This window comes from Porites lutea, chromosome 12 (assembly GCF_958299795.1).
Source record: "Porites lutea chromosome 12, jaPorLute2.1, whole genome shotgun sequence".
NCBI classification, from domain to species: Eukaryota; Metazoa; Cnidaria; class Anthozoa; order Scleractinia; family Poritidae; genus Porites; species Porites lutea.
Genome location: NC_133212.1, coordinates 1,458,269 through 1,529,856, shown reverse-complemented (window position 1 = coordinate 1,529,856; position 71,588 = coordinate 1,458,269). Strand labels below are relative to the sequence as shown.

The 71,588-nt window shown below is 39.0% G+C and overlaps 4 protein-coding genes across 5 annotated transcripts in view; 3 read left to right on the top strand and 1 right to left on the bottom strand.

Moving 5' to 3' along the window:
* The window catches only part of LOC140921866 (cell adhesion molecule DSCAM-like), a 6,347-nt gene extending 763 nt beyond the window's left edge, over nt 1-5,584 (top strand). Inside the window, exons 2-3 of the mRNA XM_073371864.1 lie at nt 236-306; nt 5,236-5,584. Of these exons, the coding sequence (XP_073227965.1) occupies nt 236-306; nt 5,236-5,478 (314 nt within the window). The 3' untranslated portion in view covers nt 5,479-5,584. The remainder of the gene's footprint in view (nt 1-235; nt 307-5,235) is intronic.
* A 14,869-nt stretch (nt 5,585-20,453) lies between these two features.
* LOC140922118 (fibroblast growth factor receptor 1-like) lies at nt 20,454-32,343 on the top strand. The gene is made up of 6 exons (XM_073372140.1): nt 20,454-20,749; nt 21,203-21,504; nt 26,525-26,718; nt 28,655-28,898; nt 29,835-29,956; nt 30,838-32,343. Exons 1-6 carry the CDS (start codon nt 20,659-20,661, stop codon nt 31,091-31,093), a joined length of 1,209 nt encoding a protein of 402 aa, XP_073228241.1. The 5' UTR covers nt 20,454-20,658; the 3' UTR covers nt 31,094-32,343.
* A 309-nt stretch (nt 32,344-32,652) lies between these two features.
* Nucleotides 32,653-53,183, bottom strand: LOC140922123 (DNA repair endonuclease XPF-like). Its single transcript, XM_073372142.1, has 34 exons — nt 53,076-53,183; nt 52,650-52,761; nt 52,024-52,103; nt 51,563-51,685; nt 51,188-51,245; nt 50,548-50,660; nt 49,829-49,868; nt 49,136-49,249; nt 48,917-49,009; nt 48,099-48,154; nt 47,306-47,359; nt 47,035-47,104; nt 46,601-46,671; nt 45,881-45,909; nt 45,177-45,269; nt 44,614-44,675; nt 42,108-42,198; nt 41,784-41,842; nt 41,124-41,242; nt 40,985-41,010; nt 40,854-40,879; nt 40,365-40,462; nt 39,474-39,567; nt 39,156-39,230; nt 38,839-38,901; nt 38,274-38,411; nt 37,437-37,523; nt 36,552-36,637; nt 36,395-36,482; nt 35,650-35,730; nt 35,059-35,118; nt 34,546-34,641; nt 33,957-34,000; nt 32,653-33,452 (listed from the first exon to the last, which is right to left on the bottom strand). The coding sequence occupies exons 1-34, from the start codon at nt 53,153-53,155 to the stop codon at nt 33,281-33,283; spliced, it is 2,751 nt and encodes a 916-aa protein (XP_073228243.1). The 5' UTR covers nt 53,156-53,183; the 3' UTR covers nt 32,653-33,280.
* A 1,994-nt stretch (nt 53,184-55,177) lies between these two features.
* On the top strand, nt 55,178-63,458 carry LOC140921326 (probable glycoprotein hormone G-protein coupled receptor). Of its 2 annotated transcripts, XM_073371325.1 has the most exons (5): nt 55,178-55,307; nt 59,217-59,457; nt 60,338-60,409; nt 61,110-61,181; nt 61,654-63,458. In XM_073371325.1, exons 2-5 carry the CDS (start codon nt 59,222-59,224, stop codon nt 63,035-63,037), a joined length of 1,764 nt encoding a protein of 587 aa, XP_073227426.1. In that variant the 5' UTR covers nt 55,178-55,307; nt 59,217-59,221; the 3' UTR covers nt 63,038-63,458. The 2 variants fall into 2 exon arrangements, with proteins under 2 accessions (XP_073227426.1, XP_073227425.1); XM_073371324.1 differs by lacking the exon at nt 61,110-61,181.
* Nucleotides 63,459-71,588: the final 8,130 nt, after the last annotated feature.

The window sequence follows — 71,588 nt, the reverse complement described above, 5'->3', positions numbered from 1 at the left end:
TGGCGGTCCCACTCAGTCGGGTAAGAAATATTGACTACTGCTAAACATACAATCGATATTTTCAGATTTTTATTTTCACTAAAATCTGAAGAACTGTGACAGATGATCATGAAGGTGTGTAAGCAAACTGATTCATTGATTTTTCATGTAATAATCAGGCGTCCGGTCATAAGGCAGAGCTATTCTGATTGAGTATCAATCAATCTAAACTTTACTTGTTACTTTCCCTTTTTAGAGCCTGAAGTCGATGTCCAGATCGTGAGTGTAACAAGTCCTACCTCGCAGTCAATTCTTGTGAAATGGCAGGTAAACATCAGATTTTTTTAAACAAAACCTACTTTCATGCTTCTCCAAAGACTATCACCCAGTCGCTATTGAGGTGTGCGGATCTTTCCCTCGCCCTCCCCCCCACCCCCCTCCGACGCCTCAATCCTCTCTGACCCTAAAACTCATAAATGGCGACTGTGTACGAGTCAGATTTCCTCATTGTAGAAAGAAAAAACTGTGTAACCACTGCATCTTCTGTGTAAACACTGCCATCGTTGTTCATTCAATATGTTCACGACTTTGGGTAAGTAAAGGAAAGAAAGTGAAGGCTTGAGATAATTGTCTGCATCGATCCCGCAAATGTGTCATTTTCAGATCTTAAAGTTTAATGGCGTTCACTGTGAAAAGGTTTGAAAATAAACATAGGTAATGGGGAGGAGACTGGTTATTTAAGAGCGGATGTCAGTAAATATCGACCAGAGGTCTACAAAAGTGAAAAATCGAAAATTCTCAAAAAAATTCACAAAGTAGCACTAGGTAAGCTATTAACATAAATGTAATTTTTACTTCGATCCGATAACTATTTTCCACGTACGGGGGGGTTGTTGGTTTCGCGGCTCTCGGACCGGGTTTTCCAGGCTCGAGACCATGTGTCACAAAAAAATCGTTTTAAAATTCAAATCCATTGTATGCGGACAACAAATAACTTATTCAGAAGAGTACTTAATTGCACACATTCTAAGTAGTGATTTACTCAGTTTGAACGAAAGTGTAATATTTTGGAGATTTTTCATTATTTTCAATATTTTGAACGTTTTCGTTCAATGAAAAAATGGCAAATTTCAAAGCCCAAAATCGTCGACTGGTACCTCGATTTCAGTAACGAGTCTTATACCACGTTAAAGAACGTTATCTCTTCTTTCAAAATCTGTTTTCAAAACTACGGGCAACTTAAAAGAAAATGTTTGAGGCCAAAAAATACTAGTAGTACTTTTCTGAAATTTGAGCTTTCCAGACTCAGCGGGTCGATGCTAAAAACTCAGAAAAATGCAATAAGAAATCAGTTTGAGCAACAGTGATTTAACGTTATCAGCTATCAGAAACTAACACGTGTTTATTGAACGATCTGATAAAATTTAAAGCCGTTTTCCAACAAGAAAGCAGAGCTTAGCCATCTTCTGCTACCAAACGCACGAGTGATGTAACGTTGTCAAAGGGCAAAGCACAATAGTAAACTTCAAAAAGCACAACGTTTTTGCGTCCACCTGTTTTTGGGCTCGCATTTCGACGGAACGCTTGCCTCGAAAGGCGCGCGGCACTCTTCTTCACGAGAGATTGAGCTGAATTTATCGGAGATATGCCACCACCACCAACAACATGAGCTTTTTTCGGATATTTGTCGTTTTTTATGCAAAAAATGCGGGTAAGCAGATTCTCGCAAAAACCATTTGGCTTAAAAAATGTGTTCAAAAGCTCACCCTGGATTTGAAGGAAAAAGTATTTCCTCGAAATAAGCTAAAAATACCCAATTCACGCGGTGAAAAAATGGATGATTATGGAAGGATTATCGAATTCTTGCCTAACCTGAGGGATTTCCCGTGATGTAGGATTAGGGCTAGGAAAAAAGCCCATAACCTACTCCTGTCTTTGTGAATTTCCTCAAGATCAAAAATTTCAGTAAGAACCGAAAACAACAGCTTAAAGGAGGTACACACACCTTGAACTAGCCAGGGAAAAGGGGCTTCTGATTGAGCTAAACTGTCATTGATGCACGGTGCAATTAGGTAGACCTGTTAATATCCCCCCCGCAACCACATGGGGAGTACTTTGAAGCGGTCCTGTCGTGGACTCTCGGGGGTAGGGGGCGGGGCAAATCGAAAATAACTTCTCTTTGTTTTTGTGAAGTACATCATTTCTCGCACGGTTGACAAGGTGACGGCGGACTCCGTACCTTTGGAAAGGCCCTTTTGAAACATGTCCTGGCAACATGCAGGGCATCACGAAACTAACGTCAACACCTTGAATCAACTCCATGAACAGGGAGAGGCGATAAGTCCCATCTTAAAAGATGCTTCATGTCTAGACGTGAATAGTCTGTCCACAGTCATTTTTCATTTTGTATTTCGGGACCATTTGACAGCGTACGAGTGAACCGGAGTGCAGTAACGAGCCCTAACCCCACCCCATTGCCCTTGCAGTCAATAAATCATCGCGTTTTTCATTTTTTTTATGCGCGTTCGAGAACCTCCAAAGGGAATATTGAGGGTCTTTGTACAGTTTCAGTTTATTTTACCGACAAAAAAGAACAAAACAAAGCAAAAGACAAGTATACAGAAACACGCAGAAGCAATGTGGTGAGGAAGCCCAAAAAGAAACCATAAGGCTTAGGTCATCCCCTTTTCGTTCGTTTAGCGTCGAATAGGTTTCCTGGTTTTAAGCGGGTCGGTCGGTGGGGTGAAAAAAAAAAAATCCCAAGAAATCTGAGAACGGGAGGCCTGAAACACCAGCATCATTGCCGTGGAGACTGAAAACAACAAGACATGGTCACCAAATCGACACAAACTCAATATGGCGGAAAATTTGATGGTCAATTTCATAAAAAAAAAGGCCCAAAAAGGGTACAAAGCAAAGAGGATACACCACCGAACGTTTTATACCTCGAAATGATGTTATAATGCTAATTTTTTAGATTAAAAGAATTAATCTAAGTCCAAAAAAAATAAACCTTGTCGTTTCTTTTTCTTGCTTTTTTAAAAAATGCCCAAAAACTGGGTCTGGGTCTGGGTCTGGGGGGGAAGAAGATGTAGAAAAAGTTGGGCGTACCTCCGAAAAAATACTGACTACGCACCTGCTAAAGCCTGAAACTGAACAACAGGAGTCTTCACGAAACGTCCTCAGTTATCACCTGTCCGGGGTCGCACTTTCAAGGAAACGCTGATCAAGAATCACTCATGACGGAATGAAAACTCCTCGTAGCTTCCAGCGAAAAAAGGAGTGACAACAGTGGTAAGCGGTCGTTCTGTGAAATGTAACGCAATCTTTGCCGTTTACGATCTTTCGGCGCTTGGATTTGAAACGTTGTTGTTTGGTATGTTCTCCCGTGTGGATACTTGACATTTCCAATCTATGGAAACACCATGCTAAGGTACGAACAACAGACATTCACAACACTGTTTTGTAAGGTAAAATCTGATTTCATGGACGTAAAACGTTTTGAATTTCAAGACTTTTTAATATTACAGGGGCACCCAACGAGAATATAGTTCAAAACCACTCAAAAATAGCATTGTTAAACGTGTTTTAGTATTTAAACGGTGGATATGGGCATATTTTTATCCCCTATAAATTTTTCATCTGTTCGGATTTCCTAGCTGAAAGTCTAGTGATCCGAAAATTATAGGGATCAAAACTTACCCGTTCGAAAATTTCAGCCAGAAAAAAGGCTCCCGAAAATTCTAGGTGACCTTTTTAGGGTAAAAATCCGTTGAAAATGGGCAATTTTACCATTTTTTAGATGTTCGAAAATCCTAGGAGAGGCAGGCAAGCAAGAAATTTTACAACAAATGTTCCGAAAATTCTAGACCTCAAATCGTCTTCCGAACAGATATTTTCCCGAAAATTGTCGTTGGGTGCCCCTGATATTAGTGCTTTGCCCTCCCTTTGACAACTTCACGTGACTGGTGCACTTGGTTCGAGTTGACAGCTTAAATCTGCCTTTCTTGATAGCAAACGGTATTAATTTATATCAGATCGCTGTATAAACACGTCTTGGTTTCTGAAAGCTGATGACATGAAACCACTATTGCTCAAACTGATTTCTTACTGTATTTTTCCAAGTTTTTAGCATCGGCACGCCGCGTCTGGAAAGCTCAAATTTCAGAAAAGTACTTCTTGTATTTTTTGGCCTCAAAAATTTTCTTTTAAGTTGCCCGTAGTTTTGAAAACAGATTTTGAAAGAAGAGATAACGCTCTTTAACGTGGTATAAGACTCGTTACTGAAATCGAGGTACCAGTCGACGATTTTGGGCTTTGAAATTTGCCATTTTTTCATTGAACGAAAACGTTCAAAATATTGAAAATAATGAAAAATCTCCAAAATATTACAATTTCGTTCAAACTGAATAAATCACCACTTAGAATGTGTGCAATTAAGTACTCTTCTGAATAAGGTATTTGTTGTCCACATTACAATGGATTTGAATTTTAAAACGATTTTTTTGTGACACATGGTCTCGAGCCTGGAAAATCCGGTCCGAGAGCCGCGAAACCAATAACCACCCCGTACGTGGAAGATAATCATCGGATCGAAGTAAAAATTACATTTATGTTAATAGCTTACCTAGTGCTACTTTGTGAATTTTTTTGAGAATTTTCGATTTTTCACTTTTGTAGACCTCTGGTCGATATTTACTGACATCAGCTCTTAAGCCGGCGAACATAACTGGAAAGACAAAAATAACTCTGCTGCTGTTTATGAAGTGAGGTCCGCGACAGTTCACAATCCTGAAATGTTTTTTTTTTCTCATGAATTATGAATGAAGAAACTAATCCCGATTTGATAGAAATGATATTGAATTATGCACCGTCAAGCCCCCAAAAAGCTAACAAAAACATACATATAAAAAAAACTTTGACAGGCTTGATTGACTATGGTATAAAGTATATAAAGTATGTTTGCAATGGCTGTGGATTCACAAGTATGTCAAAAAGAACGAAGAAGGACCAATACAAAAAACAATAACAGCAACAATTGCACGGAGGAGGGTTTCCTTGCTGGATATTTACCATAATTAATGGCGGTCTCCAAATTCTGGTCTCGCAGTTATGACAGTTGTATTGACTTGCAAGCAAATGTTAGAAGATAACCACGGGTATGTCCGTATGAGCATGCAAGGTTTAACTAGGAGGAGAAGAAATTATTTAACGATGTATTACTTGAACACTAATTCAGTCATGTTCATATCCAAGATACCAAGCAGCACCAATTTAAACGGACCCCTTAGAGGATACAGCATTGAATACAAGGAAGAAGGGAAATCTTCATGGACAACAGTCAATGTCAGTGACTCATCAATCGATAAGACTTTACAGAGCCTGAAGAAATGGACCGTATATTTCATTAGAATCGCAGTCAGTAATGGCGACTTTCTTGGTCCACCGGGTCCTGAAAAGCAAGTTCGGACGCTAGAAGATGGTTTGTATACTCCTTAACTTAAGCTTGTTTTCTACAAGTATCTGTTTCTTTTTGCCCCTTGATCACTTCCAAAACAAGAAATAACTAAGTTATAATATCATGGGTGACAAATTACTTCTAAATTTTTGCGCGAAATTTCAGCTTTAATTTATAATTTTAAGTGTGAAATTGCAAAATACCATTGCAACGTTTCGTACGTCTCAGTGCCAAGATGGCGTCCAAGTTTAGTGAATGAAGATGTCAGACATTAAAGACACTTTAGAATAAACGTACAAAAGAGCACACCAAAAAGGAACCTGTCGGGTATTTTGTCGAAAAATTCTAAAAATTATGAACATAAGTCACAATTTAAGGTCTAAACGTTTGAGCGCATGGAGTTCTCGACCGATACGATTAAATAGGATGTCATGTCATAAACCCACGATTGTAAGCATAATTTGTCACCTGTGATATTTATAGGTAATCAAATAATTAGAGAATAATTTCCCTTGCGCTTTGTTCAAATCCTAATAATTTTGGCTCGGGAAATTAGTAGAATTTTGGATAAAACAAGCGTCAAATTATCCCCATATAAAGAATAAAGAAAAAAAACTTTTTAGGAGACCTGTATTAGAGACGATATTTTGATTGTTAGTGGAATCTAGCTTTTCAGTCTTTTAACTCGAGTGTTTGTTTGTTTGTTTACCGCAGTTCCTCCTCCTCTGGACCCGATATCCCCTCCTGACAAAGAGGCAATCCATAGCAACTCGTTTAGAGTTAAGTTGACAAAAGCTTCTGATGAGAATGGAAAAGTCAGGTATGAAAGTCATCGCACTTTCCAAGGTGTAAAATTTCAACACTATAAAATCTTCAAAATACGCATAAATAGAATTGTAAAACAAAATTCGCAGCACAAGTGAATTCAACACTTATTTGAAACGTTACTCTGACTCTCTACTTTTGACTGATGCAAAATAGCCCGTCAACTTGCCAGACTTTCGGTTAGAGTAGACGAGCGCAAAAAAGAAGTGGGCGAGCACGATAAGGCAAGCGAGTGAAAAACGGTGGGAAGACAGAATGGGGAGAGCCTGTAAGCACTTTTTACATACCTCAGCCGGTCCTCTACTCTGCCCACTTCCAGGAATCAAAATGTGCCGTGTAGGAGGTTTCTACACGCCATGTTCGTTTGACTCTGCGCGCGCATGGGGTATCTCCTGTCCGGCCATTATGTTTTTCATACTGTTGGTTCTTAATGCCTACACTGTAGTTCTTAGCAGCTGTTAATCGTTGCCTGTTTTTTTTTTTTTTTTTTCTATTTCTTTAAATCTTTTCCTTCAGTCAAACTACCAACTAGAGCTGTACTACTACAGTGTAAATGTTCAACTAAGATTTGCGCCTGTAATCAAAAAGAAAATTGTATTGGAGTGCAGACAACTTTATTAAACACGTGATGAATTGGATACTTGAGCCGTTGAAATGATCATGTCATACTGATTAACGAATAACCTGTTTTTTAACAGGTACTAATGTAGTACCATAGATGTAGGTTGACTTTGACCAAAGCCATTTTCCCCGAGATAAATGCAAAGGCTTTGTGCCTGATATATACTCCCCTCCCCACCTTTCTAGAGTCTCCACCATCCTCCTGCCCCTTTCTCCAGAGTCTGTACGGAAGTTTTCATGGGTACAAAGTGAAAAAAGTTGCTTTGTCCCATAACAAGTGGAGCTCTGTAAAATCTTAAGAAGCTCCGCAGCCAAGCCGGTCATATAAACGAGTTTATAAGGAGCCCACCACTGGTCAGCATGTCCCATAGGACGTTACTTCTTTAACCGCACAGCGGAAACAGTTTCTGTCAGTTGCTAATCTACCAGCTTCTGTTAAGGACATGTCGAAAACATCCTGTATGTCCTTTTCCCACCGCGTTCTCGGTCTTCCTCTTTCTCTTTTCTCATCTATCTTTCCCTCCAAGATGATTTTTCCCAAGGCCTCGCTTCTTTTCAAATGACCAAGATACTCCAGCTTTTGTTTCTTTATAAAGATTTCTAATCATTGATCTTCCACTTTCAGTTCTTCCCCAATTGACTTATTTGTTCTGTGCTGCGTCAATGATTTCCTTAAAATTTTCAAAATCGTTTAAAGTTCTTTTTATGTACCCATAAAATAAGGAAAGCCTCTTATTTTTTATTCTTTGTTTATTCTTAGTTATTACCAAGTGATAGTGATCGAATTGGCCACAGACAATAAAGGCAAGCCAGTATCAGCTGAACCGCCAGATTATTACAAACGAGAAGATCTCTACACTTACGATGAAGCACGAAAGAAAAAGCCCACTTTAGTTCCGTACATAGCGGCTGAATTCAATGCCACGGATTTCGATGATTACGAGATTTTCACCGTAGGAGATAGCAGGCGATCCAGTCGAGCAAAAAACAAAACTAGCAGAACAAGGAGAAAAGAGGTCAATAGACGTTTTGAATTTTTCAACGGTCCTCTTGAAGCAGGAACATTATACGCGGTGTTTCTACGTGCATATGTTAAAGAGGTTAGATTTCATCAACAGTTATCTTCTTTGTTTACAATTTAATTTAACTTTTTCAATGTTTCGAGGCTTGTTCCTCTTTAACAGTGAACCTTTGGTTACGTACCCCTTTGCGCGAGTGTTTACTGATATGAGTATAAATGTTAAACGGCAGACTGGTATTTTCCAAGTCGCAGAATGACTCTAAAGTTTTTGTGGTTAGCGTTATGAAACAGTAAATCAAGTTTCAGGTCAGTTTGCCTTGGATAATGACCCTGAATTGAACCTGACTCACTCAGTTACCTAACCCAAATTTTTTATTATTTTATTTATTTTATTTATTTATTCCTCCAATTCCTAGCTGATACATAGTTATGTAAATATAACTGAGAAAAATAATATAGTAACAGATAAAGATTTACAAAGGAAAAAAAACGCGTAAAATAGAAATTACAACACTTAAATTGAATTACATTGTATATTGGAAGAATAGGAGAGGGGCACATCTAGGTAAATTAATATTGTGCCCCTTAAAGTTATGTATAACAAAGGACTTAAGATTATTAATAAAAAAGTAAAGGAAAAATGACAAATAGCTCAGAAAGTTATTAAAGGGATATTGATTCATTAGTATTGAGCCAGGTACCAGCGTAAAAGTGCTTTTTTAAACATTCTTTTAGATGGTTTGTTTCTAATGGATTGCGGAATATCGTTCCAAAAGAAACTTCCAATAATGCTAAGGCAAAATCTCCTAAGATTAGTTCGAAATAAAGGTATTGCAACTTGATTGGATGATGCACTGCGGGTACTGTAAGTATGTAGTTCAGATACTAATGAAACAGGTATATTAGGAAACTTTTCATGGTGGAAATAATCATAAAAAAGCATAGATGTGTTCAGTTTAACAATATCAGGAAATTTCAGAAGGCCTAAGGATTTGTAGTGTGGAGTTATTGATTCCATTAAAGGAACATCATTTACAACACGAACCGCTTTGTTTTGTAACTTTACGATTTGAGACAATGGAGCGTTATAATTATTTCCCCAAAGTGTACAACCATAAGTAAGGTAAGGATAAATAAGAGAATAATACACACTAATAAGTGTTGCTTTTGATACATAATGCTTCAACTTAACCATTATATTTATATTTTTGCTAATTTTGCCACATATGTAGTCAATATGGTCATGCCAAGTAACCCAAATTACTAAACTTCAGACTCATTCGGCGGTCAGCGCGTTCTGCAAAGTACCCTGGCCGAATTTCAACAGTGGCAGACGGTTTTGTGCGAGCGGGAAAAAGTGTAAGAGAAACATACAGCGTTACGTAGAGTTCAAGTGTCTCTTCTTTCCTTACGGATGGGGCGTTCTAGTGTATTTTGCTGCTTTATTGAATTGGACAACTCCCTTTACATTTACGTGTAATCCATTGCAGAAGCCTAAAAACTGTGACCAACCGCGGGAACTACGACAAACGGAGTGCTGAAAACCAGGAATATTTTTAAGACTGCATATTGGGTCACTCCTTACCATTTCCGCCAAAACTTCCCTGTTGTTTGACGGTCGTTTGGCATTAAACATAATGATCGCGAAGCGTGTTTAGCAGACGCCCTGTAATACCCGGACATGATCCTCAGTTAGTATCAGTCCTTTCTTTCCTTATTTAACAGATCTAGCGAAGACAACACGATAATAGTGGCAACGACATGCGCAAAACTTAAACTAACTTGACAGATGGTAGAACGCCAAGTTTAGTCCTTTTTGTGCTCATTCGCCTTTGACGTCGCGTTCTCATTGCTAAAATAATCTGCCTGTTTTCTGCCTGAATGAAGCCAACTCCTCTAGGGAACACTGGTGAGAATTCCGCGGTTTTCAGGTTAATACAGGTTCATTGTAACCAATTTTGTTTGCAGGATGTCTACAGCTCAAGTCCTTGGATTGATCCGGTTAAAACAGGTATGTCTTTGTTTTGTAATTGCTCTTTTATTGATAAGCCAAAATTGAGGCAAAAATGCCTTGATTAAGGTATTATAAATTGGAGAGTATTGTTAACAATTTCATCATAGAGAAAGCAATAATGAAAACCGTTTAATTCAAGAATTTCTAGTTACAAAGTTTGTTTTATATAACTCTGAAGTACCAACGTTGGTCATTGAAAACACTCCCGTAGAGAATTTTTCTCGGACCACAGAATTTCACTCGCAGACATAAAAGTTGGAATGACGTCTCTGTTGTTATTTTATTATTGGCCCATTTATTGTTTTTCTTTGTTTTGTAAATATTATTTATATAATGAAGAGTGGTGAACGTAGGTACTCAGAAGTCAATAGAAAACTTTAGATTCAAGAACGAGAACTACAACGAGTACTAGGTTCGAGTTAAAGTATTTTCGCGTATTGTCAAAAAATAGACACCCGGAAATTCTTCACTGTACATTTTTTCACCAGAAAAGTTAGCACTGTTATCGTTATTGGAGGAGGTTGAGCCCTCTCCAGATTGCAAAATGCTAAAACTTCTAACATTTGATAACTTGTTCCCGCCACTACGACATTGTCGCTAAAACTCGTAGTAGAGTGACGTCGGCTACCACGTTTTCCCTCTAAAATAACGCTGGTTCACCCACGAGCACTACTCACTATTGAGAAAATCTCGTACTCGTAGTCGCTCTCGTCTTAGAATCTAATGGTCTCTATTTTATATGTAGGTGGAATATGATCGTTCGGGTGAGTGTAGCCCTAAATAGAACTGTTGTGTATGTTGACAGTGAATCACAAGATCTCTGTAGTGGACTCCTATTTAGCACTATACTCACCCGGACGGTCATATTCCATCTACGTAGGTAAATGGGTCACCCGCCTATCCCAGCTACCCTCGTCCAGCCAACTTTTCGTACATTTTCTTGCAAAACTTGGCGAACTGTTTACATGAGAAACAAAAACGTTGGCTTGTCGAGAAGGGTGACTCTCCTCGCCTGGTCATCCTTTTGTGATGGTTGGGTCACCCTACATGGCGGGCCAACTTTTCTCCTTATAAACACTTTTGGCTTGGCCAGCAGGGTCAACTCGGTGAAGGTGAGATGATCAGAGCATGCGCGAGTGCTGTTGGCGCAGGAAAAGGGTGTACCGTTCTTTGGTACAAGTGGCCTGTCCATGATCTTGTGCTTGTGATCCCCCCTCCACCCCTTGGCAAAGTTGCTAACAATACAAGATCATGCTCAAAACTTGGAGGAACAACTTTGAATGGGAGGGAGGAGGGAGGTCAATGTTATATCTCACAGACCTGTGACTAGCAGCGATTTAAAGCGTGAAAGGTTGTTTTTTTCGTGGGAGTGTCTCAACATTTTTGCAACTGGTTGTACCAACATTTCTTAAATCGATAGAACCAAATTTTCTTAGCCATGGGGCTACGCTACAACATGCTCGTCCCACCGACGGGCTGACTCCTGACTCCGTTTCCCCTCCCCAGAGTCTGTACGGTCGGCGTTCGGTCGTACGCTTACGTCATAACCTAATTTTTCTCGGATGGATAGATTGCCAAATTTTCTCAGAGATGTGTGTGCTCCTTGCTTGTATTGTCCCAGTGCGCCCCTTGCTCTCCAGGATGGCGGATGTGTACCACGTGAACGGCTAGCTGCAAAGGGCCTATTGATTTATTTAGCAATTAATGAGTTCGGCTTTCGTAGGATATGAAGAATTAAGCAGATCGAGGAGGGTGTTATCCACCGAGGCCGAAGGTCGAGTCGGATAAAACCCTCCGCGATCTTCTTAATTCTTCATATCCTACGAAAGCCGAATTCATTAATTGCTTTATTATTCATTCAAAATAATTCCTAGTTTAAAAACATAGCTAAAACATGCTACCTGCATCGACGTTAAGTTCATCTCCGATAGTGTACGTTTAGGTTTGTCCAGCTACGCAATTATTCTCCAAATAGCAGATGTCGCCTTCCGAGTTGTCTTCTTGCTGTTTTTGCCGTGTTTTTTGCTATCATTTCGCCTAGTTCCAGCTGCAGTTCTTGCTCTTGAAACGAGTGAAATGTCCGCCATTTTCTTTTTCACAACCAAAACAACTCAACCTCGTCTCCAGGTCTTCTCGGTCACAGTGCCTTAACCTGTAGCGGGCTGCATTTTTGACGTCGTTTCCTCGTTAAACACAAAATTCCTCCAGATTTGGTCATCAGTAACTGGTTATGGTGAATTATGCGCGTGCTTTTAGCCAATCAGAATTGGAGAAATATTTTGAATGAATAATAATGTAATTTAACTGAAGCAATAAGCGATATTGTCTTTGAATATTTTCTAGTGTCAACCAGCTCCGACCCAAATCTACCTCCAAAAAAAGTTCTTAGTAAGGAAGCCACTGTTGCCCTTTCTGTTGTTGGAGCAATCCTGTTCCTCTGTATCGTCCTTGGGTTCGCCTTCTTTTGCTTTATACGCCATCAGCGGAAGCAGATTGTGAAGTATCGTGATCAGTTATTTCCAGTATACACTGGAAAACACCAGGTAAAATACCATGTAAAACGAGCTTAAAATGAAGCCACTGCATAACAACCAGTGCCTGCTTGGATTCTGCGACTTATTTTGGCTGAAAATGATGTTTGTTGGACTGCGTAAATTTAACACCCCTCCCATTCCAAGATCATACTCAACACCTACAATGACAACTTTAAACGCGGAACAACGGAGGAGGGGGATTTCTTTTACTTGTGAAAATTTTGTCTCAGAGGAGCAATCAAATTAGAAAAGGGGTTTTATAAGCAAACGTCTCTCAACCTTTGTTCAAACATGACGGCGAAAATAAAATGAATTTGGCGATGTTTCAAGTTCCAAGTTAAAAAAGGGAATAAAAAATTTATCGTCAGTGCCGGTTAACGTCCTTCGCAAAACGCGCATTGGGACTAATTTTTCACGTCGTAGTCGTGCAATTAAGTTTGATGGCCCGTGCAAAGTTGTAGTTTTTGGTTGTTAATCCGACCCGCTACCATCCTCGGAGACCCAGGGGCAGTTAGTCGGGTCGATAAAATGTTCGTGGTGAAAGTTTACTGTAAGATCGAGACGAGCCCCTGGGCACTTACTCTTACCAAACCAGTTCAAGAAGCGTTTGAATTGCCTGCTTCTGATTGGCCAGAAAATTTTTTTTCTGGCCAATCAGCGAAGAGAAGCTGCCGGGTGACTCTCGTGTTTTCTTACACGACGTTGTTTTCCTCATCGACGGCCATAGTTGCGTAGCGCGTTCAACAAGGAAAGTTTCTCGACGAAAGTTTCAGAACAAAATGTTCACAATCCGCAAAATTGCAACCTTTAGCACGGCTACAAGAAACAAACACTCTGCGATGAATTTTTAGGGCGGATCTTTCCAAGGTATCGTAAATTTGTATTGCTGATACGATAACCGATGCATGACTTTCACTTTCCACCCCTTAATTTGCTCACATTGTCTAGTATACAACACCAAGCTTACATTTTAGATGTCCATGTTCGTTGCACGACTTCTGAAACTTTCTACAGCGTGAAAATTTCCGTTGACGGGCCACGCAACTACGTCGATTGATCTTGGGAAATGCCGGCTAACTGCAGTGCCTTCTTGCTTTCTCTCCAAACTCCTTTCGAAACTTTTAAGCTTAAAAGCTTACAGCAGTTGACCGTACGAATTCTGCTGAAGTTGATAGTAGTGTTAACTTTAGATTCGAGGGAGACCTCCAGCAAGCGCTTGAAGAATTAGAAGGCTTGTCTTTGTTTCCTCTGGTACAGTGGTACAGTTCAAAGCGAAGCAAAGATTTATTATTGAGAAGATTGTGGAAAGAAGAGATGTTTTTGGGCAATTGATAGAAGAGTCTAACCTTCCAAATGTTGCCTATAAGCTTGGGGGTTTAAAAATCGTTAGATGCTAAAGGTTATGAATTCCCTAGTAATCCATTGGTCATAGTGATTTCACTTCTCATGTCAATTGTTGTGGACCAGGTTAAGTACTCGAGGTCACTAGGAATTCAGGCCGCTTTCTTAGGGGAAAGCAAAACAAAAGATCAGTGTTACGGCCCATCGTCGTACTCGTACTCGGGTCATTAAAAGCCCCGTGAGACTGGACCTGTGAGAGTAGAATAAATTATGTAGATAACACGTCACGTGACTTCCTTGCTAGTCGCTCGTAAATTTGTTGTAAGTCGGGTTCCGGGCAGTACATTAACCTGTTGTAAATCGGTGTATTGTAAATCAAGCGGATTAAAGTTGTGTTCAAGTGTTCAAGTTTGTATTCCATCGCTTCCTTAACAATCAGAAATATTGAATGGATAGGGAGCGTTTTCTTTGTTGTATGGAAGCCCGGAATCATTAACTGGGGAACAAGAAATTCAGGGCAATGTTCTTTAAGGAATTTTACCAGAAGAATCCCGTTGCAGGTACATACAGCTGTTCATTGGAAAGTATGCTGATTTGTTTACTAGGAAGGTTGCTACACTGAGTTCATTGTGGGGAGTTCTGAAGGGGTAAAATGGGATGTTGTTGCTCTGGAAAAATGGGATTTAAGTCACTGGCAGGGGGATTCTTTCACTGAGAATGGGAAAAAAATGTAAAAAATGGGAATTGAGGGTTAAACAGTTTCAATGGGATTGATATCCCCCCTTCAGGACCCTCATTATACTTAACAGTAGATCTGGCTTTTATTCAAGGATGCTCAGTAATCTTATGTCTAAAAGCTGACAGACACTTCACAAGAATTATCATGTTTTTTTTGTCGCCATTTATTGACAATTGAAAGGTGATGAAGTTAGCCTTGCGACTGCTTAATTAAGATAATAGTGCAATTGAACATTTACATATAATAAATGGAAAAACACCCCATGATACAGAACTACAGATGCCATTACATTAATTTTATTTTTAAGCTGTTGAGATTTTTTTTTTTTACTTTTTTATTGGAGTTCACATGTCTACTTATAATACTGCTTGAGTTATGTATATACTAGGGAGCTGTAATATTTTATTTTATTTTAATTTGTTGATTCTTTCTGTCCCAAAGGGTTTGTTTTACTAGGTGGCCAGCAAGTATACTTGAGTTTATTATTTGAAAACTGTCTAGAAAAATGGGGTGTGCATTATATTGGGGTGCACATTATACACAAGTAAATATGGTATACCTACACGTAACATACCAAAACTGTTTTCCAACACTCTCTGGAAAAAAGGGAACTGTGCTGAAATTGTCACTTACTGCTTTCGATAATTCTAAAAGTCTTTCTTCTTTTAGATTTCATTAAGCGTACAACCTGTAGAAGAGAAAAAACTCCTTCCTTTTTTGATGACAGTAATGAAAACAGCAGAATCATTCCAAGCCACTTATGTTGAGACATCAGTGCCAAAGACTGTTAGTCTACTTAAAGAAAATCAATAATCTGTGACGGGAATTTCAACAATCAAATCTCCACTGCTTGTATTCTAGAATTTGTATTCTCTGATTGTCTTCTACAGGAAACAATAATAGATAGTTGTAATAAGTTATGTTCTGTGGAAAGTATTTTAAAGACACTGTGTGGAATGGTGAGCATGCAATGAAGATTTTTACCTTTCTGAAGAGGGTGTTTAAAGATTTAAAAATAATTATCAATGAAGAATATTATTGTCAGATGAGGAGAATTATGATAGGGAAGTTATGAAATATCAAACAAATGCACCAAAGGAAAATTTTTAATATTGCAGCATTGTTTTTTCAAAATAAGTCCAATCTTGTACCATCAATGTCAAGGGAATTAAAACAATGGCACTGTGGATGTGTTTGAGGGGGTCAGTAAGTGGAAACATCAAGTCAATCATAGATAAGTAGTTTGGCAAAAAAACACATATTATGTGAAATTACTTTTATACATGTATCTTATAATAAAAATTCATTTCTACTATATTAGCCATAATTCTAATCACAGTGAAGATTAACCCAGGTTCTCTTATGGGGTTTAGTAAGCCAGAGACCCAGGTCCTTGAAATCAAGAGCTGAAGTTGGATCTTTGGAAAGTGTCCCTATTGCTTGGTCTCTTCTCCCTGGAATTTCCTTAAGAGCGTTCACTTCTTGTAAAGTTTTAGTGACTACAAAAATATCTATATAGACATCCCACCCTTCCACGATTTCTCAACTCTGTACCTACACGTGTCACACACTGCGCGTTTATCGCCCTCCAAAACTTTCACACCAACCACTTTCAAACATTTTCGCAAACTCAACTTTATTTTTTTTCTTCACTTATCCGTAAAAATAAACCCACAGAACCTGCAAAAATCGACCTCACTTAACAAGTGAGGATTCAGCACATAACCGGACCGAGATTTCGAACTAAACACAACGGCTGTATTTAAAATACGTACGGTAAGGGATCGGGTTTGGCGCGAAAGCAAGAAGGTGCGTGCACTGCAGCAAGCCAGCAATTCCCACGATCAATCGATGTAGTTGCGTGGCCCGTGCAAGGGAAATTTTCACGCTGTAGAAAGTTTCAGAAGTCGTGCAACGAACATGGACATCTAAAATGTAAGCTTGGTGTTGTATACTAGACAATGTGAGCAAATTAAGGTGTGGAAAGTGAAAGTCATGCATCGCGTATCGTATCAGCAATAAAAATTTACGATACCTTGGAAAGATCCGCCCTAAAAATTCATCGGAGAGTGTTTGTTTCTTGTAGCCGTGCTAAAGGTTGCAATTTTGCGGATTGTGAACATTTTGTTCTGAAACTTTCGTCGAGAAACTTTCCCCGTTGAACGCGCTACGCAACTATGGCCATCGCATCCTCGGAGACCCAGGGGCAGTTAGTCGGGTCGATAAAATGTTCGTGGTGAAAGTTTACTGTAAGATCGAGACGAGCCCCTGGGCACTTACTGTTACCGAACCAGTTCCAGAAGAGTTTGAATTGCCTGCTTCTGATTGGCCAGAAAAACTTTTTTCTGGCCAATCAGCGAAGAGAAGCTGCCGGGTGACTCTTGTGTTTTCTTACAAGACGTAGTTTTCCTCATCGATCACCATAGTTGCGTAGCGCGTTCAACTGGGAAAGTTTCTCGACGAAAGTTTCAGAACAAAATGTTAACAACCCGCAAAATTGCAACCTTTAGCACGGCTACAAGAAACAAACACGCTCCGATGAATTTTTAGTGCGGATCTTTCCAGGGTATTGTAAATTTTTATTGCTGATACGATACGCGATGCGTGACTTCCACTTTTAATTTCCACACCTTAATTTGCTCACATTGTCTAGTATACAACGCCAAGCTTATATTTTAGATGTTCATGATCGTTGCATGACTTCTGAAACTTTCTACAGCGTGAAAATTTCCGTTGCACGGGCCACGCAACTACGTCGATTGATTGTGGAAAATGCCGGCTAACTGCAGTGCCTTTGTGCTTTCGCTCCAAACTCCTTTCGAAACTTTTAAGCTTATTTAAAAGCTTACAGCAGTTGACCGTACGAATTCTGCCGAAGTTGATAGTAGTGTTAACTTTAGATTCGAGGGAGACCTCCAGCAAGCGCTTGAAGAATTAGAAGGCTTGTCTTTGTTTCCTGTGGTACAGTTGTACAGTTCAAAGCGAAGCGAAGATTTGTTATGGAGAAGATTGTGGAAAGAAGGGATGTTTTTGGGCAATTGATAGAAGAGTCTAACGTTCCAAATGTTGCCTATAAGCTAGGGGGTTTAAAAATCGTTAGATGCTAAAGGTTATGAATTCCCTAGTGTTTTCTTTGTTGTATGGAAGCCTGGAATCATTAACTGGGGGACAAGAAATTCAGGGCAATGTTCTTTAAGGAGTTTTACCAGAAGAATCCCGTTGTAGGTACATACAGCTGTTCATTGGTAAGTATGCTGATTTGTTTACTAGGAAGGTTGCTACACTGAATTCATTGTGGGGAGTTCTGAAGGGGTAAAATGGGATGTTGTTGCTCTGGAAAAATGGGATTTAAGTCACTGGCAGGGGGATTCTATCATTGAGAATGGGAAGAAAATGTAAAAAATGGGAATTGAGGGTTAAACAGTTTCAATGGGATTGATATCCCCCTTTCAGGACCCTCATTATACTTAACAGTAGATCTGGCTTTTATTCAAGGATGCTCAGTAATCTTATGTCTAAAAGCTGACAGACACTTCACAAGAATTATCATGTTTTTTTGTCACCATTTACTGACAATTGAAAGGTGATGAAGTAAGCCTCGCGACTGCTTAATTAAGATAATAGTGCAATTGAACATTTACATATTATAAATGGAAAAACACCCCATAATACAGAACTACAGATGGCATTACATTAATTTTATTTTAAAGCTGTTGAGATTTTGTTTTTTTAACTTTTTTTTTTGGGAGTTCATATGTCTACTTATAATACTGCTTGAGTTATGTATATACTAGGGAGCTGTAATATTTTATTTTATTTTAATTTGTTGATTCTTTCTGTCCCAAAGGGTTTGTTTTACTAGGTGGCCAACAAGTATACTTGAGTATATTATTTGAAAACTGTCTAGAAAAATGGGGTGTGCATTATATTCGGGTGCACACAAGTAAATATGGTATACCTACATATAACGTACAAAAACTGTTTTCCAACACTCTCTGGAAAAAAGGGAACTGTGCTGAAATTGTCTCTTACTGTTTTCGATAATTCTTAAAGTCTTTCTTCTTTTAGATTTCATTGAGTGTACAACTTGTAGAAGAGAAAAAACTCCTTCCTTTTTTGATGACAGTAATGAAAACAGCAGAATCATTCCAAGCCACTTATGTAAATATCTATATAGACATCCCACCCTTCCACGATTTCTCAACTCTGTACCTACACGTGTCACACACTGCGCGTTTATCGCCCTCCAAAACTGTCACACCAACCACTTTCAAACATTTTGGCAAACTCACCTTTACTTTTTTTGCTTCACTTATCCGTAAAAATAAACCCACACAACCTGCAAAAATCGACCTCTCTTAACAAGTCAGGATTCAGCACATAACCGGACCGAGATTTCGAACTAAACACAACGGCTGTATTTAAAATACGTACGGTAAGGGATCGAGTTTGGTTCGAAAGCAAAAAGGTGCGTGCACTGCAGGAATCCAGCAATTCCCACGATCAATCGACGTAGTTGCGTGGCCCTTGCAACGCAAATTTTCACGCTGTAGAAAGTTTCAGAAGTCGTGCAACGAACATGGACATCTAAAATGTAAGCTTGGTGTTGTATACTAGACAATGTGAGCAAATTAAGGTGTGGAAATTAAAAGTGGAAGTCATGCATCGCGTATCGTATCAGCAATAAAAATTTATAATACCTTGGAAAGATCCGCACTAAAAATTCATCGGAGCGTGTTTGTTTCTTGTAGCCGTGCTAAAGGTTGCAATTTTGCGGGTTGTTAACATTTTGTTCTGAAACTTTCGTCGAGAAACTTTCCCAGTTGAACGCGCTACGCAACTATGGCGATCGATGAGGAAAACTACGTCTTGTAAGAAAACACGAGAGTCACCCGGCAGCTTCTCTTCGCTGATTGGCCAGAAAAAATTTTTTCTGGCCAATCAGAAGCAGGGAATTCAAACGCTTCTGGAACTGGTTCGGTAAGAATAAGTGCCCAGGGGCTCGTCTCGATCTTACAGTAAACTTTCACCACGAATATTTTATCGACCCGACAAACTGCCCCTGGGTCTCCGAGGATGTGGCCATCGATGAGGGAAACTACGTCGTGTAAGAAAACACGAGAGTCACCCGGCAGCTTCTCTTCGCTGATTGGCCAGAAAAAATTTTTTCTGGCCAATCAGAAGCAGGGAATTCAAACGCTTCTGGAACTGGTTCGGTAAGAGTAAGTGCCCAGGGGCTCGTCTCGATCTTACAGTAAACTTTCACCACGAACATTTTATCGACCCAACTAACTGCCCCTGGGTCTCCGAGGATGACCCGCTACTGTTTTACCTTCTCGTTACCATCGTCGACTCTCTTTTGCTTAAAATCTTTAGTAACCTTTCGAAAGTGCAGGGTTGATTTACTTATGGCCACTTTACATTCGTGTAAACTCTCGTGGTGTTGGACACTTTTGAGAATGGTTATACATTTATCAGCATCTGAGTTGCTTGTTCGAGGCCAGTTGACAGACATAATTTGCAAAATTGCAACCATAGATTGCTCCTCGTTTTAAAATAGATGTATACTCACGGATAGTAAAGATGGCTGACATTTTGTTCATTTCATTGCAGGCTACGGACCAGTCTGTTCCGCAAAAATTGTCACGACTTTTTTTTTTTTCGACTTACCGTGAACGAGGTGCCGAGTTTCTTTGCCGAGTGGCCATAAATTTAAGTCTACTTTTCAAACCTAAACTGGCTTTTGTTTATTCTTGACTCGATTCAAAAAGTGATCCATTGCCCTGAAATGGCCTTCTAAATTCAGGTAATACTCATGAACCAAACAGAGTCCAGTTGGAGGGAATGAACTAGCTTACCATTGCTTAGACTAAATAGGTCCCTATTGTATACGTTAAGTAAAAAAATATTTCTTGATTGTTTTAGATTGACCCTAATATTACACTGCTTGAACAATGTAATGATCTGCCTTATGACCCTGACTTCGAGTTTCCTGAGGACAAGCTCATTCTTGGGGAGTTGCTAGGATCAGGGGCCTTCGGAGAAGTCATTAAAGCAGAGGCTATAGGAATAAACAACTTTAGTCCCAGAGACAAAAGTCAAAAGAAAAGTCAGCGGCGACCTAAAATGTTTCGTCAACACAGGGCCGGCCATGCGTACCACGATCCCAGAGGTAGTGCGTACACGAAGACCATCGTAGCTGTAAAGACTGTTAAAGGTAATGTCTCAAGTAAAGAGATCTCTATTTCAACTTGTGTACCATTTACCATGGAGCAAGGATGGCTGGTACTTGTCGGGGGTTGGTGGAGGGGGACAAAAAAGGAATTTGGTTTATAGTTACTGTAGCAGCTGATAATATGCAGGGGAGGGGACGAGTTACCAGGTTACCTGCGCGGTAATGATTTGGGAGACGGGGTAGGGTTGATTTGGGAATCTGTGCCTACCAGTGGAAAAAACTCCAGCCATGCCCCTGGATTCAGCATGGGTGAGGTAGGCAATTCGCATAGGGCCTCTCTCATGCACGAGTACCGTTCGTGCTCATTCCTATTGCTGAGGTTTGTGCCCAGTTAAACTGAACGTTGCTTGTGACATGGTCACATGGACTCCACTAAACCCCTGAGGAAACTGCACTTTTTTAAAAATGACCGAGTACGATATTTTGGCACTTCAGGGGGAGCTACTAAAGAGGAAGGAAGAGACCTGGCATCAGAGCTCAAAATTCTAATTTACGTTGGAGAACACAAAAACATCGTTAACCTCCTTGGTGCTTGTATCAAGCGAGATCGTATCCTTGTCATTCTGGAATATGCACCACATGGGAGTTTACAAAAGTTCTTACAAGGCAAGCGAGATGTTTATGAAACAACCTGGACTACGACTGCGAGTGACCCAGAGATAGGATTGAATATATCAAATCTTGTAAACTACTCTTACCAAATATCCCGTGGAATGGAATACCTGGCGTCTAAAAAGGTAATGTAGTAATGTTGTCCCGTTCAAGGATTCCCACATTTCTGAAGAAAATTCAGTTCTAACAAGAGCTGTAGTGGCTCTTGTTGTAATAGACCTTTTTGGCTTATGTTTTATTTTCCCATTTCACACCACGTGATGTTGTCAAGGCATTTTGCGTTTTGTCTATACATGAAATATACATACATATGCTCGTGGATGCACGAGCAAAGGACAACTTTTGACAGGAACGGTTCTCTGGGGTACCATCAAGTGGTCTGAAAAGGGAAGACAAAACATACAAGCTAAAAAGGTCTATTCTCCAGCACTCGCTTGTTTTCACCGTTTGGCTTCAAGGAGTTTTATCATGATTTAAATCGTTCATTCGACTCTAAATCTAGCTAAATCTGCGACTATTTGTTGGTTTTTCGCGTTTAACAGAGTATGACTACTTGAACCGGGGCGCTTGAAAGATTAAAATCCAATCAAATCGTTTGAACTTACGGTTTTTTTTTTTTTTTTTGAAAACAAGAGATTCTCTGTTAATGTAAACGGACCAAAAAAATCCAATGTGCAACTATGAAACTGTTGATAACTTAAAAACCGTTTGGACTTACCTGACCTCTCAGGATTTAGCCCGCAAATTCAATGAGAATCTTTTGTTTTCAAAAACCGCCATGATTATTATGATTTGTATTTGGATAATCTATTTCCAAAAGCCCAGCTTCGAGTATTCGCACTGTAAGAGTTTATTATGAGTAATAACTGGTAAAAAGTAACTCAGAGAGAGGAGACCTCAGTAGCACAAAGCTCGCGTAAAGGATTAGAAAAAGCAACATGTAGGAGGAAAGGTTATGGGAACTCAGAAGCGTGCGCAACAGCTGTGACATTAAATCAGTCATGAACCGGGAGCGAAAGAAGCGAAGACGTAAGTGTCTGTAGCGTTGGTTTCTCACTGACAATTCAGCGTTCGAGAGTAAGTGAAGAGCATTGTTTAACAATGTTTAGTCTTTATTTATTACTGGTCCACTGATTAAGTACCTTGACGTGGTGGATTAGCTTGTGTGTTCCTATGACCCGGAGAGCTAAGCTGGCGGGAGCAAGTCTCCTGGCAGGTTTAACCATGCCAGACAGGTTGAAGGGTAGGAACCAGACGAAATCTTAATCAATTAGAGGAGTAAACCTCGATGACAAAAAATCCAGGAGTGGGCAGCAGCTCTTCTGTGGCACTGATAGGCAAATACCGGCAGACAGATATTGTGGCTATCTGTGTTTTGATCGATGGCGGATGATGTATGACACTGTTGAACACTACGGCATGGATCAACCATTTCTCATTAGTAGAAAACTGCGGTTACTAGTAGGAGTTGCGACCACTAGTACTGAATCGTACTTCCTCGTGGAAGTGTGAAAGCAATTGAAAAACAACATGACTAGCAATTCTACAACTTCTTCATACCACATCGCTCGTCGCGTGGGTCACCAAGGAGCGCGTCCCCCAGTGGGATGCCAGGCTGGGATCGAAAAGAATGCTACTGGCCAAAACATTTTGAAGGATTGCCGGCTTTTTAAGTGTAAAAAGACTACTCTTGTTTCCACTTTCAACTGTCGCACTCTGAGCTCCATCGGAAGGACAGGTGAACTAACTGCACTAGCTCAGGAACAGAACATTGATGTCATATGCATCCAAGAACATCGGATCTACCATGATGGCATCGAGTTGAAGTACCATGACATGAAGAAAGGTTGGGTTATGATTACATCTTCCGCTGAAAAAGCTACAAATAACTCAACAATACGAGGTGTTGGCTTACTTCTCAGTCCGAAAGCACACAAAGCACTGAACTCGGTAGAAACCATCAATCCAAGGATTCTCATTGCCACTTTCAATGGAAATCCTGCTGTTACTGTCATATCCTGCTACAGCCCCACCAATGTATCTAACGTTGATGACAGAGAGGAATTCTATGCAGAATTATCAGAATTGACTAAGGCTGTTCCTAAACACAATGTCTTACTAATTGGCGGAGATATGAATGGAAAGATTGGTGCAAGTGATGCTAAGGGGTCAGTCTACAACAAACACACCAACGAGAATGGGCAATTGCTCCTAAACTACATGTTAGAATGCAATCTCAAACCGCTGAACACCAGTTTTAAAAAGCGCGAAGGTAAGCTTTGGACTCATACTTCACCATCTGGAGCCAAATGTCAAATAGATTATATCCTAATAAACAACAAATGGAAAAATAGTGCTTTAAACTGTGAAGCTTATAACACCTTCTGTTCTGTGGGATCTGATCACCGTATTGTCACAGCTAAAATAAGACTAAGCCTGCGGCAAAGTAAACCATCTGGTAAGAAAAAGATCAGATACGATTGGAACAAGCTTCTCAATGATAACATCATCAAAGACATGTATACTGTTGAAGTCTGCAACCGATACCAAACTCTACAGGACTTACATGGTAATGAGGATGCAAACCAGATGTATGAGAATATCATGACAGCCCATGAAAAAGCTGCAGAAATCAGTGTACCTGTGAAGGCCAAGATAAAGCAACACGTTCCGTGGGAAAATGAAAACATCATAGAAAAAAGGGAAATGGTGAAGAATGCTTATGAGGTATCCTTGAGAAGAAATACCAGAAGCAGTGCTGTAAAACTGGAGGAGGCCAAGCAAGAGCTACAGGAATCTTACGATCGAGAACAAGAGAAGTATGTGAATGAAAAGATTCATGCAATTACTGACGCTATACAACACCAAAAATCCGGTCTTGCATGGGAAACGGTAAACGAGTTCACAAGAAGAAAGGGCACAAACAGGGGTCGAATAAAAGCCAAAAGTCCTGAAGACCGTGTCAGTAAATGGAAGTTACACTTCTCAAACCTGCTAGGTCAACCACCCAGTGTCACAATAAAACCAACTGCTTCCATAATACATGAACCTCTTCCCATCAACACGGATAACATAACCATGGAAGAACTGGTTAAAAGTATCAAAGGTTTCAAAAATAACAAAGCACATGGTCTCGACAACATACCAATTGAAGTCTGGAAAACTGGTGCCTTAAATCAACAATTGCTTGACATCTGCAACAAAACATTCAATGGTGATCGACCGAATATATGGGTTAAAAGTGGAATAATACCCCTACCAAAGAAAGGTGACTTGGGTGACACAGGAAACTATCGTGGTATATCCCTAACTGTCACAGCTGCGAAAATCTATAACAAGATTCTATTAGATCGAATAAGACCTCATCTGGATCCTCTGCTCAGGGTGAACCAAAATGGATTTCGTACGGGTAGATCTACACTACCGCAAATTTTAACTCTGCGTAGGCTCATAGAGGGAATAAAAGAAAAACAGCTTCCTGCAATATTGACTTTCGTAGACTTCAGTAAAGCCTTTGATTCGATACATCGTGGGAAATTGATGGAGATCTTGAAGGCATATGGAATTCCAACAAAGATAGTGGATGCCATCAGCATACTCTACAAGGACACCGAAGCACAGGTGATAACTCCTGATGGTGATACGGAATTCTTTGAAATTCTTGCGGGAGTTCTGCAAGGAGACACACTCGCACCTTTCCTATTTATCATAGCCTTGGATTATGCCCTTAGAGAAGCTACTAGAGAAACACACACTGGGTTCACTCTTACACCACGGCAGAGCTCCCGTCATGTAGCAACATACATCACCGACACTGATTTCGCGGATGATCTTGCCCTAATTTCTGACTATCTTGAAGAGGCACAACTTCTCTTATTAAGACTGGAGGTTGCTGCGAAAACAGTGGGTCTGCATGTTAACTACAAGAAAACGGAATACATGCTGTACAATCAACCTGTAGGTGATCTTGTCACACTGGCAGGGAACAAATTGAAGCAAGTAGATAACTTCAAATACCTTGGTTCGTGGATACAATCCGGTGAAAAGGACATGAATATAAGAATTGGACACGCTTGGAGTGCACTCAACAAAATGATGAAAGTGTGGAAATCAAACCTAAAAAATCATCTCAAAATAGGTTTCTTTCGGGCCACAGTTGAAAGTGTACTGCTTTATGGTGCTGAATGCTGGACGATGACTGGAAAGATGATGAATAGACTGGATGGTACGTACACAAGAATGCTCAGAGCAGTTCTTGGAGTTTCCTGGAAGGAGCATAAAACCAACAAAGAACTGTACGGCAATCTTCCTAAGATTACAGATACACTGATGATCAGGAGGCTGCGGTTTATAGGACACTGTTGGAGAAAAAAGGATGAGGTGATAAGTGATTTACTACTCTGGGAACCAAAGCACGGCGCAAGAAAGAGAGGAAGACCAGCATTAACATACGTAGACCAGCTGCAAAATGATACTGGTTTGAGCATAGCTGAACTGAAGAACATCATGGAAAACCGGAAGGAATGGATGAAGCTAGTTAATGGAGTTCGAGTTCGCTCGAAATAAGCAAGCAAGCAAGTCTTTATTTACTTTTACTTTCGGTAGCGTGTGCACTTCTCTGTTGGTATAAAAATTGTTTTTCCTGTTTTTACTGTGATTATTATTATCATTATTATTATTATTATTATTATTATTATTATTATTATTATAATTACTTTTTAAAATAGCAAAAATCTTTATTAACATATGACCAATTTACATTCCCTTATCATAAACTAAAATTTTGATGAAATAAAAATATTAAAACTAAGATCATAAAACACTAAGGGCCTGTTTACATGAAGATGGGGGACCCCAGGTAGGTGAGGTAACATGTGGCGGGTTACCTCACCTAATATGTAAACGTGATCACATTAAAATGAGAGATTATATGGACAGGCGGGCTACCCCACCTAAGCGGGTTACCTCACCTATCTGGGGTACCCCACCTCCATGTAAACAGGCCCTAATTTACAAGCTCAAGCTCACCCCATTATCGACTTTCTAAAATTAGCGCACTTATTATTAATATTATTATTATCTCCTTCTTGTTTCTGATTTCTTGATTTTGCATTTCTTTTTTCAAAACATATCTGTTTTATATAGTGTGTTCACCGAGACTTGGCGGCCAGAAACGTTCTTGTTGGAGAAGACTACGTCATGAAGATCGCTGACTTTGGTCTAGCTCGAAATATTTACAAGAGTGACTTATATGTGAAGACAAGCAGTGGTGTTTTGCCAATGAAGTGGATGGCGATAGAATCATTGGTTTCGAGGCAGTACTCAGAGAAAAGTGATGTGTAAGTACAAATGACATTTAAAAAAAATGAATGAAGGGAGAATATGAAAATATGCGGCGATCGTGCTCAAGGATGACAACTATATAATTAGTGCGTAACTAGGCGTTCAAATTAAAAAGAAGCTGGCCTTTTGATTACTGCAATTAAGTTAAACTTGCCACAACATAGTTTAGTAGGCGCTCTCCGATTGGCTGAGAAGTATGTGTGCAGGCGAGTAACACAGTTAAACGCAACCATGCAACCATGGTTTGAAAAACTCGACAAGTTTACTTTATTAACACATAACTTAGAGGCATGGAACTTGAAAAATCTTTAAAAACATGCTATATCAAAGATTTTACGCTCAAGACGACATTTTAAGGGAGAACAATCCGTCCTTTAAAATATCACCTTTTTTAACAAATAAAGAAGCCTTGACTGTGCTCTGTTCTGTACGTTGTAAAGCACGCACGACTGGCAGCGGCTAGAACACGAAAGAAGTGTAGGGGGGAAAACGAGATGTAGTCGAGTGTTTCTCTCTACTTCTTGAGTAGTACAACAGTATAGAGCTCAGTCAAGACTTCTTTATTTGTTTTATGAACATAAAGAATCCGTTAAATTCCCCACACAATCCTTTTTAATTTTCAAAACAATCTTTATTATTTTTTTAAAGGTCAAATGAACCAAAAAAATTGACATATTTTCTTTTGTCGCTTTACCTTCACCAAACACTAAAAAGAACTATCCTAAGTGAGATTTGGGTAAAGATTTTTCTTCCCAACCCTTTATAGAAAGATAAAAGATCAAAATCGGACTGATTTCCGAAGACTTCACGAAAACGTTTCTGAAATGGCCGCGTGATAGACTGGAGACTACGTGACGTCAATGTTGGTCTTTCAGGGCGGAAAAATGTTCTGCGCAAGCTTCTGCGCATCCCTTATCGCCTGCGCCAGCTCAAGGAATTAAAGTCCGTTTTACTATGATGTATTCTTCGAGAAAATTAAATAATAAGAAGGTAATAACCACAGCTTGCAAATTTGAAGACAAATTGCCTGTTTTTTCTAGGTTTATGGCCGCACAAACCACTTCTGCGCCAAGTCGACTCGAAAAACTGTGTTTTCACCTGACCAACATTGACGTCACAAACTGTTTTTTCCGACAATTTTTCCGACCGCTCTACGAAGATAAGGGCCAAAAAAATAGGAATTTTAAATTGCGAATATCTCGGGGATACTTGCTTCAATTGAGCTGAAACTTCATAGTATGTTTATTTGGTTCATATTAAACACATTTCACTAGAATTGAACTAAAATAAAAAAGGTCGAAATTTTGGTTCATTTGACCTTTGAAGCAAAAGAGTGTTGTCAGCACATGTTTTGTAATCTCATAAAGCACGCTTTCGCAGCAAATCAGAGCGCAAGTTATAACAGAACTTTATTATAAATGCAAAACAAACAAAACTTCGTGTAGATACAACACTTCGCAACTAGTAAGAACTGCTCTTTTCATCAGCGCCATAAACAAAGAGCTAGGTAGGAACTTTTTCTCGTGAAAGTTGCCGCTATAAAAGCACCTTAGCAGAAAACTGTTTTTCTGTGGTTTGCAATTTGTACGAATTCTCTTAAATTCTCCCAACACCCGAATCTCGTGTTTATATTAGGGTATGTAAACACAGCAGATGACGTTTTTCATTTTTTATAAACAGTACTCGAAAGAAAAAGAATACTACTGATAACGATTCTTGAATGTAGCGCTTCATATGCAAGCCATGTAAGTTTTGATTCCAATAATTCCCTTGTAGTGGAGTTAATAGCAGCTTACCATCTGTTTCCTCGAGTCCATAGTTTAGCTTAAACAGCTTACAGAGCTTTATTGACACCCTTTTGGTTTGGAATGACCCAAGCTGTGATGACCCTTCGAGTGTGTATGTTTTGAACCTTGACATTTAATAATGCAGATGGTCGTTTGGTATTTGCTTGTGGGAGATCTTTACACTGGGCGGCACACCGTATCCCACTTTACCCGTACAAGAGCTCCTAGACTTTCTTAATGATGGAAACCGTATGGAAAATCCCCGAGACTGCCCTTCGGAGATCTACAAAATTATGCAAGATTGCTGGCAGGAAGGACCCGACAAGCGACCTAAATTTGATCAAATCAGCCAGTCGATTGGTACAATACTTGAGCAACGCGCTTCCCAGGTGAGGCCTTTTTTCTACTGTTTTTGAGGCAAAGGAGGAACTAAGAGAACTTATCCTCTCTCTTGTCAGAACGTATTGTACCCTAGGTCCTTTAAAGGAAAAAATGAAGTTTATCAATAGGGGATACTCTCTTCAGTGTATATATCCTTTGTTCTGATGGGGCGAGCGGAAATTAAGCTTTGCAGGAAGAATATGAAGAGATGACTTATACTGTGTGATCTTTAAAAATTACCATATTTGCAATGACAGTGGTGGATTCAAATCTCTAACTAAGTGGGGGATCCGCTCATTTAGTCCCGTAGACTGCAGTTTGGCCTATAAAGAAGGTGGAGCCCCGGGCCCCCGGGGCCCCTTGGCTCCTCCCGTAGATCGGCCATGGAATGATATAACACTAACCGCATGCTGTTTTTTTCTTAGACTGACCCAATGTAGATGCTAAAGCTATACAGATTATAAAAATTTACGATTCTATAAGATCAGAGAATTTCGACTGCCAGTTGAAAGAAAGATTATGAGGGATGCGCATCTTTTGCTGGTCAGGAGCCCATAAGCCGGAGTGAGCAACTTCCATGCGCTTGTGTCACGACGTTTTCACGAACCAGTTTATTTTTAGAACGGTTTTGGCGCGAATTTTGAATATCTTTTAAATTTCACAACCTAGTCAGCACAACCTACAGACCTTAAAAATGGCATTTTCTGCCTTTTAACAACGTTTAGGTTTCCGTTTTGAAATCTTATACTTCGAATGCGCTCATGGATATGGTGGAAATTTTATTTTCGCGGGAAGAAGTGCCCCTTAAAATGTGTCTAAAAATAAACTGATCCGTAAAAACGCCGTGACATAGGCCTAGTATGGAAGTTGCTCGCTCCGGGTTATGGGCTCCTAGCTGGTATGTTTATTCTAAACTTCGATATTGGGCTTATTTTTCACAACAGAGTGTCTCGACTGAGTACCTTCACTTAACAGAAGACAACAACATTGGCAGACAAGATTACTACCTTGATCCACATGATTCAGACCCCACCGTTCCTGTGACGAGAGCAGATGTTTATGACAGGTTAGTACTCTCGATTAAGCATTTGGCTTTTATTCTTGAAAAGTTCAGCCACAAGCGAGTTGGTACCCGGTATTCCGTACCCACAAAGGAGCCAACAAGTCCCAGGCTAAAGAACTTGCCAATATTAGTTCGACAATAAATACGTTATGTTATGTTAATTCAATAGCTGATAGGTAGGGCCAGTTCTGCTTATGTACTAGCTTGGCCACTGAGGGAGCGCTTATTCGGGGAAGAAATAGGTTCTTCAAAGGAGTATTGAGGAGACAGTATATCGTTAATGAGACACGTGCATGGTCATGGTAAAGAACGAAAGGGACTCAGTTATATTGTTACGTAAGAAATAACATTGCTTAACTCGTGGATACAGATAATGGTCTTGCTGTGCACGGGAAATTTAAAATTGAGCCGAATGAGTGGGCTTATAAGAAACTGTTTCCTTATGAGAATGAGAGAAGAGAGGAGTTTCCCTTATAACATCACTTAATATATTTAAGACAGTGTGATGGAGGTGATTGTTATTCAAGGAGACTCTTATTTTTCAGTTTGGCAGGCGAATATTTAAGGGGAAGACGCTTAATCAACGTGAACGCCTTTTATTTTTGACATTTAAGGCGTAAAAGCGTATAAATCTCAGAGTGAGAAAATCTAACTCCGTTCGCTACGTAGAAATCATGTTTCGAGTCCATTGCGGTTGGCATCAAGATTTGAAATAATGATAATAAAATAGAGCATTGCGATCTTGTCTCACAGGAATTATCGGCTCGTCGTAAAATGTTTTAGTGTGATTTACGTTGCCTTCTATAATCGTGCGCATGATCTAAAATATATGGTCAATTCTATAGGAATCTACTATGGTTGACAGCGTTGTTTTCTTCTTATAGGCGATCAAGTGAAAATACTGCAAACAATCCCTTGCCTCCATTACCAGGTGACATGGAAGATCAATTCGATCAGGAATCAGAGGAGAGACCACAGATGCCGAAACCAGAGATTCACGGTGGCTCGTCGGGGAGAGAGGGCGACATAGAACTAGAAGAATTCCATGGTAATGAGCAGGCTGTGGCCTTGGAACTGACGCCTATTGCTCACTCTACAGAAAAGGCCGGAAATTCAAAGCAGGAAGCTACAATCATCTGAGACTTAGACTAAAATTAATCTTTTTACTTCCAGATTCGATAATAGAGACATTTTAAAAATAGTCCCTAGTTTATCTCTTTTGTAAAATGCTGTGATGTGATCGGCTATTCAAATGAAACCTTATCTGTAGCACGTTTACATGACTGTATTTGTTTATGTTTTACTGATTTCGTTCGAAATCTTACTTCAGTGACTAGTCCGTCGATGAAATCCAATAGTTTGACCATTTAAATTAAAACCTCTTCAGTAGCGTGTTCACATGAAGCTAGCTATTTCGCATGTAGTTCTAACGATTGGTCTCTGGACAAAATTAGACAATGTGACCATCAAAATCGAACCTTTCTATTAGTACGTTCACATGTATAGTTTATGTTTCGCGCGGTTTTAAATTTGGAATCTTTTGACGAAAACCCACATGTGTGACTATCCAAATTAACCCTCTTCATCAGTACTACGTCATATGCATGAAGCCATTTATGGTGTAATTTTTAAATGAAACCTCTTCAGCAATAACTTGTTCAGGAAAAATAGCCATATGAATGACAACTTAAATTAATTTGTGTGTGAAAGAAATACACTCTACACGGAGGAAAGAATCCTTTAAAAACGATTATCAATCGTCCTTGGCACATCTTTCTTATCTATAGCTTCCAGTCAGGCTGAAATTAGTAAATGTGGTCAAGGACGATTATTTATCGTACTCAGTGGCACATCTCTATACTTTCTTATCAATAGCCTGCAGACAGGTTAAAACTGGTAAATGTGATCAGAATTAATCGTACTTGGCACATATCAATACAGTACTTTCTTTCCTTAGCCTTCAGGGGGCGTAAGACTAGGTAGACATTGTCACAAACGATTATTAATCATACTTGCCACATCTCTATACTTTCTTATTTATAGCCTGCAGACAGGTTGAAACTGGTAAATGTGGCCAGGGACGATTATTAATCGTACTTGGCACATCTCAATACTTTTTTTTATCCCTAGCCAGCAGACATGTTAAAATTGGTAGGTATGTTAAAGGACGCTTATTAATCGTACTTGGCACATCTCAATAGTTTCTTATTCCTAGCGTGTAGACGTATTGAAATTAGTACATATGACCAGAAGCGCTTCTTAATAGTACTTTGCAAATCTCAATACTTTATTTCTTTGGATATATAGAGTTAGAATGTATGATAAGGAACGCTTATTAATCGTACCTGGCACATCTAAATACTTCGTTATCCCTAGCCGGTAGACATGTTGAAATGGGTAGGTATGGCCAGGAACTAGTATTAATCGTACTTGACACATCTCAATATTTTCTTATCCCTAGCCTATGGACATGTTAAAACTGCAATGTATGGTCAGGAACGGTTGTTAATCGCACCTGTCACGTCCAAATACTTTATTATCCCTAGCCAGTAGACAAGTTGAAACGGGAAGGTATGGTTAGAAACGAGTGGTAATCGTACTTGGTATATCTTAATACTCTTTTTCTTTGGACATGTTGAAGTTGAAATGTATGATCAGGAACGCTTATTAATCGTGACTTGCACATCTCAATACTCTCTTATCACTAGCCTATAGCCTTTTTAAATTGCTAGGTATGGTCAGGAACGCTTACTAATTGTAATTGGCACATCTCAATAATTCTTTATCCCTAGCCAGTAGACATGTTGAAATTAGTAGGTATGGTCAGGAACGCTTCTTAATCGTACTTGGCACATTGAAGTATCGACTGAAGCTGTCACGATATAAATTTTAGTGTCTGCGCTTTGTAATCGATAGACCGGAATAACGGAATCGAGGTTTCATAAAAAAAAGGCAACAGAATTGACCTTTTAAAAAATGTCAGAGGTAAAATATTGGTAATTATAAAATAAAAGAATTGCAAAGTCAGATTTTCAGTTAACTTAATTTGAACAGCGAAAGGGGATCCTTTTTCGTTTGTTTGTTTGTTTGGGTCATTGGTTTTACAAGAAAAACAGCCTCGATCTTAGAACTGAATACATCAACTTTCACTTTAGACAAACGACTTACTCAAATGAAACATTTTATTACATGCATATAGAACGTCTAGTTGCCGTTGCTTTCGCTTTTTTAGTTTTGTTGTTGGAATTTTATAGCAGATTACAAGCACACAAAGTTGTGAGCATAACGAACAACAGTTGTAATTAAATTACCTCAGTTTTATCAGTGTTATCGTTTGTTTCTAACTGAGACTTGCGGAGCCTTTGTTTGTTTCCTGCCGTCAGTGTGGATAAACTCCCACAGTTGTTTCGCACTTGCAGTGTTCCCCAAGATACTCGCTAGTTTCTCCTCTGATAACTGACACAACTCTTGAATGTTTGTCACGTTTTTCATAATAAATCTGAAAAGAAGGCAGAAGTTAACGACCGGTCAGTTCTCTCTATCGACACAACGATGATGTCTATAGCTACCAGAATGCAAGGAACGGAGAGCGAGCGAAACGCGAGGCAAGCTGGGGGGAGACGCCTCAGTCGCTCGCTCGCTCGTTCGCTCGCTCGTAACATGCTCGCCGACGCGTCAATCGTGAAGGACTGCTACTATAATCTCATGACGTGATATTCCATCTGATGCTGGCGGTTTAGACTCTTCTCAGAAGCCAGTATGTGATTCACTGTTTCTTTGCTAATTGCCTTGAATAACCTAGGTACCAAGTTCCTGTCTGGCTTCTTTCCAGGCTTTCTCGATCATTAAATTCGCTCGTAACCACGTGACCCGAAATGCATAGGCCGCGCTAGATAATGAGGCCTTGGGACTAGAGACAAAGCAAAGCAGTAACAGAGAATCCGTTTGACGTGACAATAAAGAATAACGCTACAAAAGAAGTTGTCATGTTGTGCGTTTGTACCTGTGGTTCTTGAAGCTAATTCCAGGAAGTTTCAGAATAAAGTCCTTGACAATAGAAGAGAAAATGACATGCGAGTAAGTGGTGATAGCTTTTCTGGCGCCACTTGTTTAAAAGGTAGATAATGCTATCCACCAAATGAATCTCCATCCAATGGATAACGCAACTGCTTTCTCTAATACTTATCCTCTGTATAGCGCAATGCTACTTAAAGTAACAGACAAACGCTAAACCAACTTGCAATCAAACCATACAGGGATTTTAAACAAACATCGTGATCATTATACGTTTCTGGGAAACTGCCCACCTACCCCTCCCCTAAGCTAACATTTTGCCCTAAGTGAGAAGTAAGTGCTAACGTTGACTTAGGGGAGGGGTAGGTGGGGATCATTCGAACGGGAGCAATCACCAAATGACTTAATACAAAAGATTGAAAAGACGATGAATAAAACCCACACCGACAATGGTTTCCACAACACCAAGAAGCACCCAATACTCCCTCTCCCCCCTCCCCTCCCCCAAATCAAATAATTTTTCGTAAGTATCCCGGATGTAACATACGTCCCAAGAGAAATTTAAAACGTTACTGTACCTGTGGCCCAATGTTGTATGTGATGTCTGAAGCAGCTGAAGTATCCTCGGATCCTATCGACATGGCTGTGCTTGCATCAGGTTCAGGATAATTTGCCTAATAATCAATAAAAAAAATATATCGTGAATATGTCTGTTTTTAACAGCCCTTTAATCTGAGAAAACAGCTGACATTTCGCGGGGCCATCACTGGTTTTCCCGCGAAATGACGTCTGACGAACAACTGCAAAAATTCCATACTAATAACGTGTCACTACCCAGATCTGGGTAGTGTTTTTGTTTTGGCGAAGCAGATTTCCCTCGCGGTGCGACACACAGGAAGCACCAGCCAGCCCTGGGTAGTGACATGTCATCAGTATGGAATTTCTGCGCACGTTCCTCAGACGTCATTTCGCGGGCAAACCAGTGGTAGCTTTGGGAAATGTCGGCAGTTTTCTCAGGCTAACAGTCCAGAAAGTTATTAAACTACTGTTCGCTGGAAAATTAATGCCCAGAGAAAGAAAGTCGCACTCACCTTCAGTTCATCGAACAACTCAGCGGTTGCGTATGGACTATGACACCATAAGATTCTTAACTGGTATAAACGAGAAACAGCATGTGTTATGATTGCAAGCCGCAAGGAAACCTGCACCAAAACTGTGAATGCTATGAGGTGGATAGCGTAGTTTCAAAAAAAGGACCAGATTACGGGTTTCAGTCGAGTACATAAAAAGACCACTTTCGTAGACCTAGCGCGCTTTCCATTTGTCAGAACCGGTCGGCCAGACCATGGGCGGACGAGTCATTTTGACAATAAAAACCATCTCCTTCGTGCATACTAAATAGGATTTGATTGATCTGGCTGGATAGTTTTGATTAAAAGAGAAATTCTCATTAAGATGAGAATGGTCTGGCCGATCAGTTCTGACAAATGGAAAGCGCCCCTAAGCAGACTTGCTACAAAGTCGACCTCTCAAAAGTTCTTTAGAAGCGAGCAAAGGGAGCTTCAATGAGGACAAGCGAGCGAAGCGAGTTAACGAGAACACGCACCAGAGAACAAATATAGGACTTTTAGAAAGTCTAAGACCCAAGGGGCTAAAGACATCGATACTCATTTTTGTTTTACCTTTGGAAAATGAAGCGTGAGTAAAGACAACTTCGAAGAAATGTCGTTGAAGGAGACTTCGCTTGAAAAACTTGATTTTGCCTAAAAATGAATAGGTAAGCCAGAACAGAGATTTGTATACAGGCTCAGAATAAAACGGATCAGTTTCTGAAATAAGAAGGGAAAGATTAAGTGAGCGACACACGAGCTAAAAACACACAGGGTTCTTACAGATATCTGCATTAACCATTAAGCGCAAAAGATTGTCGTGGGCAAGGAAGTTCGTGCCTCCTTCAAAACCTTTTCTCACACACAACTGGAAGCCATGCCAAGCCGACCATGCAGCCCGACCTTTAATGTCAACACCACAAACCACTCTGAAGTATTACAGCACAAAAAGAGAGCTAATAAAAAGGTTGATATGAAACTAAAACTAGAAACAAGAATACCCAGAACTAAGTCTCTACTTTAAATTCTAAAACAACCCGGAAAACACATGAAGCGTGGGCGGGCGGGGCTGGTCAGACAATGGCGGATGGCAGCAAAACAACTGAACTCTGAAACGTCATGTGACCCAAGACTCCTCACATACTCGAACCACTACTCCCAGCCGGGTGTGAGAAAAACGTTTTTCACTTCTTTAGTGCCACAGCCGGCGGAAAACCACACTTCTTTAATGAGGCATAAAAAGGACGATTTTATCCTAGCTCACTCAAAGAAAACGGTGCATTTAAGAACATTGGTTGTGCTTTGGCGACTTTCTTACCTGTAGTGAAAATGACTTGTTAGGATCAAATTCAATCAGAAGAATTGGCCTTTTGTAAAATCTGGTCATTGCAACAGCCTGGTTGTACCTACAAGGATAAGGACAAAATAATCAAGGAAGTAGTTAAATAAATAAATGACTGACTGACTATACTTACAGTCGCCCATTGTTTAAAGAGCCAATGAGATCGCTTATGCTCTTTCGTTCTACACACATATCCGGAGTGAGAATGTAGTCTCCAACCTAAAATAATAAAAATTGATAAAGTGAGGAAGCACATTGTAGTTTCCTTCTTTTTGCTTCGAGATAAACAACAAAGAAAAAACCTAATACTCTTTGTCAAGTCCCGCTCAAAGAGAAAGACTTCACTCTCTTTAACGAAGACCTTTTAACAGAGGCTTTAATCGGTTTAGTTTCAAAAAACCCAATGTGCAAAGAAAGTAGTGTCCGATAGCCCGTGGCTAGTGGATTTTGCTATCGGGCTAGTGAATTCTGTTCTTAACTTGCCCAACGGGCAAATGAAGTTTTTTGACGAATTCAGTTACAGAAGAACTGTGAAATCAATTCTGCTCATCAAAATGTTTTGGGGCTAGTTTAAATGACGTTTGGGCCAGGATATGCTAGCTTCAGGTCGCCCGAATGGCAAGCTTTAAAAATGACTTTCCTTGCACCCTGAAACCTCTCTCACACTTAAGCAGAGGTGAGAAACAAGTGAATACGTGGAAATTCTAAAAAAAAGAGACACTTTTGTCAAAAGTACTACCTCACTGGAAGCTAAATTCAGAAATGTCTTTGAATAGAATTCTTCAGTAACCTAATACTGTAATACTGATATTAGGTCAGATCAGAAACCCCTTATGAGTTTCTGGTCAGATATATAATATAACAACCAGCACATGGCTTCTTTCGTAGGAAGATATTGATGATCAAGCATTGCAACTTATGTCGAAAATCCTATCGCTTAAAATTTGATCGCGCTCTCTGCCGTCGTATTTTGAAAAACGTCGATGAAGAAGTGGCACAGTTTGCTGTGAGCACAAACCTCTAACGTGACAGGCTCTATATCAATTCCTCTCCGATGAATCAGTGAAGGAAGTTCACTCCGAAACTCACGCATATCGACAATGACCTGCAACAAGAGGCACTCGTTAAAAGCCCGTCTTTGATTTAGGGTATATATGAAATCAAGTAATATATTCCTAACTCTTATTTAAGTCTGTGAAAGGTTTGAACCCAGGATTCATTTAATAAGTAAGCTGAGTATGATCGTCAAGGTGAACGTAGTCCTGAATAGGACTGTTGTTGTTGACAGTGACTGACGTTTCGACAACCTGTGCGGTAGTCATCTTCAGAGTCAAAGTGAGTTGTATCACGTCAGGTCTTGCCCAGTCTCTGAGCGGCCTCTGAACGACGTCTTCCCAAGCCTTCCCGGTCAATGCATTTCAGTGACGTATCCGAGACGAACTCTCTCGGACCACGTTACCCGAAACGCATGGGCCGCGCGCAGTCTATAAGAGAACTTCTTTACTATAACCAACAAATGAAATAGGGTCTAGAACGAGGGCGGGGGATCCCGCATCCCGAACCTCTGTCATCACTATCACGAATATCGTCTGCTTTCCCATTCCCGCATCCCATGCCAAAATTATGGAGAGTCCCGCTTCCTGGGTACAGTATAGCAGTCAAATCCCGCATCCCGTTAAGTTTCCCGAATCCCGCACTGTATTTGGTCAAATGCCTGATCCCAGGAATACCCTTCCAGACTCAAACCCGACAGGATTTCTTTCCAAGTACTTTGCAAAAGATACTTGAGATTCCGGTTGTTTTAGGATTTTGAATTTGAAGGTCACGGAGAAAGTGTTTCAAAGTTGAGACTGACCTTTCTCGATGCCTTTTTTTCTCCGTCCTGCCCTCCTGCTTTTCGCGTGTTTACAGCATCAGTGGCTTTAGATGGGTCTCTACTCAACATCATGGCTGCCCCTGTTCGTCCTTCGCGCTCTTCTGGGACAACCATGGTCTACAAACAAGAACACCCCAGATAAGCTCATTTTTACGCTCAGAGAGCGATTCTTAGTCGAAGTAATGCTTTCGATTTTGCAGTCATACGCGACGCGAATGGCTAAAAAGTCTGGCGCCACTTTTTCGACCAATCAAAGACCATTCGTGACTTGTTCACAAGAGGGTTCCCGCGTTTGGCGCCCGCTACATGTATTTTTCTTTAATTCCGATTGGTTTGTTGGATTATCTGCGTTTTCTGTAACTGGCTTGGTTTTTACAGTAGAGGAGCTGTTCTAGTAATGAGAACTTCAACGAAGTCTTATTGTGACCGCTGTAACGTGACGATTAGTATGGAAGCTATGGTTGCATGGTTGTTTTATAGCTTCAGATTCATTACATTCTCGAGCTTTTAAGTATGCAGTCTTATTAAATTGCGGAAAACTTACTCCTTTATCTTTGATCAGAGTCTCGAACGCTTCTTTTTCTTTGCGTAGTGTAGTTAAGTATTTCTGAGGAGAAAATAAACAAAATTAAAATTACAAAAGAGAAAAATCATAGAAAAGAGTGAACATACCTTGGTCTGACATTTCTAAAAATTTATAATACATAACGATAACTAACGACATAAATCAAACTTACCTATAGCATCAAAAAATCAGAATATAAAAAATTCAAGAAGAATAGATTTTCCTCATTAGCTTTCAGTATTTATTTTCGGCACATGTGAAATGCGACGTTTGAACTGGGCGTAACTCAACGATACCTGTTCCTCGACAGAGCCAGAGTAAATGAGAAAATATACTCGCAATGGAATTCCAGGTCTTGAGGCCTTAAAAACCTGAAGACAAACAAATGGATATCTCGTAAGCGTGTTACATCTGAAGTTAGTACTCTGTCATGACTTTTCGTGGATGAAATCTAACGTCTTAGATTAAAGCTACCAAGCTGTACTTTCCTGTACACCTGATCATTAAGCTGTGCAAGTTAGTCTAGGATAAGAAACTCACTTATCTATCTGTGCTGAACGTTAAGAAATGGTAAAATTACAAGGAAGTTATACTGGACAGTTAATAAAAACTACCTCTAGCTGACGTATAAACTGCATCTGTGCGTCGTAGAGCACCACATATCGAGGTTCGACTTCATTAAGAGTCCTCAGCAAACTGAAGCGATCGCTAGCAAATAAAGAGAACCAAATACAGCTAGTTAATTTAACACATTATGGAGGTTGAGCAAGGAAACGTCTAAGAGTGCGAATGAACGCAACACTGACCTACAATCAGCGACAAAATTAGGTGAGATATGTTGCCCAAAACGACCTTTTTGACGTTAAGCTGACCTAATAAGGGTAAAATGAAATTTTCCTACCTCCACCCCCTCCAAGCAATGTTGAGCCACTGTTAGAGTTACTTGCAGAAAACACCCCATTTTTGAATGAAGGGGAAGGGGAGGGGTATTGTTTTGTTCTCCGAAGTTGCCCCTATTTGAGGAATGTTTTGAAGTCCCAAGCGTAACATGAACTACCTCCCTCAAGAAAGCTGTCTTACAAGGACAGGAGCTCCTACGGCTTTCTTTCTCCACCTCACTAACTGCTCTCAAACTCCGAAACCTCAAAATGGCCGACGTGCTACCTTCCTCCGGTCACTTATACGGACAGGGGTGCCCTCCGTCTCCTCTACCCACCCTACCCCACCCACTGGTCTCTAGCTCCACAACCTCAAAATGGCCGACGTGCTACCTTCCTCCGCTCCCTAACACGGACAGGGGGCTCCCTCATTCTCCTCTCCCCACTCTACCCCACCACCTGCTCTCAAACTTCGCACCATTAAAATGGCCAATGTGCCATCTACCTCAAGAAAGCTCCCTACACGGCCAGGGGGTACCCTCCGACTCCCCTCCCTACCCTACCTGACCACCCGCTCTCTAACTACGCGAGTAGAACATAAAGCGTGATACGTTTAAAGTGGTTCACCTGCATCCTGTTAAAGGGTGAATGATAACAACTCGTGAAGTCAAAAGTTTTATCTGCCGTGAATCTTCCGTTGTTTCCTTGTTCTCCTGATCACCTGGCTAAAGAAATAAAAACAATAATGATTTCCACGAACCGAAAATCCCCAAACAAAAAAAAAATATGTTAACGCACTTAACATGCGCGCGCGTATCTCTCAAGAGTTAGCCAATTATTTAATTACTTCATTTCCCTTTTTTAAAACATTTACCAAACTTTGCTTGAGACTGTTTGCGAAGAAAACAAACCTGCCTGAGATATCGTTCTACTAGCCTAAAGCTGATAAACAGCAATTCCATAGTGCAATGAGTCAGGACAGTTATAGGATTAGAACTATACCTAAAGAGTGTGTTCAGTATTTAATTTTAATCATTTCTTAAAGTATTAATTCTTATATTTCGTGTGCAAAGTTACATGTAACGTCAGATTTCCAGTAGACTGGTTTGTACTCACTCTCAAGATGACATTTGATCTTGACCCTTCAAAGAGAAAAAAAGAACAACAAATAAGCTTTAGCTTTGAGCACAATGATAAGAAAATAGCGCCTTATTAGTGAGAACAAATAAATAACAATTTCAAAGTACCTTTGAACAACTGTTCTGTTGGTGGACTAATTGGAAAGGAGAAAAAGTCAGAGTGTCAGTTCATATAGCCATGACTGTTTATAATCATCCCCCAAGTGTTATTTGTTCCGTAAGGATCCAATTAAAAACAATTATTTACCATTCGTCAATGTCATCTGCTTGGAGAGGTTTCTTAGAGGTTGTTTGTTTTCCTTTTCTTTTCCCTTTTTCTCCGGCATTAGCTCTGGCTTTACGACCACGCGAGGTCGCCGGCAAATTCTGTAAAATTTGAAAGGAATTGTTTATAGTTCGTGTATCCGCAACATCATATTAGTATCGGTAACTATTTAAGAGTATGTAACCATTTATGAGTATGTTTAATTAAATATTTAATGAATATTTTTATGAGGAACTATGTATGAGTATATTTATGAGTTAATATTTATGAGTGGAGTATAATATTTACGGTTAACGGTTTCCCCAAGTGAATGGTAAACAACAGTTATATAGCTGGAATTGTTTCGACGACAGTTGGGCTGTCATTGGTTACTTCAAAGTCACATGACACTTAACATTACGACTGTTTCCCGCAAAAAGTCTCTGAACGAGTAACATTGCAAAATCTCTGACGTCAGAGGGTAACATGCAGTGCACTGTTCCCTGCGTATGTTCCAGACCACTTGCAGAAGTTTACTTTCGTAATTATTTACATGAAGGTGGACATTTAGCGAATCACTTAGTGAATGTTTTTTTCTTGGAATTTAGTTAATTTTGTCCATTCATTAAGTCTTTACATTTGTCTAATCGGTGAAAAGCTTACCACTTTTTTGGAACATTCTGCTTCATCCTCGCCTCGTAGTGTCTCGGCACTTAAGGAAACTTGAGAAAACAAGTAGGTAAGAAAGTTAATTAAGAGTTTTAGGTTAATTAAACGTATCGGGCCTAGTTAAACTTGGAAACGTTGTTATGGAAACACTGCGGTTAAACTGAAAATCAATTGCTCTGGAAGACGATTTACATCGGTGAAAAAGAGGTAGTTTTTCATTTGGTTTAAATACATTACTTGCTTTCAGGAAACAAAATCTGCGTTCGCAACATTTGTTTCTCGTAAGGATAAACTGGAAACCTTTTGCATTTGTGATACCTGTTTCTGAGGGTTCAGCCACAGTTGCTGAATTCTTAAACATTTTGTTGTAGAGTCGTTTCAGCACAGCCTCGCCTCCATCACACAGGAACTACATTAAGAGAAAATATTTTAGTAAGAGGAGAATTATTTAAGCTGCACTTCAGGAAGTAACGTAGACGCAAACCAACAACATAGAAATCGCTTCAAGAAAATTTAATCGCAGGATTGAGTGGGAGATAATTAAGTAAAAAATAATAAAATAATAATTACAAAAAAATACAAATTCAATCTGATAATAGACCTTTTTACCGATACGGCGGCCATATTGAATTAATTCGATTTAAGGTGTTTCGATACAGTTTTTCAGAGGCCATACCGATATTTTTCAATCGCCTTAAAAGTGGTTTTTTCCTTGTCAGATCGCTATAAAATTTTTACCAGTAACTGGCTATGGATTGAGATTTGTGAAAATGTAGTTGTAAATAAAATCGATATTACTATGACAACAATAAACAAAAAACTTTGAAATTGATAAAAGCCGAATTTTGTGTGATCTAGACCTGCTACTGAAAATCCAACACTAGGAACTTAAAGTTTGGTGTTTAGCAAACAATATCCGTAAGAAGTAAAAAATTCTGTATGTTTGAATTCGACTAAAACGAAAATATATTTCAAACCTTAAATTTTCAATAGCGGTGATTGATTATTTAATGAAAACGTTATAAATGACTCAAATTATTCTTAAGCAGCGTAAGAATGATGCTTAATATCATATTTTGATGCTAGGAAATTTTGGTGTACTTTCGTTCACGCGATCTTGAAATCTAACCCGTTTTCTCACCACCTGTATAAGTGTAACTTCATTCAGAATTTGGACTTTTAGCGCTTTCTTGTATATCTCCAAAACGACTCGAACGAATTTTTTTTAAAATCTCTTCACATAATCTTCATAATGTATATAAAAATGTCTGTAACTTTCATTAAGATTGATTCACTGCAACACCTTGAAATTTCAAGAGAAACCTATCCTACGAACCAGTCAAAAATCTGCGTTACAATATTCACTGTTTTGACGTTATGCTAATTTTTCCAAATTAATGCGGACAATACATATATCCATGACTAGTACATTTCAGTGTGAGTATTGTCAATGTTTTACATTCAAAAGATGCGATAAATTCAAACTAAAATGTACTAGTCATGGAGGTATGTATAGTGCGCATTATTTTGGAAAAATTAGCATAACGTCAAAACAGTGAATGTTGTAACGCAGATTTTTGTCCGGTTCGTAGGATAAGTTTGTCCTGAAATTTCAAGGTGCTGCAGTGAATCAATCTTAATGAAAGTTTCAGACATTTTTATATACATTATGAAGATTATGTGAAGAGATTTTAAAAAAATTCGTTCGAGTCGTTTTGGAGATATACAAGAAAGCGCTAAAAGTCCAAATTCTGAATGAAGTTACACTTATACAGGTGGTGAGAAAACGGGTTAGATTTCAAGATCGCGTGAACGAAAGTGCACCAAAATTTCCTGGCATCAAAATATGATATTAAGCATCATTCTTATGCTACTTAAGAATAATTTGAGTCATTTATAACGTTTTTATTAAATAACCTATCACGGCTATTGAAAGTTTAAGGTTTGAAATATTTTTTCGTTTTAGTCGAATTCAAACATACAGAATTTTTTACTTCTTACGGATATTGTTTGCTAAACAACAAACTTTAAGTTCCTAGTATTGGATTTTCAGTAGCAGGTCTAGATCACACAAAATTTGGCTTTTATCAATTTCAAAGTTTTTTGTTTATTGTTGTCATAGTAATATCGATTTTATTTACAACTACATTTTCACATATTTCAATCCATAGCCAATTACTGGTAAAAATTTTATAGCGATCGGACAAGGAAAAAATCACTTTTAAGGCGATTGAAAAATATCGGTATCGCCTCTGAAAAACTGTATCGAAACACCTTAAGGAGCATTATACGATGCCCAGGGGGCATGAGCACTTTTTGTTTGTATTTTCGAGCGCTTTTCGGGACATTTTTTCCTAAAGTTTTCTTAGAATAAGATTGTAATGCGAAAAAAGATCCTTGTGCCGTGTTTGGATGTAATAATGATCGCCTTTTTCTAGTTTAGTATTAGAAATATGGTCTTTCACTGAATATTTCTCGGGAAAAAGGCGATCATTATTACATCCAAACACGGCACAAGGATCTTTTTTCCCATTACAATCTTATTCCAGAAAAGCGCTCGAAAATACGAACGAAATGTGCTCATGCCTCCTGGGCATCCTGTAACACTCCTTAGATCGAATTAATTCAATATGGCCGCCGTATCGGTAAAAAGGTCTATTGGGCTTAAAGCATTTAGAGGCTTTAATTGACTCTGGGAAGTTAGTTGTTCAGTCTTAAGAGACTCTTATAAGAAGAATACAATTTTAAACTACTTCTGATTTTTTGGATATCCTCAAGAAACACGCTTTATTGTGCTTGATATGTTACAAGCAGTGCAACTTACATCTCTGAGCTGCGAACAGGTTCTTTCGTCATATGCAGCAATCAGGACATGGCCAGGACCGACTAAAGAAAGATGGAAAAATACACGCCAAAAGTGAGCAGTTCACGTAAGTAACTCTACAGAAAGTCCTTGTTAATCCAGGCAATGTTAAGGGCCGAGTTGTAATGCATCAAAACTCAAGCGCGTTTTCCTATTGGACAAGAGCGCGTCATGTGTCAAACGTCACTAACCACTTCCCTAGGAAACGTCCTTCTAAGGAAATAACTGTTTTCGAATTCACAGCCGAAATTTTGAGTTAGAAGGAATAACAAAACACCTAATAAAAGGACTGCGCAATCGTGTTAACATAAAATAAACTTATATACTTGGTTGAATAAGAAAGCATGGCATGAGAAATGGTCATGAGAAATTTCGAACAACTGAAGTTTTTGACAGAGTTTACCTTAATGCACTAATCTTATAGTTGTGCTTATATCTTTGTTCAAAAATGCCTCAATGTTCCATCAAGAAAACAAAAACGAAGGGCCGTTTCAGAAAGTCAAACAAAACAGAGATATTATTACGTTTCTCTTCAGTTTTGGCGTCATCACGCTCTATCTCTTCCAAGACGTCAGCAAGTAATTTCCATTTAGGACTCTCTTCAAGAACAAATTCTTCTGTAAAACAACAAAAACAAAGTTCAGTTAAATCTAATAAATTCAATTCTTCTTCGTTGATCGTTTTCACATGACGTCACTGTAACCATATCAGAGAGGTTAAGCATGTCTGCATCACGTTTATGCGAATTTGTACCGCGTAACCAAGTATTTTTCTTAACTTGTCATAATTCATGGAATGCGTCCCGGCCGTACGATGCAAACATCGATCGATCGATCTCAACATGTGTATTTGTAGAAATATCCCGTTCGTGAAATTTCTGTGGCAGTTATTATGGCTGTTGTTTAACCACGCATTATATTTCTTTTAGCCTTTGTTGCGCTTTAAAATATAAGGACTATTTTATAATCAGTACACTGTTTTAGTTTCAGTTTTAGAGTGTGTCTTCAGATTAATGGTTACATAAACGCCCAAGCATTTTCAATTTCGGACTCGTTCTATGTTTACTGGGACTCATTGGTTCTGGACTGGGTCTCATGATTTTTCACAAGATGAGTCCCAGGACTCACCATAACTATTTGTAACAAAATCACTGAGTAAGCCGAAATTTTTTTCTACAAACCGTTCAAGCCTTTCATTGTCTCTTATAACAAGTAAAGGAAACGCCTACCTTCCCGATCTTTGTCATTACTGGAATCTCTGAAATTAATCAATTGAAAAAAATATAAATCAAAGATGAATTACATTTGTGTAAGGTGTCTACCCGTCTTCCCGTACACTTTTAAATATTAACTCTCACAACATAATGTGAATGGATAAACGATCAAATTTTTATTTTTAATTGTACTTACATTTTTATACGGATAGTTTATGGACACGAATACGCATATTGTTTTCTATTGCATGTTTGTAAAGTTATTGTTGCGGCTTATGTTTTTTACCCATGCAAACGCTTGTTATCATCACATTTTGTTTTGGTTTGACGGCATTCATTCAGTCACTCACACACTCACTCATCCTTTTGCAGCTTTTTGCTAATTTGTTTATGTTGATTTGGCTTATTTATTAATTTGTTTGTTGACCAACCCATGATCTCAGCATTTGCCACAATTTTACCAGCACTCTACAATGAGCAGTCTCTCTTCTTCTTCAGATATAATGAGGCGAGTGCACGCGCGCGCGAGTGTCGGGCCGCGAAGCCGCGAGACGCGAAAGACAAGGGCGGCAGCCCGGGAAAAAGACAGTAGCCTCTCCTTTTTCGTGCCTCTCCCATCTCGCGCCTTCAGTCACGCGCCTGGTCATAATGCGTGTCTCACACGTTTTGCTCGACGTACCAAGAAAAAAGAGAGACTGTTCGTAGTTGAGCGTTATCCCAGCGTTTTGTACTTACTGCTCTGACTTTTCTCCTTTCTTTTTCTTGTGTTTCCTCTCAGTGCTTTCTATAACTCTGGCTTTGGCGTTCTGTCAGGAAAAACGATAGTTTTAGTCAAAGAAAAGTCAGTCTAAAAGTCGCCACTCCCAAAGAAAACGACCCTCTAAAATAAGACATAAAAACTCGAAAACGGTTCCGGAGTAATGGACATAAAAATATGATCCCTTGTTAGCCCTTTGGGAAGGAGGGGTTCTTATTTCTTTAGGCCTTCTAGGGAAGCAGACGTAATAAATGAAAATATACAAAACCTACGGACAAGCACGCCAACGTAACATAGGGATCACACTAGAAAGAACACACAATATTCTCACATTATTTTTGTGTGTTCTAGCATGCAGGATCGACCATGAACGCTCTGCAAGTGTGTAAAATATAATAATTTATGACCTTACCACAAACAGAGAATCTGCAGCATCCATAAACATCCAAAGGGAATGATTTTTGACATCACGTTGGCTGGCCCTAAAAGGTGGCATACAACTTTTGAGTTTGAGTCTAAACAAAAAATCTAGAAGTAATAAACACATTGTAGCAAATCACACTGTGCTTGTTGTTTCTAATTCTTGTTTCTGTGGAAGTAATGACCCAAAAAGATACATAAACTGAATTGACAGCATCCATCTGATTACAACCTGCGATCAGACACATGGCGATTGTGGTTACCTGAGAGACTCCAGAAAGTTGTAGAAGGTGACACAATCATACTGTGTAAGGTAACTGCAACAAAACAATAAGAAACACAGCTAAGAAGGTTGAAGAAAATTTTCTACCAGACAAATAGGCCTACATTAAATATATCATACACGAAACTATGAAGATACTGTGCATCTCAGATATCAGTAAAATCCAACTAGTGGTCTATTATCAATGCTGCATTCTGATTGGTTGAGCTACTACTAGGCTATATGTTATAACCCACTAGTAGCGAAAAGCGCGGGCTTTTGAGTGGTAAAAAAGGATTAAAGTCTAGCTTTAACTAGCTAAAATTTTTTTTATTCTCAATATTTTTGACCAACTAGTTGGATTTTACTAAAACAATTATTCCTCTCACCCTCATGGGCTCTGAGTCAATAGCCCATTTGGGCTCAAGGAATAATTGTTAATTAGTAGTCAAGAGAATATTAATTGTGTAGGTGGTATATGTGACCACATGCTAGGTTCGTTCTCGCCTCTCTGGTCCCGCGTCAATTCAGCCACAGGCTACAATGCATTCTTTTATGCATTCTTTTTATGTTTTTTTAAGTCCAAAGAGTGACCAACATCAAGTTTCTCCTAAAAACTCATCCATACACAATCAAGAGAAAAAGTTCTGGGAAAGTGGTTTGATCTTTCATGAAATTCCCTCTACTTATCCTTTAACAAAATGTATAGAGACCAGTTTGGAGAATTTGTAGGTGGACATTGGCACTTAAAGAGTTAGCAAAATAGGATAAATAAAAGGATTTAGGATGCTTACAGCAAAACTAGCCTCAGGACTTTAAGGTCAGCAACCAACTGCTTGGTCTTGTTTCCCTGGAAACATACAAAAATAATTTATAATAGAGCATTAAAGATGTAATATAATTAATAGAGGACACTTCATGGCCATGGAGAAATCTCTTATTATACGTTTCTGGGAAACTGCCCACCTACCCCTCCCCTAAGTGAGAAGTAAGTGTTTATCTTGGCTTAGGGGAGGGGTAGGTGGGAAGTTTCCCAGGAACATATAATGATCTTAACTTACTTGTGACTAACTAGACCTAACTAGCTGGCAGTTTTACACAAGAAAGAAAGGAAAACTGCTTTTATGGCTCAATCGCCTAATTTCAAACCAAGTGGGGTTGAGTATGACTCCCTTTATTATGGGATAAACAACAAGAGGCCCACCAAGTCTGACAGAGGAAACCAAGATTTATAAATTCTCAAATTTGGTGTTTATCACGCATATATTGAACTAGATAGAGGCATTCAAAAAATATTTCCAAACCTGACTATGAAATATAGACGTCCAGATAGTGTGTCTGGCAATCCATACATTTCTTAGCAGTAAAGTTGCAAGTTTTTAAATAACTGTATCTTGTTCAATATTGGCCACATTATTACCAAACTTGAGAGTTTTGCAAAGTTCAGTGCGCTCTTTCTGACTATGTGGGTCTTGTGTTGTTTATCTTAAAATATAGAAACTCGTAACCAGGCCTTCTTGGTTTGAAATTAGACAAAACTGGCCACATTACAAACATGCTGGTAAACAAACACTAGTTAAACAGGTTAAAAATGATCACATATTTATTTTACCAACTGATGCCAGATTGGATCCAACTGAAACCTCAGAACTTTATCAAAAGACTTGCTAATACTGTTCTCCACCGTCAGGTTCTCAGGGTCAAGCTATAACAAAAATTGCCTCCGTGAAATTTTGATAGAAGTCTTACAGGCTGCAATATTTCCTACAAATGAGTGTGTACTGACGGTTTCAACAAAAAACAACATAGTTTAATTTCAGATAAAACTCACAGTAGGGTTGGTCCTCTTCAGCTCTTTCAGACAGCTGTCAATCAAATCTAGAGCTGCTGTTTGAATAGCCAGCATTGAGGGTGTTAAGTGTAAATGAAGCTCTATGACTTCTGGCTGAAAAATAAATACTCTGTTAAAAAAATAATTTATTGTTACCTCTCAATATGTATAGACTCCAAGCTTAGAACATCACCCACCCACATGTATTTGAGAAGACACACATAAAAGGAATTCATCTCAGGTACCCAAGGTGTAAACACAACACAATAAATATTCTGTGCTGATTCCCAAACACTAGTTAACATGCAAACAATGTAATAGTAATAACAATAATAATTTAATTTATACATGTAGTGCTATTAACATATGCTGATCAATAGTACAACAATGCATACATTTAAAAAAACGTTACTGAGTAAGAAATAATTTTTTAAAATGCAGACCTAAACAAAAACCTCTTAGATTGCTTTTAAAAGTACTAAGTGTCATATAACAGCATGCACATCAGCAAGTAGGCTGTTCCATAGAGCATGTGTGGCCAAAATAAAACACCTGCTACCAAGTGTAATTACAGTATCTCCTGAGGAAACAAAGTTCTAACAATGGCTGTTATTTGAGCGTAATGCATATGAGCTCTTGTGCTTAATCTGTATCACATCACCAAGGGTGAGAAAGTGTGTTGCACAATATTACCTTGTGCTTCTCCAGAAAAGCTGACACAGTAGCATGGAATCTATTGAATTTTACCAATCAAAAAATACAAATTAATTGAATATAAAAACACACAAATTGACAGTTTGGCAACGGATAAACTGGCTTTAACTGGAGAAATTTAATGTTGAAGGGATGGGCTGTTAAAAACAAGTAACATTGTATCCATGGGGGGATAGGGGAGGGGGAGTACACGCGTGGAAATTTTTTTGAGAACACAACATTCTATCTGACATCTGTTAGTTATAACATCAATAAGTTCTTGGAAAAAAGTGACCGCAGTCTCCTTTTTAAACTGAAACATTGCGAGCATCCAGGTACATACTGTAAGGACTCATCAGAGCGACTTCAAAATAGATCCATGATAAGACCCAGTGTTAATACTGAATGTCTTAAAAATAGCTTTTTTAACAGTTTTTAAGTAAAACTTACATATGTAGCTGTATAGATTTTCGATTTTTTTTTAACTTCTTTACTTGTATAAACATTTTAATGTAGCTTTTTTTTTTACATTTCAGTGTAATATCTGATACACTGTATGTATTTTTATCCGATGAATAAAAAATATTATTATTATTATTACTATTATTATTATTTCACTATTTCACTTATGAAGCAATCTTACAGTCAATTATTCACAAGAATCTTCACTTTTGTAGGAGGTGGGGTTACATGGAAGAATAAGAAGAAAATTCATGTACCTTGGCCACAGATAGAGTTTTCTAACAAAGAGGTTTTTCATAACTTTTTCCACTTGAAAGAAGCCCCTTGTGAAAGCCTGTGGATGATCTGAGAAAGCCTTTATAAAACCAGTCTGAAAAAAAAAGAAAAAAGAAACAAATTATATCTTGACATCTTCCTGTTTCAAAAAAGCAGAGGACCAGACATAGAGCCCAGTGGCACGGTCAACCTTTTATGGGTAGGGTAGGTACTTAATAGTAAAAGGAAATCCTGTTTTGTACCTTATCACCTTGATGATTCACTGCGGCAAGTTCAACAAACATAAACAGATTTAAACTTGGTCCTGAGCTATGAATAAAAATATAAGTGTGATGTGTTGGACTGGACTTAAAACCAAGAGGATGTTGAAAGAGACAAATCTAAGGGTCTGTTAACATGGAGGTGGGGGACCCCAGTTAGGAGAGGTAACCTGCTTATGTGGGGTAATCTGTTTGTCCATATAATCTCTCATTTTTATTTGATCAATTTACATGATAGGCGGGGTGACCCAACACATGTTACCTCACCCATCTGGGGTCCACCACCTCCACGTAAACAGGCCCTTAAAATGCTCATACCGTCAGCTACCTTAGTATCAAATTGCTATGTTCCACTGCGTACCTTATTATTTTCCCGGTAAAGTCGTAGTATGAAAGCCTCCTGGCAAGATTCTATGATTCTGAAAAAGAAATGCCAATAACATTATATAACTGACTAGAGAAATTGCACTGCAACATCATGATTAATATCTAATTATTATTCTATTAAATTCATTGAGTACATGCAGTCAAACCCCTTTAATAAGGACACAGAGGGGGCCAAACAAAGTGTCCATTAACAGAATATCCATATTTAGTGGGTTGAATTTAGAGAAAATGTAAGGACTTTCTTACCCCAGGGACAAAGTAAACTGTCCGTAATAATGAGGTGTTCATATTAAGCAGGTGTCAGTAAAGAAGGGATTGACTGTAATATCAAGCAAAACCTTTAACATACTTGTGAGCACGATATACAACAATCCCTGTAACCAAATGAATGGGAAGTCTCTTGGTCAACATATCTACCACTAAGATTCTTGATGTCACAAACAGAACCCCACCACTGAGGTACACAGACTCTCTGCAACATAAAAATAGCGAAATTTAATTGTCATTTTTATTTTTTAGAAAAACCTCGGTCCTACAAGGTAAATTCATATTGTTCATATGTATTAGCAGGGTACAAAGAATGCCAGTTTACAGCTTGCCATTTGAGCATGTTGAAGTTAGCATATACTAGCCACAAAAGTCATTTTTTAACTACATGTAGCCAGAAAAAGATTTTCGATGAGCAGGATTGATTCCAAAAAAAACTTCACTAGCCTGTCAGGCAAGTTAAGCAAAGAATTCACTAGTCCAATAGCAAAATTCACTAGCCCCAGGTTACTGAACACAACTTTCTATGCATGCTGCACAAACCTCTCCGAGGAACTGAATTCAGTGGTGATGACTTTTGGGAGTGGCACATCTGCAGACTTCAACTCATCAAGAATATAATCCTGTAAAAACATAAAATTCTGCAAATCAGCACGAGTAAATAGAGAAAGAAGAAAGGACACCTGAAAACAAAAAAGTGTAAAATGTATACTTGAGTTGGGACACACTAAGCGACATATCATAGCAACATGTCGCATCAACAAATCACTCTTTGTATACAGGTCAGGTGACAAGTTGTGCAAAACATTGCGGGGACAAATCACTTCTTGGGTACTAAAGAATTTTTGTGAAAATCTTTGTCTCTGCAATATAATTTTGTACTCACAATCTGTCTTCTTATTGGCTGAGAGCCGACGGTTAATTTTTGAAATCAGTGCAACCTACAGTTTAAATAACTAATCTCAAGGCTGAGTGCGCAATGTATGATTTCCAAGAACAATATAAAAAAGTGTTGTGTGCAATGCATGGCGGTTTGTAGTTAAGTTCTTTAAATACATGTTTATTAAAACAATTATTGGATTCTGTATTCGTGATATCCGGAAGAATCAAGGACCTTGATAATTCCAGATATCACAAAAACCTCAACCGTTAATATCGTTCATTATCACCTCTTCTTGATCGGTTGTATTAATCACCAGGACCAATGAAATAGAAGACGGATCACTTGTGACACAGTGTATCTTCAGAAAGCTTGCTATTACTCTCTCCATGCTCAAACCCCTACAAACCACAGATATTAAGAATGAACTAATACAAAGCAACAAGATTGCATCAGTGGTGTCCTCACATACATGTAAGCTTACAGGTATCAATGCGTAGTGCTTTTCAGATCACGCTTGTAATCAATCAATCAATTTTATCTGTTGTACATGTATATGAGGTATAGTAATGAATGAAATTGTAGAACATAAGCTTAAACTCAAGCTGAAATAAACAGCTATAGTTGTTCGCTCTCCATCAATGGTCGTTAGTTTTGTGCATATAAATTCAAGCAGAAATCAAGACATGTTTTTTGCTTTGAAAAGCTTACGTACTTCGCTGTAACGAACAAGCCATCGTCGTACATGAGCTCAAGAAACATGGAATTTTCATATTCCGACAATGAGGCCGCCATTTTTTGCTATAGTCTCCGGGGAAAGACCGCTGTTCAAAAAACTCCGGGTTTCTAAAAGTCACCAGGTTCTTCGCAGTCAGTGGCGGCCAATGGAAACTTGGAACGGGAAAATTAGGAAAAGATAAAAAAGAGAATTTGGGAACACTCGCTACTGGCAAAGGTCAGGTCAGCGGTGAATATATAGGAGTATGGCCTTACAGGGATTGCACGATATGAGATATGGAATAGGACATGTACAGGCCAGGTGTTGTTCGTCTTCTATTCTTCCATGAAACAGAGGAATTTAAGGACCTCAGAGAGTCTGAACGCGCGCAGGCCAAATAAATTTTGAATTGATCATGATATCCTACCCTTTGTGGAAAATGGTTTAAAATGGTGCCCTTTGTTTAATATCCCTACAGAAGAGTTCTGATCAATAGCTCTCAGCGGGCAATTTTGAAACACTTTTCTTTATAGTCACGTACAGTGAAAGGAACTGTAGATAAAAAATTCTGAATCTAATAGGTTTAGGGAAATGATTTAGTCCTTATTTTTGAGTCAGTCCGGTTCAAGACGAGGCTGTTCCTTCTGCTACTGGCCCTTGCGGTGTCGTCTAGGTTCGCGTGAGTATTTTCTTAATTAGAGTACATTGTATGCTAGCGACCTCGACACTATAATAAAGTTCTCATTTACTTACTTTACTTACTTACTTACTTACTTACTTACTTACCTAAAATCGTTAGTTACAAAAGTGAACGGAACAAATCAAAAGCCATCTGCTACAATGTTAAAGGCTCCTCGCGTCTGTATTTGTTCGCCAAATGAAAAGAAAACCGCAAACAAATTTGGCGACAGGTTATTTGAAAATATAATTACGAGGCGCAAGGTTACAAGGAAAAAGGAAAGAAAAGCGTTCTGCCTTAAGTTATTTTGAACAGGTTAAAAATTTTGAAAAGCTCAAAAATTGTATCCAAAATAGCCATTGTTTCTCGTTTTAAGGTATTTTCCTGTTTACAATTTTTTTATTTATTTCACTCAGTCAGGAGACAAAAATTGAGAACCATTTTATATTATAATAGAGGTTACTGAAAATCGCACTAGAGATAATAAGTTTGCCTCCTAGAGTGATCATGAAAATATGGCGCTTTTTGTAATCAATTTCCTCAACTGAATTTCTTCTCAGATAAAAAAGAGGTATAAAAGTTTACACATTTGCCAGAGGCAAATACCAAATACAATACAATATGAAAAGTATCAATTTTATAACCATCGAGGATGGGTGAATATAGAGTTGTTGTTGTTTATTGACTACGAGGCTCAAATGCATTTGCAATTTTCTGCATCCTTTTAATCAGGAAATTAACGGCAGAGCGAAAAGAAGTACCTTATTTAAAAATTAGTTTTCATTGAGAAGGTAAAACGCTTCTGCTGTTTTTGGAGTTTTTCTAGAGAAGGTTAATCACGTTATGCTTTTCTTTTCTACCTAGCGTAATGCAATGCAATTTCCTGTTTGAGCATTCACCCTCTGGAAGCAATTACGCTCTTTTCGTTTTTATTTTTTTTTTTTACTTTATCTTCGACATGAAGATTTCAGTACAAAAACAATCCATATAATTAGAAATAAAACAAAGTAAAATAAAAGTTAAGTAAGAAAGTAAAGAACAACAACTATGATATTGAATTACTGAATAGTATTAACATAAAAAGAAAAACTGCTAGGCTATGTACGGCTTCTATGCTACTCGTACGGTAAGAAAGTTTAAGTTAGAGTTCCGATTTAAAACAATTTAGAATATTTTAATATTCACAATCAATTAAGTGCATTTAATCAAGTACAGAGGGCGAAAAAATCAATTTAGTTCTTTGACGCAAATATCGTTTGCCTGACAGTACTTTAAAATAAATGTTTTAAAAGAAACCGCCGCCTTTGGTTACGACATTTGTTCAGCTGTCGGAATATGGCAGACAAGCGTTCAAAGATGTCAAAGATATGGTATTTATATCAGTTCTATAAAGGGAAGCAACCATAAACGATTGTCGACAGGCGGAAAGAGCTATTTTGTTCAACTAGCAAAAGTTACTGGTGTCAGCAGCACGTCGGTTAGCTTCAGTTGGATTTTAAGGAAGTAACCAAAGCAATCCCGGCGATAAGGGTACTCTGTTTATTTCAAAGGTAACTTAAAATACTTTAAATATCAGTTTTACAGAACTCATTCCAAAAATACCTTAAATGACTAGATACAAAGCAGGACCGTATGTAAAACACAAAAGAAGCATGCATCTTCCGTTTAAAAACAAGCATCATCAAGCACTGAAGGTTAGGTATAAGTTAGTTTTTTAATGACAGGGGTGACGAGCACTGCGATTTTTTGCGAGCAGGAGCAGACATAAAAAAATTGCTTTGCGAGCAGCGAGCAGTTTAGAGAGTACCGACTCGCGAGCAGCGAGCACTTCTTATATTTTCCGCTTGCAGCAATCCATACGGAAATCCTCTTCTTTAAAATAAAACAGAAAATGGTTTAAAAAGGGACATGAATGATGTGGATGAAGAAGAATCTGAAGAGGAACAACATCCTCGTGTCAGAACAACCTCTTCTGGAAGAATCGTAAAGCTTCCAAACCGATTATATTGAAAACACCGCCCAATTAAAGCCCAGTGAGTAGAGCGGTATAGAAACTCAGAAGAATTCAAGATGACAATATCTTCTCTTTTTAAAGATTAGCCAATCATTTATCGCGTGCATTTCCACTGAACTTGATAGCTCATATATTTATAGGAATTAAGCACCATACAGAATTACACTTCCTTTAACCCAAAGGAGGATTTACAAAATTTCGAGCAATACTGACAAGAAGGCGAGCATGAGAGCAACTGCAAAAATTTGGGGAGCACGAGCAAGCGAGCACTCGTTTAAATTTTGCGAGCAAATCGAGCAAAGGTAAAATTTTGCGAGCAGTTAAAAAATTTAAAATGGACCACTCATCACCCCTAATGGCCGTAATCCACAAGCTCGTGCAGTACTCGGAAAAGCCGTCACGGAACCGGTCAGGTGAGAGATTAGTAGCCCTTTATACAGAATGATACATGACAGTTTCACAGCAAGAAATGCTAGGGCTTTTATCTCGTTTTTTCCTCAAGAGCGCGTATGTTCCTGTGCAGCGCAACGTCTGATCATGTATCAAACAAATGCTCCTAAGAAGAACAGCACAAGTAAGAAAAGGATTGATTTGTAATAACTTTGTCGTTGTTTGCAATGAACTGTAAAAGCAAGGGCAAATATTGTAATGGAAAAATTAAAGCTGCATAAACACCTGTAAATGAAAAAAAGAGAGTCTACCAGCAAAGTTTATATATTCTGTTACGATGCTCTCTAATGAAAGGAAGAGAATTTCTAATTCATTTAGAGAGGAAATTAACAATTTGTATCCCAATTCCCGCTGATTTTGTAATTTGTCGTCGGCGCAAATTTCGACGGCTCGTTTTTGATTAGTCAGTTCAAACAATAGCCCAACCTCTGCCTCCAGCCGTGGATTCGGTGGACGTGCCTGATCGAGACATCCGCGGTTGGAGACCAAGCTTAGCTCAGTAATAATCCAAGTAAGTATACTTCGTATAAAGGTTCTGAAACAAAAACATTTAGAGAAAAATTCAAACAAATGTTTACTAAGATAAGTATTATAGAATTGGATTTAGTGTAGATTAGACGAAGACAAGGGTGGATTCAAAGAGAGTGATATCAAGCACCTACATAGAGGATAAACCGATTTAATGAAAATACTAAATATGATTTCTGGTCTTGAAGATAAAGTTGCAGGTTAATCCAAAAAACACTCAAAAAAGAGAGGAAGGGAAATTAAAATGCAAATATTATGAAATACCAAATTTATATTGTAAGGAGTGCACATGTGAATTGTATTCATTTCCTTCTCGAACGGAAGGAACTTTCATTGTTGACCTTTTTAAAGTAGTTTGCTCCCGGGCTTAATTACTTTTTTAAAAACAATTTTACTGTACCAGGAGCTCATAGCCCAGTGCCTTCTCGGTCTCTTCAGGCTGCGCTCGCTCCACGCCGTTCTCCCCAAAATGAAAACTCCAGTTGATAAAATATATATAAATACTGAGAACGGAACATCCAACCTCAGCCACATCGATGTCAGAGTTTTTTTATCTTTTTAAAATAGCATATTTGTTTTTTTTTTTTATATATATATATATATACTGCGGACATTGCGGGGTGGAGGTCTATCCCCTCTGATGGTCTAACTTCATGGAGAATAGATCTAAAATCTTAAATGCCTGTCATGTTGAAAGCATTTGATATCAAGTTGGTTTAATTACAAGTGTAACTTTTTCAATGTCAGACATTCATTTGAGCCACGCAACAATAGTAAGAGCCATAATGGGACAGAGACGGAAACGCCCAGTCTAGTCACCAAAGTTATTTTTAGACCAATTAAGGCAGTCTGAATTAAAGGCTTAAATTAATCGGAAATTGGTTTCCCGAGAGGTCCGCAAACCTTTAATCAGCGCTGTCAAGAAATAATGGCGTCGCGCGTGGTGGTGCGTTTCATCGACGAAAGTGATTTTGTAAACAAAGGAAATGGTTTTATCTCGAGAGATTGTTCCGATTGGGAGCTAGATCCCACGATTTCGTTGGAGTTGACTGATTTGCTAGATGATATATCAATTTTTTAGGAGGAACTGAAGTCGGCGAACAGCGATCCTTATCACAGAAATTTCAATTTTCGTAATGGAACCTCGGCAGGCAGCTCAGAAAAAACAACAGCAAAAGGCAAACAGAGGAGTGGGAATAATCGTCGCACAAAACAATCAAAGCAGCCAAACGTCAATTCTAGTGAAGCGACGTCGACGCACCGTTCGAAAGAAAACGCTAAAATGCAAGCAATTCACAGCAGAAATCAAAACAGGAAAGCAGCAGAGGTGCTACTAAAAGGACTAGAAACTGTAGAAAGTAAACTTCGTCCCATGTGTTAGAGCTTCGTATCAGAACAGCTCTAACAAGACTAACAATAAGTCATGAAAAATGTGGAAACCAATCGAAGAAATACTCGACGCTCAGAACGTTGTATAGTAGAACTTGTTTCTTCAGTTGCGGAGGACGCAAACAAAATCCGCCAAGTTCATTTGACATTCGAGGTTGTGGGCCCAGCGTGTCAAAACATTGCAGAAAACCATCACATTCGCGGACAAAAGAAAATCGCTTTTAGTTATTCAGATCCAGGAGGCACTTTGGAGAAGATTGAACAACCTAAAACCCTTATTTAGTTGAGACAAAGAGCATTAAGTTTGCATCAAAGGGGTAATCCTGCCGACCAGAAAAAAAACCCATAGAAAATCAATATGCGTGTCATGACCTCTCAGTGTGAAACAAGAGGCAAAAATCACCTTCCTTAAATAAAAAAACTTATAACCCTCCAGAGTATAATCTACCCGCCAGAAGGAAAAAACTTACTGCATGGAACAAGCACCATCATTTTAAGCATTTTAGTTTATTCTTTGACTTTCGTCTGTTTCTTTTCATAAGCGGACTTTTTCTCACGGCTTTCTCACGATGGAAACAGAATTTGAGTCCAGACTTCGGACAAATCATCCTATCCTACGCTTGAGAGTAGCAACACTAACTTCAATTTCTTGAACTGAAATGCGCTCATCAGGCTCACCTAAAATATTGATTGCGAAATCTAGACGCCTGTAAGACCTGTAAATCTTACTCGAAAAGGTCATGTTGAACATTCAACAGTTGCCATAACAACATTCAGCATTGTAGGGTTTGAGACTAGGAAGTCGCGCGTGGAATTGATGACGTTTCAAACAATCGATTAAAATGTGCTGACTTCTCAGGAATTAGACTTCCGTTTAATTACAACCTCTAAAACTAACTTGAGTGAAATTCACATATCAAACGCCCCAAGATTCCCCCTCTGTCCGTGCATTATGGCTCCTGACAATAGCTAATCATTGCGGAAGATTTATTTGTCTGTTTTTATTTCTAGCTAACTTCTGAGTATAAAAGTTTCCCATCTGTTTTACCTGGTAAAACGTTTTTACATTATTCGGCAGGCGTCATGCACTTGATGGAAGTGTTTCATATTCTCGCTACTGTGTCACTGTTCCATGACCTGGTGTTTTGTACCAAAGTCTTGGAGAATTCTACCAATTCCCCGACTGTTCATCCAAATCAAACTGATGACGTTGACTCCCGTTGTCATGGCAAGTTCTCTCCAAGAGGATTGTGGGATGCTACATGTCAACTAAATGGTTCCTTAGGGCCACCAGCCCCTTTGGTCTTTTTTGATTCGCTGTAAGTTTTTTTTTTTACTGAACAAAACTCTTGCTTTATCCTACCTTACCGATGCCCCTTTGAAACTACCAAAACTTTGCATCTCCAAACCTTCAGTCGGTTGCCTTTATTACGAGAAATCTGAAGCCTCACTCTCGAGCATTAGTTTTGTGATTGGTCAGTTAGACGGGTTTTGCGTGAATTAACGACACTAACAAGTACTTTCTTACAAGCAAGAGTCCCACTAAGCTAGTGAAGCTCATGTTCAAGTCACTCGCAAGGTTAAGTTACACTTCCTTTACCTTTTTATCTGTTTATTTTTTTTGGTTTGTTGCGTTTTGTCAGTTGGTCTTCTGTATACAAGGTCAGAACTTTTCAAACACGTTGGAGGAGACACACACAAAAAAATTCGAAGGTGGCAGGGTTTCTCTTGAATTAAAAAAGGTGTGGAATTTTCTATGCAAAGGGATAACAGATGTAGTATCGGACAAAATTAAGAAACAATGGTATTACTTTGAGGGGATTTTTCCGGAGAAATTAATCCCTATCCAGATTGCTATGGATGGGATAATGTTTCGCCCCATGTACGGGAATATTCAAGACAGTCTTGGATTCTGGATTCCACGTCGTGGATTCCAGATTCTACGCACTGAATTCCAGTCTTTGCCAGTAGAACTTGGAATCTGGATTACAATCGATAATGCGGTTCTGTATTCCTCGAGCTGTATTCCGGATTCCAAAGTCCAGGCTTCCCGATTCCACAGGCAAAAATTTTCCGGATTCATTTCTACATGGGGCGAAATGTTACGAAAAGGATTTATTGTTTCAAGATCCTCGATTATTAACCGTTCTCTTGGAGGATTGAATAAAGTAAACAGTATGTTTCTCGACTTTTCTTCAGAGATCTATCAAGAAACAGACTTGAACACGTACCAACAGAATTTCTTTCAAACCAAAGCCAGTTGACAAACCTGTAAGTAAATTGTGCTTTTAGATACAAAATAATTTAATTTATTAAAACTAGATATAAGGGGTTGTTACTAACTTTCAGTATCACCTTTGCAGATTCAAAGGATCTTTATAAAATGACTGTCAAACGAAAAATAATGGTTTGCCTTTGTTTTTGGTTATGAAACTTTGTTTTTGGTTATAACGAAAGTGCCCAAAGTAAAACAAGAAAGTAATGTCGGTTCCTCATTTCAACTGTAAAACGGGCACAGCAAAAATGAACTGACCACGAAAATGTATTTCCAAAGATATTGATTTGTTCTCTCTGAAAATTCTGAGCTTTTAAAACGCGATAGCTCAGTTTTACAGTTTGAAGTCTTGGTGGTCGTGAATTATTACCTAGTTTTATCGTCAAGATTAATTGTAACCTCGCTGAGGCTGAACTGGGCTCATGATGAGGAATATCCGCTAAAAAAGCTTAGCGCAGGCGTAAAATAAGCTGGCAGGGAAATCTTTCAACTTTCAAGGCTGCTGTCACCTTACACGTTACATATTTGCTCAGTTTCTGTTAAGCGTTTTCCCTTGCCTTCTAGGTCAATGCGTTTCGGTGACGTAACACGCGCACACCGCGTGAGCCAAAACTCATCGACCCCGCAAAATAACGAAGCCTCGTGGCTAGGCAACAGGAGGTGGAATTGTAAAAACATTCTAACCACTTTTTTCAGTTCTTTAGCTCACAACAATATCTTCAGCATTGGAAACCGCGATTTCGGGACACTCGCAAAGCTTAAAATATTGTGAGTAAAAAACAGTAACTGTATTCCCTTTTACTACATTGTATATTGACAGGCATACTAAATACGAAATATCAATGACAGATACGTTAATTTTAACACACTTTTTAAGGTTTGCCTTGGCTTGGCCCTAATGATATGAATAATAAACAACGAACTTCTCCCCGGAAACGTCCCTCAAAAATGTTAGGCAGCGTTGTGTATCTAAGTGCGTACAAGAAGACTCGAACTAAAGAAATTATTCGCCTAAAAGGGGGTTAATGTTAGCCAAGAGCCAATTAAAAATCAAGTTTCGCGAGAATGCGCGGCTTTGTCGCGATCGAATTGGCTATTGCTTAAAATACAATACAAATTATATGGCATGTAGAGCTCTGCGCACTCTTCAAACTCCAATTATATCTTTATTTAGTTTTTATCAACGAACGTGAGTCCAACGATATTTTCTAAATTTTAAACTTGTTTTTCCTTTCCACAGAGACCTAAGTTTCAACCCACTGCAAATATGGGAAGGTAACGTCATCAGTCAGCTTCCAAACCTCGTTACATTGCACGTGACCGGAAGTAATTGGATCCCTGAGAGTAACATCTTGACTATTTCCTCACTGGAGACCATAGAGGGCGTTACTTGGAGTCAGAAATGCGCTAACTGTAGACTCCTCAACTTAAAGAAAAAAAACATTTCCGTTCCTTTCACGCCTAACGTGAATCGGGGCGACCCAGCTGTTAGCTTTGCTGAACATGGATTTTATCCATTTTGTTCAGAGTATCAGAAGCACTGTGCGCCAAAGAAAATTAGCTATCCAAGCGTCGCTGAGACAAGAAAGAAAGTGAGTGTTCCAGAGAATCTGTTCTATGCTTCCTACACAATGGGTACAATCGCTATTTTATTGAACCTGATTATTTTCTCAACGATACTATCATCAAGAACCCTTCGTAAATCAACGGCAATGCTCCTTATCGCCAACATGGCCTTATGCGATCTTCTTACTGGAATTTATTCGGTTATAATTGGTGACTTAAACATATTTCACTATTTATCAAAGCACAGACCTGGGGAAAAGCTTTTAGTCGGGGGAGGTGTTCTTTGTCGGGTTGCCACCGCGATATTTACCTCCTCACAATGTGTCGCTGCAGTAACATCTTTACTGCTCACAGTTGAGAAATACTGCTCAATTGTTCACTGCATGAACCCTGTCCATCGACTGAGAAAAAAAGTAGCTGCTTTCTTGATACTGCTCTCTTGGCTTCTCTCTCTGGGATATGCACTCACTCCCATGTTTAGTGTCGTAGATCTCTCCTTTAGTGCAACATTGATGTGCAGCGTCCCAGTTGGTAAATCTACGGAAATGTTTCTGGTAAATTTCGGAATTCTGATTGCGCTTTACATTGCCAACGTCCCTCTGTACGTGGGAATATTCCAGTTTGTTCATCGATCAGACGCTCATCTGGGTATAAGACGAGAAACTGCCATTCTACGAAAGATCGCTCTGGTTGTCGGAACTAATTTTGTACTTCTTCTGACCCCAATGATCGTAATCATTACTTTGGTGCCAGTTGAAAACATTCACAACTCCATTGACTTGAGCAATGATCGAGACAACAAGTTGCTATTTGTATTTGGATTCTGGTTCCCTAGCGCTTGCTTTGGACTGAATGCTTGTATCAATCCTTTACTCTGCGCTTTTAGACAGGGACAGTTTGTCAAGCAGATCAGGAGAGCACTGGACTTCCGTTTACTGCCTCATCTAAATGTCGCCTTTTTTTCACGACGACACAATGGAGGTATCCCCTCGGTCTCTCAATTAAGCAGCAGTTCATCTCAAGTCGTTCTTTACAGGATAACTCATTATCACAACTAAACTTCTAATAATAATTGCGGGCCACAAGACCAGCTCGCAATCCTGGCTATTAGGTTGCTATTACGCATGCTTGGCACGTATGTAGCCAGCATTCGTTTGGACTCCCACTAGAATGCAGTTTGTACCTTTTTCTAATACTACCACTACTACTACCACTACCACTACCACTACTACTACTATTACTGGAGAGGTAGCTACAACAAGGCAAGGGAGAGAGACTTCCGCAAAAATAAGGTTCATGCAGGGTCTACCCCAGGGGGACGCTTTGTGTCCTAGTAGTAGCGTGGCGCCTGCGGGCAACGGAGGGATACCGGTTATCCAAGCCTATAGAAGTCAAAGTCAGCGATCTCCTGTATATCGACGACCTGAAGGTTTTTGCTGCCTCCGAGAGCAAGCTGAACCGAGTGCTGAAGGAAACAGTACATAGAGGAGCGATGCAGGATATCGGCCTCCATTGGAATCTGAAAAAGTGCTCAGTGGTACACGTGAAGAGGGGAGTCCAAGTGCTAGACGAGTCTGGTATGAGGATGGACGAGACAACCACCATCACGGCTCTTGGAGAACTAAAACACTACAAATTCATGGGGGTGCTAGAGAACGTTCGCCAGGAGGAACGGCTGACCCTAGCGTGTGCGGCTAAAGAGTATCTACGCAGGATATCTATTTTATGGTCCAGCCCCCTATCTGATTTTAACCGTGTACAGGCGACTAATCAGTATGCACTCCTCGTGCTGAGGCACTTAATGTGGACACAGCATTGGACTCTATCAGAGTTAAGAGATGTAGACATGCAGAGCAGCTAGGAAGATCATAGCCGACAACGGTGGCAAGCACCCAGCTAGTCTAAATTCTCTGTTATATTTACCGAGGGAGAAAGGAGGTAGAGGCCTGCGATCAGTCGAACACGAGTACAAGCTCACTAAAATCAAATTGCTACTGAAATTGTATCAGAATTCGGCCCAGACTGTGGAAACAGTTAGAGAATTTGAAGAACATGCCATGACATTAGGCCACCAGTCGCTTGTAAAGGAAGCATCTAAGTACGCTGAAGAACTCAACATCACACTTCAGCTAGATATCCTTAATACCGTGTGTGTTACAACAGAGGGAAAGGTGCTGGTGAGTGCAGAAAGAGTTGGGAATCTGTTGAGGAATTCTCAAGAGATCGTATCATATGGGAAGATGAGAGCCTAAGCATAACCAGCTGCTTTGCATGGTTAACTGAGGTTGGGCTACATGCCCTACATATACCATCGCGGGCATGTATGAATTGTATGAGCAGTTGTTACCTACGAAGCTCTACACAGAGGAGAAGACGCAAACCTCCACCGACGGCGAAGTCCTATGCAGGTTATGTGGGAAGGTAGCAGAGAGCGTTGCACATGTACTGGTTGGATGTTCCTCGCTGGCACAAACCTTGCGAGAGCATGAGTTGGTAGAAGAGGTTCCACCATGTTACTCACCGGTGATGCCTAAACCAGCCTAACAGAACACCACGAGTGAGGCGTTTTGGGATATTCCCATCCATGCAGAGCACAACGAAGTTAAAGCAAATCGGATCGACGCGCGACTTGTCAGCCACGAGAGGAAAGAAGATATGCTCATGGATTGAGAGTAGAGCCAAGAAAGATGAGAAGACACTCAAGTATGGGCCCATGATGTGGGAGCTGAAGCAGAGATAAAATCGTTACAGGGTTGAACAGTACAACGTAATAATTGACGTAGTGGGTGGTTACTCTAAACACCTAGCGAAGTCGGTGAGGAAGCTACTAGGAGCAAGAGCACGGGGCGTACTTGAGCGGATACAGAGGTCGGTCATCTCAAACACTTTGAACATTGCCAGAACATTTAAGATAAATACTTAGTTAGGGCGCTAAGGACACCAGATTTTACGTTTTTTTCCAGAAATCTAGAAACACAAGTGTCGCAAAACCTGTGTTTAGATTTTATAGAGTATAAGAGTTTGATATTATTCTAAATAGGCTTTTAGCCGAGATAACCACATTATGATGGCCTCGTGTAGGTTTATAAGAGATAATAAGAGTAAAAAACCGAATAGTTTTCTAAATAGGCTTCTAGTAGAGATAATTATATCATCATGTCTTGGCGTAGGTTTTACAGAGTATACGAATTCAATAATATTCTAAATTGGCTTTTTAAGTAGAGAGATTCATATCATTATGTATATTAGGATGGCATTAGGTTTCGTACCGTACTTTTTCTACTTCTAAGTACAGCTTATCAAGTGGTGTAGGTTACGTACGTTATGCGCCCTATATTACTCATAATGTGGACAGCATTCCAAAGTTTTAAACTGCGAGATAATAATAATAATAATAATAATAATAATAATACAATAATAATAACAATAATAATCATAATCATAATCATCATCATCATCATCATCATCGCGGGAGACAACAGAAGCGCGCAATTCTTAAATCTTCAGGTTTCTATTAAGCATGCACGGCTCGTCTGTAACAAGCTTCGTTTGGACTTTCACTAAGAATGAGTGGAATGCACAAAAGGCAATCTGATCACGCGCGTTTCCTACTCTTTCCTCTTAGGGTTGATTTCCAGTGTCGCGTGATTTTTACGTGTGTACGTGCGTAAAATCTACGTTCGGCCATGTTGGTGTCCCAACCCAAACCTCTGGGAGTTGTACTCTTTTCTTATGCAAACGCCTTCTTTTGTTCCAATAAATTTGCATAGATGCTGGCCACGTGAGTGAAAACACTCTATAAGAGGCTTATTGAGGAACTTGGCTAGAAAAAAAATGTCAATTTTATTGCATGTGTTTTTGACAAATTTGGATTTGAGTCTATACATGGAAAATAGGTATGAAAGAAATATATTTTAAAATTAATTGTGTTTTTTTCTAACATTGGTTAGCCAGATTTTGCTCTAATTACAACCTTAACTTAATTTAGACTTGGTGCTTTACATTCTGAGAAATAAAATTGACTTGAACGTTAATAAGTTTAAAAACAAATTTTCAGTCCATAGTAGGGTGTCACATTTTCGGCTTGGTACATTTTTTGTCCTATAGCAAAAAAGGTCAAAAATAACATGTAAAAAAATAATCACGTTACATAATTATACCTTTGAAACGGAAAAAAATACTGATGAAATGAAAACAAAAGTATTAAACTGCGGCGTAAAACTGGTAAGAGTTAACAACAATAACAACAACAACAACAATATTTACTCACATTTCCATGAGTAGATGGCATTGCCGATTACAATATTGATTATGTTCAGAAAAAGGGGAAAAAAGAGAAAATAATATTTATCATTGTAAATAATAATAATAATAATAATAATAATAATAATATTAATTATAAAGACAATAATAATGGCAATAACTACACGGAAAATGCTAACTATATTGTAGCTATGTTTAATGATCTACTTTCACGTTTTTCGAAGGCCAGAAAAATAAAATGGCCAAGTTTCTATCAGACATTATTGAAGAAAAAAAAGCATCATATCGTTTGCACTCAATGAGTGAAAATTAGGATATTTGTGACTTACAGAATCAAGGAGATATTGTCTTTCATTAAGGTAAAGAGTGCAGTTTATCATGAAGTGTTGCTCGTCGTCGATTTCATTTATAGAACAGTATTGACACAATCTGAGATGTTCAGGAATTTTGGGCGTGCAGTATCTGCCGTATTCTATCATTAATTCATGATTGCTTGTTTTAAATTTGCCTCTGTGCGTCGGTGATTTGTGTTTTTTATAAGGTCCAAGTAATGAGATTTCCGGGCTGTCTTGTTTGAAAAGAGAGTAAAATTTCAGTTTCTTATTTAGTTAATTGAGAGAGGATTGATGTGTTTTAGCTATCTTAAATATTTTTTGTCAATTTAGATATCTCTAATTTATTTATTTGTTGAATATCATCAAGTCCTGTTGTGTTTGTTCCTTCTTTGTAAAACTGTGAGCGTATTTGGTGTGCGGCAGAGATAAAGGAATGATTTCCCGCTTTGCTAATTTTTTTGATATGATGAGACACTGCTTCGCGATGCTATTTTCGGGTAGTTCTTCGAAATGTTGCCAGAACTTGAAGATATTCAAATAAATTGTGGGCTTTAAAGATGTTTGCCCAATTTGAACTTGAACTTGGTTTGAGCGACAACATCGGAAGCCCTTTTGTTTAATCCAAGAAAGTATTTACAAAAATTGGCAGTGAAGTCTTTCTACAGGGTCCTGTTCCCATGCATATATCAAGATTCAGTTTGTCCTACGCACCCCATACCTCTGAGGTATACAACAATATAGGTTTGAACAGTGCGTTAAAGAGTTTGTTGCAAGTATCCATTGATAATTTTGGAAGTCAAGAAAACTTTTTATTGCAAAATTACAGCGTCTCCAATTTTTCGACTTATACTGTTGTTGTTGTCATTGTTGTTGCCGCTATGGCTATTTTAGTTGTTGTTTTTATATTTCACCATTGTTGATGTTGTTTTTCAATTTTTGCCCTCCCCGTTACTGATTTCAATAAAAAACAAATATTCTGCATCGTTGAGCGTAGGCGTCTTAGGGCCTGTTTACATGGAGTGGGGGACCCCGGTCTAGTGGGGTTGGTTTCTTTTGTTTTCACGCTTTGGGGGACACAAAACAAAAGAAACCTACCCCACTAAACCGGGGTACCCCACTCCTTGTAAACAGGGCCTAAGGTAAACAGCTCGTGTCTAACCAATAAAATGCTCAAACTACAAATCAGTTTTCTTACGCTCTATAGTCTTCTTGTACATCGAATATACCGAGGAACGAAAATGTTAACACCGCTGAGAGCAGAACTCCTATAATTCAGGACATTCTAGCCACTGATAGCTTTTATGCCTTGTTAACGCTAAAATTAGCAGTGGAAGAAAGAGATAACTTTTTTTGTTTTCAAAATTCTGGCCGCAGCACGTGCGTGCGTGGTTAACAAAGATCAAACGGTTTTCGGCAATTCGCCCGCGGTGACTGACATGAATAGTAACACCTGTTATTCAAAACGTGTCAGGCCGCGCCCAGTCGGCTTAAAGGGTGGTTCACAAAAACAAAAAATATTTTTAATTTATGAAGTCCACGCCCAGATTGACTTCAAAACGTAGTCTTTTCGTTAAGATTATCCCCATTCTTTTTCAGCGTATCGTATAACTTCTTTCTGAAACAATCCCTCCCACGCTTTCATCAATTTGGACACTTTAAAAGGGGCAGCAGGGATCATGCACGAAACAAAGTTTGTTGTTCACTTTTGCAACACCCAACTCACTAATCCTTATTACACTATACTACATTCTCGGCTCTTCGAGGCAGAAAATATTTCCTACAAGTCTACCACGTAAAACAACCGTCTGCCTTTACAAATATGGCTGAATGGAAAAGAGACGAAAAATCTCTCATGGACCTAACAGATCTCAACCCATCATTGACAATATCCCTTAATTCCGCTTATTCCAGTACAACCTCAGCGACAATAGAAGTTAACGACATTCAAATTCAAATACCCAACGAAGAGAAGAAAGCCGCGATCCCCTCGAGCACCCAGCAATATTCTCGAGAAATGGACCAAGACTCGACGCGTCCAAGAGACAATGGCCGTGACGTTCACAATGGTAACTTTCACTACCAGCGTCGAATGGGAGTCGTCCAGGCAAGCGATTCAGTGGCCTCCCAGCGAATGAAGGCAAGAGTGTTACGAAAGATTTTGGGAGAACATTTGCTTTCAGAAAAGCCAGACATCTTTAACAAGAAACTGTAAGCAACTTTAGGAGTTTCAATTTGAAAGTATTGTGCATGCTGGCGTCAGAGCTGAAAGAAAATACGTTGAATACAGTTTGAAAAATAAATAAAGTGTAGAAAATGAAAGTGACTTCTGGGAATTAGGGTGGGTATAAGCCTTTTGTAAAGAAAATAATGTTATTTTTTGTATCTGTGATATTTAAAAGGGGAAAAACAATTTCGTGGTTAATATTTTCTAGATTTCTTTATTTGCCTATGGAAGTATTCACTAAGGTCACGGAACCGGTTTAGTGATGAATCTCGAGGAGGGCGGGAGATTTTTATGTGTTTGGCTGCTCTATTATGTCAAAAATGTTTGCCGATTCGCGAGAGGTTCGAAGAAGGATGTTTATATAAGTCCTCAGAAACTGTTGCAAGAATTTTTTACTGTTGTAATTAGTCGTTAATGGTTGGTTTATCACGAATTGTCAGAAACGTTTTGGAGCCCAAATTAATTAATTGTTAGAATATCTTAATACCACAAAATTATAAAAGCCTTTGTCCTTTCTTGAATGCAGTGATTTTATCAAACGTTTTGACCCTGAAGTAAAGCCAACCTTCTTCACCATGGGTAAGGCGGGGGGGGGGGGGGGGGGGGGGGCGGACGTGTTCTCTAGTTGCATTGCGGTTTTGTACCCTGCAAAGGGCCTTTTTTTTAAACAACTAAAGGTGCTTTCCATTTGTCAGAACTAGCCAGCCGGACCATTGCCACACTAGTCAGTTAGCAAATGAAATCGGCTTTTTCCAATGGTTTTTGCTGAAAAGCCATCTCCTTAGTGCATAGTATTTGGGACGGGAACGGTCTGACCGGTCAGTTCTGACAAATGAAAAGCGCCCTTATACGACAAGCGCACAGTTATTGGCCGAGAGGTGTGGTTACACGAGAGTATGTAAACACTCGAGGGTTGGGAGAATTCTCCAAAGTTATGCAAACCCTCGACTATGTCTCTGATTTGCATAACTGAGTCGAATTCTCCCATCACCATGCCGGTCTGCTTTTTATCAGGCTATAAACACACGGAAGCTTTCTATTGGTTAAGTGGTCTTAAATATTCCACGATAACGTTATAAATCATCAATATTAAACTCCTGATTTAACCTTTGTGGGAGAGGAATGAACAACACTTTCTTTATAATGAGCGCAAGGCGCCAATCCTCTAGAGGGAAGGGGACATCAACTGACCGTTGAATGTAAAACTTGGGGTTGTGCCGTTTCATACGCGTTTGGTTTACTCAGACAGGATAGTGACCATATCCACCCGAGATTTACTAACCTTTGTTTTTTAACACACATTTAGTATATATTTATAATCAAAAAAGTAACCGACTTCCGTAAGAGCTCGTTAGCTTGCTCAATTTTATTTCATTTCCACGTGTCTGAACGCACTAACTTTCCGTTGGGAGAGACTATAGATTTATATTAGCATTTTATTAACGTGTTATCGCCTCTGAGCCAATCAGAAACTTCCGTACGCCTGGTTTTCGAACTAATCAAAATACCCAAGGATTGGGGCAGGCGAGATAATAGCGACGGAGGTGTCCGTATTAAGCCGGTGTCCGTTAACCTGGGGTCGACTGTATACATGAAAACAACTCTGGAATCCTTAATCATATAACAAATAGGTTAATCTTTACTTCTGATAAACAAAGCATACCGTAAATCGGTCGTTTCGTGGATATTACTTTAAATATTATTGTAACAGTTTCGTCCACAGGGCAGCTGATAAAACATAAAATTACAGTAATTGCAACAAAATTATTATTAACTTTTGAGCTTATTTCTCGCCAAAATAATTGTATGGTATTAAGAGAAAAAAAAATAACCGTACACCCAAGCGCTGAAACTCAGCGGGGACAAAAACAAAAAATAACAAGACGGTTGAAAACAAGATAAAAAACCACAATCAAAATCCCCATCATTAACTCCCATTTGAAGTCCTCCCGAGCATTATTTTCATAAAATAAACTTCACAAGCGAAGTGCAAATTACCATTTTTTGCCTGCCCCTGAACTCTCTGTTTATAAATCTGAAAATTTTCAGATTTTTCTTCGCCTGTAATAAATATTAAATTGATTCCTGCGGTAGTAAATATGATTATTTTAAGTAAAAAATGCTTGACATTTCTTTTTATAAGCCGTTGATTTGTTTTTTTCATTCTCACCCTTAAGGTGTGTGTGTGTGTGTGTAAATATTAATCAACGTTAGCGATTTCAAATTATACCTGTAAGAGACTTTCTACACCAGCTAGAATGAAAAATTTGATTGTCTCATCACGTTTCCCTAAGATGTGAAAAATGTGAAGGAGTGCAACTACCTTAAAAAGGAACATTTTTGAGTAACTGCGCAAGGCAGTCAAAATCAGCCCGGGTTGGGGCGGGGGGAGGGGTACTCAAAAAAGTTGTATACGGGGGGGCTCCGCCCCGAGGTCCAACCCTTTACCTTGGAATATACCTTTTTTGAAAGAAAAGGTACCCCTTTCGTATATCTTCTATCGAAAAATGGTACCCCTTTCAACATACCTAGTTCAGAATTTGGAATACCTTTCAACTGCTTTAAATGCACAGTCCTAAAAATTTTGATAAATCATATAACCAAAACGTTTTCTGGACTTTATCTCAGCCATGAATTACATCTGTTAGCCTGTGAGCCTTTTTATCAGACCAAATGACAGATTTCCCTACCCTCTCATACACTTCAGCTAGAGATATCCCAGCTACCCTTTCAGTACCTGAAGCCTGAAAAAAGTAAGCCTTTTCGGGAGGAGCATCGCAGTATAGG

What these genes read in the sequence shown, in the direction of transcription:
- LOC140922118 (XM_073372140.1), top strand. Translation starts at nt 20,659, where the DNA reads ATGTTTCGTCAACACAGGGCCGGCCATGCGTACCACGATCCCAGAGGT. An exon ending in AGCTGTAAAGACTGTTAAAG is followed by an intron (nt 20,750 to 21,202) that starts GTAATGTCTCAA and finishes TTGGCACTTCAG; the next exon opens with GGGGAGCTACTAAAGAGGAA. An exon ending in TACTCAGAGAAAAGTGATGT is followed by an intron (nt 26,719 to 28,654) that starts GTAAGTACAAAT and finishes TTAATAATGCAG; the next exon opens with ATGGTCGTTTGGTATTTGCT.
- LOC140922123 (XM_073372142.1), bottom strand. Translation starts at nt 53,155, where the DNA reads ATGGCGGCCTCATTGTCGGAATATGAAAATTCCATGTTTCTTGAGCTC. An exon ending in GCAGATGACATTGACGAATG is followed by an intron (nt 41,011 to 41,123) that starts GTAAATAATTGT and finishes CTTTCCAATTAG; the next exon opens with TCCACCAACAGAACAGTTGT. An exon ending in AACAGAACAGTTGTTCAAAG is followed by an intron (nt 40,880 to 40,984) that starts GTACTTTGAAAT and finishes TTCTCTTTGAAG; the next exon opens with GGTCAAGATCAAATGTCATC.
- LOC140921326 (XM_073371325.1), top strand. Translation starts at nt 59,222, where the DNA reads ATGCACTTGATGGAAGTGTTTCATATTCTCGCTACTGTGTCACTGTTC. An exon ending in TTGGTCTTTTTTGATTCGCT is followed by an intron (nt 59,458 to 60,337) that starts GTAAGTTTTTTT and finishes ACTTTTCTTCAG; the next exon opens with AGATCTATCAAGAAACAGAC. An exon ending in CTCGCAAAGCTTAAAATATT is followed by an intron (nt 61,182 to 61,653) that starts GTGAGTAAAAAA and finishes TCCTTTCCACAG; the next exon opens with AGACCTAAGTTTCAACCCAC.